Genomic DNA, 72,089 nt, shown 5'->3' with positions numbered 1-72,089 from the left:
CATTTCACTGATCAGTTTTCAGTCATGATGACTCCCGTTATTCATATTAGAGGCTACTTTAATCCTCTTTCACATCAAGTTCTTAATTCTTAATATTCCCAAACAGGTGAGCATTCTTTTTCTCAGTTTGCGACTGAGAGCAGTTTATGTTAAATTCCTTTATAAGAAAGCAGTGCTTGATTGGGAAGGAGGTGCAGTTGTACTGAAAGGGTCATGGGCTGAGGAGACTTAGAGACCAAGGTGTGAAAGTGGGGAAAGTGCATTCTAGCCGTGATGGGAGAAAAAAAAAAAAGGTGCGAAATATATCTTCTGTTTCTCTCCAGCTTATATTCTAAAGCAAGCAATACAAGATCTGACCAGGAAGAAATGCTCAGGGAACAATTTTTCTCTCTCTTGTTTCTCCTGTATGAGTGAGAATTTCAGTCTTAAGAAGAATGTGACAAATAGATCATTTAAGAAAAGATTAACTAGAAAAGATTGGTAATCTACCAGAACATTTTTGCAGAGAGACCCTGTTCTTTATACTCTCTGTAGGAGTATATCTACACAATTTCTTCCAAATTCCCATTCACTTCACTGGAATCTTTAGTGCATATGATATACATCTATTTATTTATTTTTATCAATGCCTGAGCTGTATTTATACACAACACCTTCAAATGAAAAAGATTCATGCTGTAATCTTATGCTTCTTTTTTTACGATGTGTCTGACACTTACATAATGATGCTAGCTTTTTCCCCTGTCTAGCTTAAATGCCCCCAAAGTTATCAGGTTTCTAACACATCGTTAGTGGGTCCATTTCCTGCAAATTTTTATTCTGTAGTTTAGCTTGCTATTATTTTTAGTCTTGTTTTTTTCTTCGTATGTTACTTTGTGATTGGGGTTTTTTTTCCCAAGAACTGAAGATGACTACATGTTAAAAATTAAAGTGCTTTGCTAGCATTTTCTCTTGTTGTATTTCCCATTGATTTGAGACATTCTTCCTTCCTGAACAATAGTGAGTATAATTTAGCTACACAACTACAGATATATATTAACCTATTCTGAACAACACCACAACAAAGAGGACCATGTTCTCTTTGGGAATTAACAGCTGCAGGCAATAACTCTATTTCATAAAATCATATGTGCTAGTGCAACAACCAGTTATTAGTTTTGCAAATTTCAGAAAGTACCAGTCTACTCCTTTGCAAATCTTTGGTTTTCTAGTGATAGGGTACAAAGATCTCGTTAGATAAATGTTTGTGCCAACCGATAACTCTTTGAAGTAGATTTCTGGCCTGAAACACTGTGCTGAGAAATTTGCTAAAAAATTATACTCTTTTTTAAAGGACATTGTTCACTTAAAATCCAACAATAAAGAAAAAAGCCTTAAGTACTTAGAGATACCATCTCTCTCCTCAGTCTTCTTTTGATGTTTCACCAGTTGTATTTCTTTACCAGGTTCCCTCCTTATGTTTTTTTCTATCATCTGCCCTTTGCCTTGGATGTTTCTCAAAAGCATGTTCATGTTGGAAAGCCATCAGTTACTTATTTTCCTATATCATCATTCTCAGTTTCTTGGTGGTTATAGTTAATATGGTTGCCAGATACCCAGTTCTGTGCCACAGTTATACTGCTTGTTCTAGAGGGTCCTGAGGAATATAAATATCAAATGCATTGTAAACTGTGTAGAGATGACTACTCACTCTGCCTAGAAAAAAATGTTAAGTTCTATTTACATATAAGGTGACAACTGCCAAGACTATTCTTGACCTCATCAGCACTCAAAACTTTTGTGAGCTTTAACATGTGTCCAACAGTAAAGATTTAGCTGCATCTGCCACTGAGTGTTACTTTTTGTATAGGAGCAAAAGTTGTGTAGAAAGCATATTAGTCACGGCCAGCACAGTGGCCAGCATACCAAGAACACACAGAGGTCATCTGGAGAATTGACTAGGACTGCAAGTCCAGGACACTGAAAAGTAGCCTAGATCTTTAATAAATACAAATTGTCAAAGCATCCAGGTTTATATTATGTTTGAATGATGGTTTCATCATGGAACAGAGCCCTCAGTGCCATCTTGGGGCATTGCCGGTTTGAAATGAGGAACATCGTTTCTAAATCATTGAATGTTCATTTTCTCAAATTCTGATCCATGCTGACTCTTCTTAGTTTATGAGATCACAACCCAGAGTGACCTGGCTGCAGGCCAGGGAGCAGAATAGAGTTCCAGGTCTTTCTGACTGCAAATTGAATTACTCCTCTTGACATTAAAGTCAAACCAAAGTGTCATCAGGACAGCACTGCCAAAGGAGTCTTAGTACTATGTGTTGACATATGCCTGAAATCTGCATTTCAAAAATTAATTATTTTTGCTCTTGCTATGCAAATACAGTACATTAATGTGAACAAACAGTTATGAATGCATGCAGTATCAGAAGCATCTTGGGATTAGGGACTTCTGAATTCCAACTCTTTTACTGACTTTTATCTTCTTGAAAGTGTGTCCTTGACAATTTTTAGGGTCCTTTTGAGACCTCTGAATACTAATTACAGGCTACCCAGACATTTATGTGCACACAGGCTATCCATCCCCTTGGATTTCACACTGATCTGTCTTTTAATATTCACTAGCCAATGTCCAACTGCAACTTATATAGAAATCGCCTACCTTTCTGCCTATAGACAATATTTAATTATTTACTGCTGTCATGGTTTCAGATGGGACAGAGTTGACTTTCTTACTAGCAGCTGGTATAGTGCTATATTTTGGAACTGGGGTGAGAATGATGTTGACAGCACACTGGTGATTTTGGTTTTTGCTAAGCTGTCAAGGCCTTTTCTACTTCTTACACTGCCCTGCCGGAGAGCAGCCTGGGAGTGCACGAAAAGTTGGGAAGTGACACAGCCAGGACAACTGACCCCAACTGATCAAAGGAGTATTACATGACCATATGACTGTATGACCTCATACTCAATATATAAATCTGGGGGAAGAAGAAGAAAGAAGCGGGGGACGTTCTGAATTACGGTGTTTTGTCTTCTCAAGTAACCATTGTATGAGGTGAAGCCCTGTTTTCCTGGAGGTGACTGAACACCTGCCAGCTGATGGGAAGTAGTGAATGAATTCCGTGTTTTGCTTCATTTGCGTGCACAGCTTTTGCTTTACTTATTTAACTGTCTTCATCTCAATGCATGAGGTTGGTGGGTTTTTTTCCCCTTCCCCCTCCTTTTCACCCTCTTCTCCCTACCCTTCTGGGGAGGGAGGGGGAGAACTGAGAGAGCAGCTACATGGTTCTAGCTGCTGGCTGGGGTTAAACCACAACAACTACTTAGTATCGTTCCTTAGTTCTCCATCTGTACTAAGAAATCCACTTCTTTTTGATTGATAATATCGGATCTTTCTTCTGAAGATATAAGGTACTAAACTAATTTAAAATGAAGCAATTTAACCAAGTCTATGCCACCTTGGAAGACAGACCTCCAAATCTGGTGTGACATTTACATGGTTGCCTAGCAAATAACATACCATGTGAGTTTCTGGAGGGCATGTTGTTAGTGATTCTGAAACATATACTTGCAGCCTGAGGATAAAGAAGCCAGTCAAACATGATCCCAAGAGTAACCAGAGAGCTACCTGCAACAGACAGTATAAATGTACTTTTCTAATCAGCCAGCTGCGCTTCATCTCAGTGCCGGTCACTGTAGAACATCAAGACTGCAGGAACAAAACATACAATATGTGAGAGACAAATAGCCTGAAAATCTAAAAGAACTGTCTCTGTGCAGTTAGTTATTTTCTCTTGCAGAATGTTCAAAGTTTGTTTTTAATTTTGAATGTAAGAAATATACATGGGGGTTTTGTCATACTTTTAGGTCCTTCTATAATTGTAAAAAATGGCTGTAATATTATGGTAAGATTGCGTCAGAAGCTACTGCTCTAGCACAGAGAATAATGTTTCTCAAATGCAGTGCTAACAGAAAGAATAAATACTTCATTCAAGTATTATTTTGCTAGCATTCAAGTAATGTTTTCCATTATCACATGCCTTGGTTTTATTAGGTTATAGCCTGAAACAGGATTTTGGTCTTCAGGGCTTTACATAAATCCTAGATATAATCTTTAGCAGATACTGACTCCACCCAATTTTAGCTTCAGGCTGTCAATATATTTGTCATTCTAGGGTATATGCCTTTCTGTAACAGTTTCTTTTACCATTAAAGGCAGTAGATTTAGGCTTAATTCCATCTAGCCTTCTAGGAAACAAGAATTTGCCAATGTTCACTCCCTGGGTGAAAGTTTTCCTGATAGTGATTATTTTTGCCCTTCAGGAAACTATCGCTGTCTCTATCTGTGCCCTCTTTACTTCATGGCATCATACAGAAAATTCTCTTTCTAAAAAATAATGAGAAAAACAGAAATGGTACAAAAAGATACTGGCTCAAGAAGTAAGCTGGACATGAACAAGTAACAATACTTCAGTAAGGCAAAAACTGGAACTGCACAACTGTCTTGCAATTCTGGCACATCTGGTGGGCTCCCTCTAGGCTGCTGACAACAGTACCTGGCTACTGAAACTTACTCAACACAAGGGTCTAAGTTGTGCCAAATTTTCTTAGCAAACAGTAAGGTATCTGCATCTGTGCTATCCATCGCTCACAGACACAAAAGCAGGTGGGCCCAGGACCTTCTGCCTCCTTCCACAGTGCCAGCAACCCTTAGGTCAGCAGCCACCTGGAGCAAGAAGAAAGACAGCTGGGCAGTATAAAACCAAAGCTGTAGATTTAGGTGTTGGTGACAATGGCTCGTCGTTGCTGTCTCTGTAGGACTCCAGTCCTTCAGATCTGTTTACTGAATGAGCCACCTCTTGAGGGCTAGAAGTATGCCTGAAAATGTCTGATAACCACTAGGCTGAGTAATAAGAATAGGGCAAAAAGTCAAAGAAATAGTACACCGAGGGCTAATCGTGCTAGCTGTGCCAATGAAAGAGTCACCCCAAGTGAAAGCACAGCAAAAAAACCAACTCCAAACCCACTTTATTTTGCATGTTCAAGTCTACATTGCCTGTACTAATACAGCTGTTCTGTGGATAAAATCATATTTGTCAGCTTTCTTTTGTACATTGATGGTATTACAGGATTGAATGATGCCTGTGAGGATTTAGCAGCTTCATTTGGCATCACTCAAGCAGTTAACAAAACATTGTAGAATTAAGTGAAACAAATCCTTATATTCGTTCCTCTGTGAGGAAAGTCTAGTTTTCAGAATTCAGGCATGACATAACTGAGATTCATACAGTGACACAAATAGTGAAATAAATTTGGCTTAAAAACTTACGAGGAGTTTTAAAAAAAGATAAGCATTAGCATTTTTATATGGCCACAAGAAATGAAGGAGATAATTAAGTTAAAGAGAGTAAATTAAACTACAGTGGTTTCTATTATGTTTGTTTTTATGTGGTATATGCTAGGAACTATAGATTTAATTGCACAAATCAGTCTTTCACTAATGAATTCCCTACTCTTGTCCTCCAGCTATATAAGGCAAGCTTTAATATTTTTAGTATTTCATGTTTTTCTTTGAAAATATATTTTCATTTGATTTTTTTTTCAGATGAAGCTTGATTTTTTTTACAAGTCTGCATATACAAATCAGCAGAAGAGAGACTCATAACAGAATAAAGAGTTGAGGATGATCATTGAAACCTTGAAAGCAAAGGGTTTGTAATTATGTGCAGTTTTCAGAGTTCAGGCCCATAGGCTGCAGAACCTAAAATAAAATAATCTCTATTTAGTGACTTTCCAAAAGAATATAAGGTCATTACTTGTCCATGGAAAGAAGCCTAAGAAGTTGGAAATCAAGTTAGACACTAGCTGCTCTGGAAAAAAAAACTGCGACAAACTGAAAGGAAAGAGAGAGGAAAAGAAGAAAATACAAATAAGACTGTAGCTCTGGGGTCTGTCTGACACAGGATGCAAGAGAATAATAGAAGCCGAAAAGCAGACTGTGTGGGAGATATGTGTGCTTTATTGTGACCCCAAAGGTCAGCTAAGTCTGTGTTTCATGTGAAGATTGCGCCTATAATGAGAAATCTTTTTATCAAATTGTAAGCAGGAAAGCCACAGCAGAGTGAGGAGATGGTAACATATGGACAAGGGTCTTCACCTATTTAGTACTTCTGGTAGTCCTCTTAACCCTTCTGGGGAGTTCAGCAGCTTTGAGCTTGATTTGTAACATGCAAAAGACACTTTTAAGCAGTTCTGGTGGACTTTTCAGCTTGTGTTCTGCCCTACAGCACAAGGTTCTGAAGCCCATTCTACTTGGACAAGCTGAAATAATTTCTTTTGATGTGTTTTGAACAGTTCTTCAGGTTTTTCATTTCAAAGTGTAAAAAGCACCCCCAAAAATGATAAAAAAAACAGTGAGTCAATTAAGCAAAACCTTCTATCCATTTCAAAAGATCTCTCTCCATTTCTCAGTTGAAACAGAAACCATTATTTGCACTGCTCTATCTTTAGTGATGTGTGTCACTTCAATCTCAAAGTAACCTTAGTTAGAAAGAAAATAGTGACTGACAACCAAGCCTTTAATTAAATGGGTTGATTCTATTGTACAAAATGGTATCTCCAAACTCATCTACTTTACAAAACTTTTCCAATTTGAGCTTCCTTCCAGGATCTGTGAATGAAGAACTAATTTCTGTTTCAAAGAACCAATTATTCCCTTTGGTGCGGAAGCATGCTAAAAGGCAGATAGCTATTTTCTCTTAAATTCAAGCTGTATGTCTAGCCAGCGGCATCTTTATTGATAGCAAAACTGCAACAAGACAAAATACATCTTCTGATTCTATTCTGGACCTCATGCAATTTCAGTTCAACTTCCAGTGCAGTTAGGCTAATGAAAAATCAAGTATCAAGTTGGAAATAAATGTCTGATCTTATTTAATTCTGTGCCCATTGTAACTTCTGCCATGCGCCGGGATAGTTAATAGATGTATGGAAAGAACACTAGTCCTCCCAAGGAAAGACATGCTTAGAGGAGTTTCACAGGGGAACAAAATCTTAAAAATATTGTTTTGCCATTAGGCAGAACAATTTGTCTGTATTTACAGAGGCAATAGTGTATTTAACCCCCAGACTCCGTTTGTGTCTCTGAAGACAAAACATCTCCCACCATAAAAGGCACAACTAGCTTGTCTTCCCTTCTACCAGTGAAGTTCTGTGAGCTCCTCTATGAGCAACACTCATCTCATGCTTGACCATCTCATGGAAATGCTTCAGACTGAGAAGCACAAAATGTAAGGTCAAATAAATGGAGAGTAGTAGCAAAATGGGCACTCGTCTTCAGGAAGTAACAAAGGAAAGGCCTACATTGAACTACCAGATCACAGAATGCACATGAGGATTTGCTGTGCAGTGGAAATGACAAACGCAACTGAAGAGGGAATGTTTTTATTATAGGTAGGGGAGCAGAGAGAAGCATGGTAAGACCTGGTCTAGAATCTAAAAATTCTAGTTGCTTTTATTTAATTGGGATATAAATCTCAACAGGAATGAGTTCAGAGAAAGGCTACAACTATGAACACAGTAACTGAGTTCCTATCTCATGGGATGAGACCAAAATAATTTGACTTTATTTTACAAGGCAGAAAAATTCAAAGAAGGGTTTTGAGAATCACCAGAAAGGAGAAGACATAGTTAAACTGAAGGGCAACGCTGCACAAAGAGCAATGAGCCCATAAACTGTCTCTGAACTCAGACTGGAAATAGGTACGTGTCCTGTCATCAGAGGGTAAAGAACCTTTTACTTTCTCTATGCTAATAGTGAATAAACTCATTTTAGAATGAGTCAGAGTTCTTTTATAAAAACAATTACATAATGTGATTGTCTGCAGTGGAAAAGGAGATAGGAAGTTATAAAACAGGAGCTTCTGTTTAGTCTTAAATTCCTTTACTGCTTAATGACTTCTCTATGCTATTTGTTCTCCAAAGTTAATGAAAGCATCTCAACTTCTAGGCTGTCCCATTGAGCTATAGGAGATGTAGAAGACTATGTACATTTCCCTGCCTTGGTCCTTTTATCTGTTCTTCAGCAGTGGACCCTAACTTTACACGGTCATATCAAGTCTGACTCCAGTTTCAAGAGCAGGTTAATTTTTATGAAGGGAAAGGGCAGATGTTCACTAAGAGGCATCTCTTTCCTGCATGAATGCAGGCTAGAAAAGCCTTAGAGTTGTCTGTTCATATGTGCGGCCGGTTGCATATAAGGAAACCCTCTCTGCTCCCTTGGGGGATGAACACCACCATGTCCTTCTCTGGAAACAAATACACTGCTTGTTTGAAACAAATCCACATTAGAAAAGGAAGCCCTAAGACACCCATGACCTTCTAAACCAGGAGGAGTTTTCTTTGTAATCGTTCAGTTCTAGGCATTTAGATTTGTTAAATGTGGTGCCAAGGCAAAAATAAATAAAATTTTAAAAAAAGACATAATAAGTAGTGTGAAAACCAGGTGGAGTGAGCTAGAAAAAAAAGTCATATAAGTGCACATAATCACTGCTCCTTCTTCCTATGTGTCAGTCTCTGAGAATTGTCTATCTCCACCTCTCATTGCACACAGTATTTGAGCTGTCACTGTACCAAATAGATATTCTCAGGAAGGCGTCAAAGCACAGCATTGCAAAAACTATTTTGAAGCCAAGAAGAAGGAACAATTTCTATAGATGTAGAATAAGAAATTACTCCTCAGTCAATTCACACACAGCCTAGTTTATGAAACAGTGCATAGCAAAAGGCACGTGTTGTTACAGGTAAAGTAATTCCTATTCTCTACCACAACTTTCCTTGGTTATTACTTGAAATAAATATGTATCCGTGTGGTTGTATACAGGCACACACATAAAATAAACATTATATCTTAGAACAGAGGTCATCTGCTGACTTGAATAAACTATCACCTGAGCCACATGGGCAAAATTGGTTACATTCCATAGAAAATACTATGAACAAATGAAGAATACGTGTATACAACCCCCACATTTTCCCATCAGGAAGAAAAATATCACATTGATGACAAAGCTCTGTGACTGTATAATATATACAAAAGCATATTAAAAGTCTTGTTCTGGCTGGTTCACCATGTGAAGCTTTGCTAGAAGATATTTGCCCAGGTAGAAGAGAAAGATCTAGCTCATAGTGTAGGATATGACTGCCTTCTCCCTCTCCCAGACAGAAAGATCAAAACCTCTTCATTTCCAAGAAATGAGGTTCAACACAAACTGCCTGCTGTCTTTGTGCATGGATTTCTCTGCTTCGCTCACTACCCAGAAAGTGGCAGGACTGAACATCTGAAAGAAAGGGATTTTTCAAGTTGTACGGGAGAGCTTGTTGCTTTTACTCCCAGCAGTCTTTAATGTCACGCATCTCCAGCTTGACTGGTCAGGATTATTTTATGTCCCAGTAGTTTCCAGGAAATACCAGGTCTGCCCTTACTACAGCTTCCTTTTGCATTGACAAACTCCTCACAGGATGTAACCTGAGTTCTGTGTAGTAAGAAGTAAAGTAAACTACATCTGGACCAAAGCAGTAGGCGTGCTGTCAGTTTATTTAAAACTAACCTTTTAGCCCTTGGCAGGAGTTTGTCAGGCTCTGAGGACTTATCTCAGTAGACATCTATAAAGGAAAAGGGAAAGCAATTTAGAAATAAGTCAGCGTCATGATGCTGGCCAGGTCCTGAAGACACAACTGCATTTGGAATAGTGTGCCCTGAATTAACAAACTAACTGGCAGTTGGGCTATTCAAAGAGATTAACAGCTGTTATATGGGTTGTGTGCCTCATTCGGTGCATATGTGTACTGAGTGGCTGCGGTAGTGACACAGGAGAATAAATAAAGTCTCTGGGCCTGTGGAGAAAAACATCCTCCATTGTTTTTTAAGGGAAGCTGAAAAACATGTAACATTTTGATCACTTAATTTAAACCCAGTTCAAAAGAATTGAAATGTCCATCCTTTAAAGTGGTCTTTAGTATGATAAATATGACAACACGGCAATAAAACAGGAAATTGTGACTTTGTTGTTCTGCTGTTTTATAGTTTGGCAGAGAAAGTGCTGATGAGCACATGAATGCATAAACGAGCCTGAAGAATCTTGGCAGAGTCTCCGTTAATAAGGCTTTATTGAAATACAAATATGTCACAAAAGTAAAAAGCCAGCTAAAATATCTCACAGCTAAATCAGGTTGACTAAGACAAAGCCATCCCACTGCATGTTACCAACACTGCGGACTCACATAGCTAAAGAATTGGAGTTTCAGTTTGCTTGCACAGATTAGTTAGCTGCTTTCTGCTCTTAGTGGGGGTCTGTCAGCCATACAATCAAAATTAATTGAACTCCAAGGGTTCCTAAAGATGGCTTCTTTGGTTTTCTTCTTTTCCAACACAAATTTACTCTTTCAACAGAAGTAAGGCAGATGCGGGAAGGGGCACAGGTGGTGGTTAGCAAATGTTTTTTATTCAAGATTTTATTTTCTAAAAAGCAGGTTTCTATATTTTCCTCAATTTCTGTTCTTTGAATATGAGATGCCTACATCTGGTTTTGCTGTCCTAAAGTTTGAAACAAAAAAACCCCACCAATTATTTTGTAGAGTTTTCATTTCCTGTAATTGGCACTTAAGCATTCGGTTTCCTCTGAAAAATACTTTACTCTCATGAGGCTGAAATTATTCTCTTTTCTTGGAAATACAGACAGAATAAAAAATAAAGGTTTGTTAAGGAACGCATTGTCTTTCTTCTTTTGCCCAGTTTGAAACTGTGGATCAGAAATACTGTAAATTGTATTTTCACTTTGAAAATTTTTTAAACATTCCTAAATGTAAAAATATATGCACAGATCTGCAGTCCTCAAGAGAAATACGATTACTGTAAATTCCACAATCTGTTCACAATTTTTTTCACAAATCTAATCCAAATAGCCAGCCTTAACATTTTTGTCATTTCCATTATATATGGAATAAACTTCTGCAATTTCCATGTTTTATTAAGGAGAATCCCTTGCTATAGCATTTATTTATTTATTTATTTATTTGATTTGTTGTTATTTTGTTTCAGTAGAATGAGAAACCACTAGCGCAAAGGACTGAAATAATTACCTTTAATAGAGCTTCCTTGTGTGGGAAACAGTTCCTTGCAAGAGACAGTGGCTATTGTGTGTCGAGGCATAACTGGAATTTAGACAGCATAAAGTGAATTTCTGTTTGATGCTGAGGGTTTTCTGAACATCACATGGGACAGTGCGCAAATCAAACTACAAGGACAGTCTGAGTGGAATAACACAGCTATGGGAAGCTTCATCGGGGCTGATATTGTCCCTGGGAACTAGGAAACAGTGTGCTTCGCTCTGCGGATCTGTCCATATGACAAAGTATCTGTGGCTCATTGTGGCTCAGCCCAGGAGCTTGTGACCTTCCCTTTTCCTGACAATGCGTTTGCTTGCGCTTTTTTTTATCACAATATCTGGGTAATTCCTCTTCTCTGGGTAATTCCTCATCTCTGTAGTTTTGCAGTGTGCCTGCTGGAACCCCTGTGAGATAACGTAGTCTTCTACTGAAAAAAAAACCAACAACTTGGGATTTCCTTTTGTTAAGGGAAACGACCTTCCTGGGAACTGGCCTGGGATGCATTACAGGGCAGCTTGCCTTCCATTCATGGCCTAAAAAGTAGACCATTGCAAAAGATTTTGAAGATGGAAATTGTCGCAGATAGCCATCATGCATAGATTTATGGACCCCATATGACATGCAATTAAATATATTTATGACAGTATGAAAGAGTTGTAGCTGGAGGAGCTTTTCTCATGGCAATGAAAATGTAGCAGGAAGCCTGTGGCTCATCCAAGGAGCTTAGGGACATGTAGAGAGTTGGAGTATGGTGCCACAAGAGCAACTCCAGCAAATATTCATAGTGTTAGAGACAAGATCTTTCTCGCTCCCTCTAATGCTATTTTCTGCATTAAGACTGTGCAGCACATCACCCTGGCTGACTTCAGGATTTGGCAATGCCTGCAGAGGTTGTTATCATGTAGTTTATTTTATGTCTGATGCATCTGATGTTTTTGTGGGTATGGCATTGTTAAAGATAAGAGTTGTTAAACAAGAAAACGACTTAACTGGACAATTATATTGTTGCAGATTGGTCTTGTTAGCTCAGTGAACGTTTATAATATGGCCCATTTCTTGTGACAGTGAAAAATTAGCTTAATTCATACCAAATAGTGGTCCATTCTTATGTTATGGTAATGCTGAAATATTTTTAGTTTTAGAAACAGACAAGAAAGGGTTGATCCTGTGGAGTTTCTCTCAGGCAATTTGTTCCACTTTTCTATTGCACCATAGTATTTGAAATTCTTAAGAATTTAGAGAATATCTTGATTTTACTCCTTGTATGTGTGTGTGTGTAGGCATATTTACTGACTCCAGGAAACTTCTGGCTGATGTTGAAGAGCCTCATTTCTTCTACTAAGAAAAGAAGCATGGTCACAAAATTGCTCCAGAAACATACTAATGGTTTAAGTAACTATATTTATTTTAGTAATAACCCAGCAATGTATGTGAATGTTCCTAACCTGTTTCACTGTAAAAATAGCCAACTATAAGCATCTTCATTTCCCAAGTGATCCTGTCACTACATTCCAAATCACATGAGGTTTTTCTTCTCTTGGGAAAACTCTGTAGAGTTTCACCATGGCCTTAGAAAAGTCCTTAGTTGGTTTTAGAACTTGCTTCTCTCTAACTGTACTGTTAGTGTACAACTTTGATGTTACATACACACTCTAACTTTCTAAGTCTAATAATTAGGCTTCAGAGTTCCTCAAAAAAAACCCAAACCAAACCAAAACAAAACCTCCCAGGTAGTTATACCCTTTTTAAAGAATCTAAATAATGTATACCTTGGTTGACTTTAGTATTTTAAGCAAATGAATTCCACATGATAATATAGCAAAGGCCAGATTGAAAACCAATCAAAGTCAGTTGGCATCTATATCTTTGCCTCTGGAGCAAAGCCAGACTGTTTAGACATGTAAGGGTTTTCTGACTTAAGTGGTTGGAAGTAGCTTTTAAACTTCAATAAAATTTCATAAGCTTAGAAAGGGGTATAAATAATTTAGGTGGAAATGTACTTTCATAACTGAGCTTCAGTCTATGTATTTCAGTGTTCTTTACATTGTTTCTTTCAAAATGAAAGTTAGTTTGAAAACAAAGGGCAACTGTCTTAGTAATGAAAATGTTGAATACATGCTTTCAGAGTATGTCAGGTCTTCTTGCACAGTGGAAAATGCCTCTAACAGTGAAGTAAAAGTTTAAATCCTGCCAAGAACATGAAAATTTGCCTCCAAAGTTATTAATTTTTTGCTCCTATCTGTCTGTAGAGGGTCTCATCTGCTTGGTCTTCCCGGTTGGGTGGCCTGTAGCAGACCCTCACTGTAACATTTCCTGTCCCTGCCCTCCCTTTAATTCTGACCCATAAGGTATCAATCGGCTCCTCATCCATCTGCAGGCAGAGCCCCATGCGCTCCTGCTAGTCATTGACAAAGAGGGTGACACCCATTCCTCCTCTCCCCTGCCTGTCCTTCCTGAAGAGCCTGTACCCTTCCATTCCAACACTCCAGTCATAGGAGCCACCCCACCACATCACACGCACATATCTCAAACTCCTCCTGATAATTCCCCAATTGAAAAGCCTTATCTCTACCTGAATGCATGTTTTAGGACTGTCAAGCGCAAGTCTTCATAATGCCTTTCAGAGAGTTCAGTACTGTGTTCTGCCTGGAGAAGAGAAAGCTCCAGGGAGAGCTGTAGCAGCCTTCCAGTACCTAAAGGGGGCCTACAGGAGAAGTGGGGAGGAACTCTTTATCAGTGAATGTAGTGAAAGGACAAGGGGTAATGGTTTTAAATTGAAAGAGGGGAGATTTAGATTAGATAGGAGAAAGAAACTCTTCACTGTGAGGGTGGTGAGATACTGGAACTGCTTCCCCCGGGAAGTTCTGGATGCCCCATCCCTGGAAGTGTTCAAGGCCAGGCTGGATGTGGCCTTGAGCAACCTGCTCTAGTGGGAGGTGTCCCTGCCCATGGCAGGAGGTTGGAACTAGATGATATCTACAGTTCCTTCCAACTCTAACTATTCTATGATTCTAGGATTCTATGAAATTACCACTATTAGAGGATTTAGTGTGAGTGTTTACACACAATACAAGAATTAAACAGAGAAGGGATGATCCTTGAAGTGTTGATCTTCTGCAATGCAAACTAGGAATCAAAAATTGCTTTTCAGTGGTGTTGCAGATAATGTGCAGTACTGTGGTGTACTACTAAAAGAATACCATAGAATACTTCTATGCAAGTAGAGAAACCTGATACTCCAGGATCTATTCCCTGACAGGCAAATTTGAGGCAGTGCCCTCTGGAATTGATGCTATGCTTAGTTAATTAACTAAACTTGTCTTACTATCCTTGCTGTAACTATCCTGTTATAAATCCTATCACAGTGCACCTGCTGGGTTGCAGATCTGGTGAACCGGTCTTAGAAGGGCAATCGAGCAATTTGTATTGCTTTGGTGATTGTGGACTCTTGTGCAGCTGTACTAATTTATGCCATTGTCCTTGGAGAAAAGCGGAATAAGGAGAAACAGAAAAGGTTTTGTTCCTTTTTCCTTTGGGCTTTCAGAAGCCTAATGCACACCATGTGCAAGAATTATTTTATGGTGACAAAGACATAGGAGGGAACTATCTCGCAGGGACTCTGAATAGTTAGGGGACATTACAACACAGTGAATATGTTAATGACGTGTTAAGTATTCAGACACAATTTATTTACATTTTATTCTTTCAGCTGTTAGAGGAGCTGTTTCTAGGGAAGAGTGTTACATGGAGCAATTAAAGTTTCCTTAAATTAGGATGTGTTTTAAAAGGCTGATCAGGAAAGTAATTTTTAATGCAAGTTTTTGCCTATGTATGCATGGATTTAACAGGCTCAAAAGCTGAATTTAGGCTTTGTTCTTACATAGATCTGAAGTCATCAGAAAGCAAATAGGATGTTTCTGTTCCTGCAGAAAGGAAAAATAGTAATATATTCATGAGTTGTGTCCAGCTCTGGTCACTTCAGCTCAGGAAACAAGTGGAATAGTTTCAGAAAGGAGCAACCAAATATTCAAGGCAGGAAAAAAATTCACATCCCAACACTTAAAGTACTTAGATAATTTTGATAATACAGTGAATAAAATGGGACAATAGAAAAAGATATGAATGCTCTGAACAGGTTCCATATGAATCATGACACGGGTTGGATTCCTTTGTGGATAACATAAACAATTATACTAGTATTTATAGCAGTTAATTTTTAAAGGGATGAAATCAGTTATATTTTTGGGAATAAATTAGCCTATATCTGAAAAGAGTTAAGGACAAACCTACCTTGGGAACGTAATCATCTATCAGGTCCAGCCACAAACATAAGTATTTCCAAAATGGGGCAAAAGAAATTTTGCTGATTATATTTGTAAGATATTCTTTTTAACAGATCGACCATAGATCAATGCAGAGTTGCTGATTTAGGTACTTAATGGTTTCCATTATCACTGAGTGCACTGAAATTCTTAATATTTATCCATATGAGAGACAAGGAACTACTCCATTGTACAAATAGGAAACTAAAGTTTTGAATAAATATTTCAGTGACTTGTCCAAGGTCATGTAAGGTCTCTGGCAGACTGGAGACTGAATGTCAAACTCTTTTAGCTCATCATCTTTTTTTTTTTAATCCAGTGGACTACCTGAAATGGGTATGAGAGAGGTTATTAAAAGCATCCAGGTTTCACTTCAGAGATTCAGAGGAGGTCACAATACTCCAAAACAGACCTTGTCCTGGACCTTTATGAATCTCTAGAAAGCTTTCTTCAACCTTCTCTGAGGAAACATCAAGACTCCACAGGAAGCACATAAGCTCAGGCGGTGGATACACCTCACATAGCTCCCTGCAGAATGTCAAAGTCTAATACTTTTCTTTCTCTTTATAATTATTTTAGAGTTGTAGAGTGTCATGTTTTCAGTAACTACTGGGAAAATAAGATGAAAGTAAGCTTTGGACAAACAATATTTTGTAAGCTTTGTGTTGGTCTTCAAAAATGTATCTCTTTGGAATAGGAGTTCAAGAATTTTGTTTTTCAGTTAATTGAATTCAATATATTATTTTCAAAAGTTCTGTGTTCTGAAATATTTCAGAGTTTTGTCTATAGATTCTAAATGTGTGTGCAGTGTGAAAAAGTGTTGCAACCACATGGATATAAAATAATGTTTATGGAAGATGAAACTAAAGTAGAGGTAAGAAAACTGAACAGGAAAAAACCCCAAAAACCTAAGAACAGGGAAGGCAAATGCAACTACATTACAGGTATAGTTCAGGGGTATGTCATGTAATCCTCATTGGCGTGTACACCTTGTCTCTGTTGTGGGTCCACATTGGGATGATTTTACTATCTTTGCATACTTAGCTTTTATTTAAGAGAAAAAAAATAGGACATGCCAGCAGAGCAGGAGTTTTGATGCACACTATTAGGTGCTCTCCAATTTAAGGCAATGTATTACACACCACAGGGATGCAAAGGATAAGACCCATTCATGTTACAGAGTGAATTTAACTGTAGTGTGTGTTCTACAAATCTCATGTGCTGTTATTCACTAGAGCAGTTGCGTACCTGATGATTCTGGATGAAGTCTTATGACATTAGTAGAAGACAGCAAAATGGAATAAAGTACTTAATCACAAGCAATGAACATGCAGTTAAATCCCACTAAAGGTAAAAGGAATTATATGAATAAGTGTTTTCTATTTCAGAGAGCAATTTAAGTGCATGTTTGTGTAGCTCTTAGAATAGTTTCAGTAGGCAACTGCTTTCTTTATAAATACAAGGCACACGGTCTTTCTGTATTAGAGCAATCTGCTTTGTTTTATTTAATTTAGCTGCAGACTTGAGATCCTGTCACATTGTCAATAAAACCTCCAAGCAAATTTTAAGAGTCCCTGTATGATAAGTAGTTTGAATAGAACAAAGAATGGACAGAAAGGAATTTTAGAATTAAATATTTGAAGTAGAGAACAAATGGTCCAAAGTTTGTCTCTGTTACAAGTCAGAGCCAAATGTTTTTGTTCTTTAACACCCCTCTTTTCTTTAATTTTCACAGCTAGAGGTGGAGAAGCACAAAGACTGTGAAGAAATATGACTGAGAAAATATTTTAATGTATTGAAAAAAACCAAGCCTGCCCCAGTTCCATAATTGCTGCAGTGTAAATTTAATAGATCAGGTAGTATTTGTTTTTTTATTGAGTGATGGCTAAGTACCAGGCTTTTCAAGACTGTTCTGTTCTCTGCATTATTGCCAAATATCTCCAAAAGGCTTTTGTAATCAGAAACAGTAGGAGATTTCTATCTTTTTCTTTTAACTCTGTTTTCTGTAAAATCCATGTCAATAGCTGCTCATGAAAAAAGAGGTTTTACAGCCTCTGAGAATGCCAGGCATAGTAAAGATGTCGTCCAAATTACTTTGTGTAGTAGTGTTTATATTATCTTTTAAAAGGCATGAAAAATGATAATGGTATAAGCCTCATTTCTAATTTTGTTTCCTTAAGCATGTTCTCTTATCTTGTGCATAGTCCTGATAGGAATTTTGAGGACTGGTAATGAGTTATCTTGAGCTCAGTTAGAGATGAACACCACAGTTGTTGCTTGTCTGGGAACAGACCTGTGGCATAACTCTGCCCTCTGCTTTTCACATTCATTAGAAAAGGTTTCGAAGCAGACACGAGGAATAAGGAATTTGTATGTCAGAGACATTACATCCAAGAAAATATCCTTCAGATCCATTTCAGAAGCAGCCTAGATTTTCAGTGCTTCTGATAGTGGAGTTCTTGCAGCTTTATTGGTTCAATTGCAACACTGAAAAAATAGGATATTTGGAATTTTGTTCTTATTTAAGAAAAAAGAATGTAAGAAGATGAAGAAATTAAAAAAAGTCTTTTCTTGTTTTGGCAGGAGAGCATGTAAATCCCTTGTACTATATGTTCTGCCAGTAGTGCTTCTGAGTGAGTCTCTCTTTTAACAGTTCTTCGCCATTAGGCCTTTTAGTTCTTGAACAGATCAATATATTCCTGATTAGAAATGGATGAAAGGGGAGTATATCAGCCTTTAAATTCATGCCTGCAAAAGCGAGAACACTTTCTTACCACACGCATACTAGGCCAAAAGTTAATTGTCTTATCTTCATTTCAGTACATCCAGGTTGCACCAGGAAAGGTGGTTTTTACCTGTCATCCCTCCTTCCTAATTGTGCCTTTCATTTGTATTGCATTGGAATCCAAGTAAAAATCTTCTCATTATGAAAGGAACAGGGTGCTTAGAACTTCATAGACTAGAAGAAACCTTATTAAGGCTTTGGGGAGAGGACTTACTCCCCTATTTCCCTGCAGCACCTCTCTTTCATAACCTGAATTGCACCATTGAAAATCTGTCCAAAGCCCTGAAAGAAGAGAGAAAATAGCACTATGACTTTTCTATTTTTCAGAATGTGGTTTTCAAGACAACTTTTAGTACTTAGATAAGTGTTACTTTCTGTTCTTTTTAACCATTGTGGCATCTAGCAGTGTTAAGACATGTAGAATTTCATGTGGAGAAAGTCTTGAGCTTCTACACAACTTGTTAGTATTTGTCAGCAATGTTTTTCTCCACTTTTACACTATTTTTTTTTCTCAAGCTGCATTTCCTTAGCATCTCCCACTCTTATCTCACAAGAATACATACTTATACCACATGGGGACCCAAAATGTATCTAGCAATTTTGAAAATATCTGTACAACATACTACAAACAATATGACAAAGAAAACAATATTGAGTAGGTCTTTTCTTCTTCATTTAGATGCAGAAAACAATGTAGCATGAGGTAATGCAGATTCTAAGGCTCACTGCACATTTGAACTAATTTACGTATGTTCCTTATAGCCTTGTTTCTTAAAGATGTGAAATGTCTATTTCTTAAGTTTCTGTTTGTCTGTCCTCACCCTCCTGAGAACAACATTGCTGAATAATTTCTACCAGATCTTACTGAAACATGTTCAGTTTTGACAAGCTTGATGAAATTGTTGACCAAAGAGAATGAAGGAACCATCTTGTGTCCTCAGTGAAGGACATGCAGAAATGCCAGCATATGCTTTGCTGGACCTTAGTGAGTCGACATTGGAAAGTACCACCATTATACAGATTCACGGAACACTGGGCTTCAGGATCAAAGCCTAGTTTGCTTTCTGAGAAACACCCTGGATGAAAAACAGAAAAGAAAAGCCAAATTGTACAAAGAGGCTGTAGAGTTGGGACAAAGCATTTTCAACAATCACTTTTCAGAAGTCTAGAAGGGGCTTGTTTAATCAGGTTACACCTTTTACTTGATGTAACTGCTGTTAAAAGGCTTCTTTAAAAGCATGCAGGCACTGAAAAATGCAATTTTACAACTGAAAGAAACATTTCTTTTAAAAATCAGAATATAAGAGCATGTCTTTTATTGGTGCTGCCAATCACATAAAGAAAAAAAATAATTTCTTTTGTGCCATATCTAAATACATTAAAGGAATAAGTTTTAAAATGCTTGGCTCATTTTTCACTCTACCCAGGAGATGAAATTTAAGAAGCTAATAGTTTGGAAAATATCACTTGGAGAACATATGACTTTAATCAGTTCTGGTCTTGGCTTGTGCTTAGGGAATTTTAACTGAAGAGCTTGCCTGCATTCCTCTGGCAGACTTTATGTTCATTTCTGGTTTTCCCTCATCAATAACATGCTTTTGACTTGTACTTTAGACCTTGGTTTTCTGTTCTAGTGTACAATTAAACTTTATATTTACTTGTCATTGTTATTCCTCTTCATGATTCACATTCACAAAAACTGTATCTTCTGGAAAATTTAAAAAAACACTTTTGCTTCTCTAATTGTGCTCTGTGCACTATGTGTGAGTATGTGTTGTTACATAAAATGGTAGTCCCAACACTTTGAGTTGAAAGGCAACTCAGTTACAGATGAAAGCTATGCTATCCTATGTTACATGCAAGGCAAATGCCTTTAGACTCAGCAGTCCAATGCTGGAAAGCCAGAGGTCACATCAGAGTTGGTAGGAGTCTACAGAAGACTTTTTTCTTTTTAGAGCCGTAAAAGAGTTACGTTGTTCTACTAAGGTACTTAGGACTGTACGGGAACTCTTATGTAAGTAAAACTAATCTGCCATCACAGATACTGAACAAACTAATGACTTGCATAACCTTACAGAGGACAGTATTATAAATAATTAAGGGCTTACTTTGGGTTTCTTTAAGACTCCAGTTCTGGGGACTGGAAAGCTGTTCTACATCCTAAATGTTCAAAGCTCTAAGAATTAGAAACCTCATTATTTCCATAGAATGCACTTATAAGCATTTTATATCTCTTTCAAATATGCAAATATTTTCCTTTCTTTTACATAGCTTTTCTGTCTTGTTAGTATTTTGCCTAGATGGATTTTTATAGAGCAATCCTGGCCAACCTTCTCCTTTCTTTGATAGACTAAATATGACTAGCTCTTTTAGCATCCTTACATCAGGCTGTTTTTTCAGACCTCATTCCCTTAGGTACCTTTTTTATGCATACTAATACTTTTCTGTACCTCAAGATTAACTTGGTCTGTTTCTCTCTCTCTTTTGATTATTTTTAAAAATATATATATATTGATTGCAATTTCACATCATATTTGGGTTGAATGTATTATGTTTTCTGAAAATAAATTGCATTATATACACTTGGAAAGTCTCTGCCTTTCTCATGACTACTACACTGGCTCAACTAGTACTTTAGCCTTAATGTCAAGCTAGCCTTGCATTGCTTTATTAGAAAATTTCATCACAACTTTGCAAAAACACTAAACAAAATATGAAACAAATCTTTAATAGTAGCCTATATGATATTTCCCCTTCAGTTTCAGTACAGTTACGTGTTATAGTCCTTTCCTTTAACACTTTCTTGTCTGCTTTTTAATTCATCACTTAACCTACATCTTCTTCAGTTGGACCAATTTTTCACAAATTTTCATCAGATCAAATATACTGAAAGCCCAGAGAGGGAGGAATTGCTACATATCTGTTGTCTATAGAGCTTATTAAAATATCAAGTCAGGTAAGTTGATTTCTCTCTGGTAAACTATGTTACATTTTACTCCCATTTCCCCTTTACATCTGAGTTCAAATTGTTTCCTTCAAAATCTATTCCAAAAATTTGCATACTTTAGACATCAGATTACCAGGTGTGATTATTCCTCAATAACTTTTATGCTTTTTTTCTTGCTATAAATACTTTGCCCTTTTATATTCACTAATCTTGGACTAGACAGAGTTAGTCAGAATTTTTGTTACTAGACTTAAGATTTGCTTTGCTGTCTCTTTCAGGTTTCTGTCAAATTCTTTCAGTTTTTCTTTCCTTTCTAGCATGGTCATTTCAACACATCTGTTCTCATTATGCATCTTGCCTTTCTATCTTCAGAGCATTCATAATGAAAACTGAGAGTATTGATTTTATTTTGGAGACTTACTTAGTTGACCCCTGCTGGTTCTTTGCTTAGGAGTCACACTTTTTGTTGTCTATTTTTGTTTCTTTAATCATTGTACATTTAACTGTTTATTTTATTTCTTTGTAAGGTCTCAGCTCTCAGCTTGACTGCTGGCAATTCTTGCTTTAGTCCTACATTTCTTGATAGCTGAGATATAGCTTGCTAATTGGTGCTTTTCCTGTTCATAAACCTGAAGCTTATCCCTGATATTTTTATTGGAGTAATTAGGCTGAGTGTCCTTTCCTCCTCCTTTTGACCTACAGATGTCCTTACATGACACACAGATTCTTGATAGTCTTAAGTCTATAATTCATGGAGATTTCAGGTTTACATCATTCAAATCTCTGCACTTTTTGGCACAGAGCAATGCATCAAATAATTTTTTTAGTTTATAAAATTTTACCCTCTCAGAATGCCAAACACAGCACTTTTTATCTTCCCTTTTTTAACTAAACATAGTCAAGTCATCATGATTCTATCAAAACTTAAAATGTGTGATGTCATTTTAGGAGTCTCCTCAGCATTTATTAATTTAAAAGAAAATAATCTCTCATTTATTTAGTGAGAATTTAGGGAAAAATTGTCAGTTTTTTGTTTCAGATGATGGCTGATGTTACATAAAATTCCAAGAAGCAGGCTGCATGTTGTTCAAACATCAACCTAATCTGAAGCAGGAGAGCAATAGCAGGGCATACTGCAGCATTCCTGCTTTCAACACAATCAGCAACACACTAATATGGTTCTCCAGTTTCATTACTATTATTCTTCTGTATGAAAGATAGAGGAAGATAATCAATGACAGCAAGCAAATGTCTAATACATATTCATTCAAACTCCTTTCCAGAAGATATACAAAATGGATTTACGGGTGTTAGGGAACAAAGAACGTAGCTTCATCCTCATTAACAACCATCTCTTCTACTATTTAATCTGCAAAATGTGCAGCAATAACAATTTTTTATATTTCCTTATACATAGTTACCTACTCTCCACTTGTAAAAATTCTTTCTTTTGCTTTCTTCATAATTTTATTCATAGTCCTGTTTTCAAGAAAAATGATATGTCCTCTTCTATCTTTGTCCACTTCTTCAGACGCCTTGCAATGAAAAGATTTTTAATATAATTGCTTCCTTGCTAATTAACAGTCAACACCTATTGAAGTCAGCTTGTTTGGCAAACCTTCAGTTCTTTCATATTACAACAGCACCAATTGCTTCCCTGTTCTGTTTTGTTTGTTTCAAATCCAGCTAAAAAGTTAGTTATACTTTCCTAGCTGGCAATCTTTCAGAATAATAGTAATGCTCAGAAATTGATTGAATAGCTCTGTCATTCCAGAGAGTAAATTAAATCAGAAATGCACCTTTCTAGCTGTTGCTTCTTTAATTTCCTTAATCTTCAACCAGTGCACAGGAAACAGTTCCCAGTCCAATTATCTTGCACACTGAGACCTTTAAAAAAATGCACGAGGAGCTCAAAGGGCCCTCCCAGGGACACACAATGTGTGTCACTGCAGAGCAGCTCAAGCCAAAACTAACATCCCTGCAAGAAGCTTAATGCAGGAAGAAACAAATAGAATTAAAGTGAAAACCTAGCATCCTGTTTTCAGTGTTTTGATTAAGGTATTAACAAGTTGCCCAAAACTGCTTCATGAAACTCAATTATATGAATTTAGAAGAATAGGAAATATTATATAAACACCATGATATTAATTACAGGGCAATAGTATAACAATTATTTAATTATTGTCAACTGCTAATCAGTAGTTCATAGTTTAGCACTAATCCTGCTTTGCCATGTTCTGAGTGCTGACCACCTGCCTAGGTACAACATGTACGGATAGATCCTCCCTACGGGAGGAGAAGTACAGGTGACAGACACATCTCTGGATGCCCAGACTGCTCTTCTTCATAACACCACAGGAGTCCACAGAGTGTCCCAGTGGGGCTAACTGCTTTCATTACCACAGTGTTGTATATACATACCTAGCCTCAAAAGTTAGCAAGCAGGTTGCACATTAGACTCCTGACAGCTTTTATAAGGAAGAATCAAACAGAGCAATTCTGGTTTGTATGTCTCAGGAGATGTCTTCCTATATTTAGCCAAAGTGCTTTTCTCAGCCATGTCAATGGGACATAAAAGGAAGAGTCTAAGAACCCCGTGTGGCATGTCTTTAACATTGGTATCTCCATAGCACCGCTCTACATCTTCCTTCATTTTTAAAATATGCTATTGGAATAAGTGCACAGTATCACATACTGGTTTAATTTTTGGTTTAAAGGATGAATATACATCTATCAGCTTATATCAAAGGCCTTTTCTGTCTAAAGAACACTATTCTTCTATTCTGATGTCTATTGACTTCTCTTTTTACCTGTTTGAAGTCTGTGAGTCTCTCTGAATCTGTTAAGGTTATAACTTCTGGAGTGTCTCTTTTTCCTTTTCTTTTTCCTGAACTTCATATATGGATCTCATTGTCTTCTGATCTGAGAGACTCCAGTCCCATTCTAGCTGGTAAATCACAGTAGAAGATTTATTTCTGTCATCATCCAAAGAAAGTTCAGTAGCCTTTCCCCCACAGCTTTTCTTTTGAATCAGATGAACTTTGTGATATAAAAGATATATTGTATTTATAGCATTTTATTTCATGCCTCTAGCTTATTTCAAATGCAGGTTTGCTTTTTTATTATTTTTTTACTCTTTCTCAGATGAGAAAATACTTTAAGTGGATGTGTTTACAGTACTTCACAATACTGAGGTCAAAAGACCAGCAAGTGTGCTCTGCCTTAGGACAGGAAAAGGGGGAAAAAAAAAATAAAAATATTTGGAGCAATATTGAATGTTTCAGTTTGTCATGTATGATTTCATGTATTGCCAGAAACTAGTAAATACACCGATGTAGTGAAGTTAAGAAAACAGAATCCAGACAACCCCCAGACACCCAAGCAGTAAACAAAGAGAGTCCCATAGCGTCCCAGGGGACTTAAATTTCATCCATAATGAAGAATGGTCAGCTTTTCAGCAGTTTCAGTAAAATGGCCTAGGTGGGGACTGGGGGGAAAATGCAATTTTTCTAGAACCAATCTACAAGTTAGTCCTTCAGACTGCCACACTTGGGTAAAATGGTAACTCTTGCTGTAGCACAACATGTCTTCGTTTTATGTGTTTGCCTTCTGACAGTTTAACTGTCTTCATGTATTCAACATTAATTAATACAGAAAAGACAGATGTAATTTGACTTACAATTCAACAGAAGAGTTGGGCTACTGGAGTTTTTTTCCCCAGAAAATCTGAGAAAATATAAAAATAGAACTATATTAATTCCAGAAATGTTACACAAAAATAATAATTAAAAAAAAAGGTATTCAAGATGGTTTCTGTACTATTAAGTGTAGTATTTTCCTTATAAAAGTGTGAGGGAGTCAGCTTGTAGCTGTGAAAAGGTTAGTTGGACTTTTTAGAAAAAACTTTTTTTGGTAAATTAGTAAACCATACTAAAATATTCTGAAATCTGCTGCAAGATTGTAAGCTAAGACTTCCTGAATTTTAGGTCCCATACAACCACCTGAAATTTTGTTCCTTGAGTGAAAAATATAATTTTTATTTGCGAGCAAGTATCCACAGACAAAAATTTTACTGCCATGTTTCTTGTCTTTTAGATAAGGGATTTTCAAAGAAAGCTCAGAAAAGGGCGTTAGAGTCATTCAGAGAAAAAAAATGCAGGAACTGTTGTTATTCTGTTCCTGCTCAGTGACAATTTTTGCTATTAACACACACTTCAAGCTGCATGTGCTCTGAAGGGAAAGGCTGAATTTTAACCAGTTCAGACGAAATAGTAAAGAGTAAGAAGACTCCAAGATGTCTTCCTGGGATTAATTTTCCCCTTCGTGTATGAAAAAAGGTTTAAAGACAATATGATAGCAAAAAGCTCCAAAATTATAAGCGTCTTCCCAATGTACCCACAAATTATTTCCTATTTGTCTTTTAATTTCTTTCTCTCTTAAGTAAGAGTTAGGTAGCTGCATAGCAAACTCCGTTTCTTAAGCCTGGCATTCAGCAGCGTGCTCTGCCACAAGCAAGGCCATGCAGCGACATTTTTGACATTTTCGACATTTTCTAAGGGAAAAAAGAAAGGATAAGAATTATAGTGGGCAGGGGATATTTTTCTTTTTGCAGTCAAGAACTATACAGTAAAAACACGTTTTTCAATTATTTTGAGAGCAAGGAACATTTAGGAATATCCACTGATGCTGATTTGTGTATCAGCTCCCAGTGGCCTTAGTTCAAATTGTACATGTCGATCAGTGACAGCACATCTTTTAGAATTGCCTTTTAGAATTAAGGGGAAACAAATTATAAGGAGGTAAAATGTTTCAGCTCATGTACAGCCTTTCTTACTACTTCAGAAAGTTCAAACAATTGTGGCAATGTTAGAAACCCAATCTCATTACAGTGAAATTCCTCACAGTTTAGGAAATTTCACGTTTCTCTTGTCTAAAACTTGACATTTCATTAAATGAAGATAAACTACACACACATTAGCAGCTTGTATGTGTAGTACTTTGCCAGCCTGTTTCAATTAAAATAATGATTAGACACAAGACATTTCAGAGAGGTTTTGTTCAATAAACTGTGATTCCCAGATTACAGCTGAAAATACGACACTCAGCGTATTTTTACAAAAAAATAAATGATCATCTGCATGCATGAAAAATAATAATAACTTAGGAAAGGAGAGATATAGTCCACTTTAATGAATGTGATTTCTAAATTTATTATGCAGCATTTCATCCTGTGTTTTTGGCCATTTTCTTCAGCAATGTGGAACAAGGAGGTGCTTTCACTTGAATATGCTTCCTATTCGTCCTATGACATAGCCACATACTGGAAGGTGCAAAGTTTTGTAGTTTAAAATAATTTATAATTGCACTTTTCTGCACTTTTAATTTCTGTATTTCAAGGGCCAATTAAGAGAAAAGAAATAATTCTTAATTTGGAAAATTATTTGCTAATTTTTAATGTTGAAAATTGCTAGTTTAGAAAATATATTTGTGTGTAAGTATTCATATATTAATTCCTTCATATATATACACAGACTGTAATGTATATTTTGAGAGAGAGCAAGTACGTGCGCATCTATGAGTGACAGCGTGTCCTTACGTACAAGGACTTTCTAAATTTTTGTTTGTCTTTTGAAACATCAACAAAAGATTTTTAATGCTTCTCTTTGCTAAGTTCACACAACAGGAATGAAATTCACATTTTGGGTTTAAATCTAAAAAATTAAATGGAAATCAAACGCATTGTGAACTACGCCTTTACAACCTGTGTTTTATGTTGCATTATAAGCTCTCGGGCTTAGTTCGATTCTACTTGCATAATGAAACTCTGATATTCCTTTCCGCAAATAGGGTGTTTTCTCTACTTGGAAAGGTTTAAGATTGTGGTGTCTCTCTTGATTAGAAGTTAATGTCTTGTTTGTGAAATGCGTCCTTGAACACTGAATTTCTTTGCTCTGTAACTTTTATATTTAAATCCAGACTTCTTCAGGAGCACTGCAGTTTCAGTTGTACTCAGTACACACCTAACCAAGGCTGCAGATAATATTGGTTAGTTTTCCAGTTCATCAGCCAGATCAGAACACTGAGGAGGAAAATAGCATCTTCAGTAAACCATTTTTTCACTCCCTTATTTTGATGATGAAACTTTTCAAACATGCTTAAAAAGCAGTAGAAGCCAAGGGCTAAATAGTCAAGCACTGCCAATAATAGAGCTATATCATGTTCCTATATCAAGTGGCTCAAGAATGAGGTGACCATGATTATGGCAGCTGACTTTCCTTCTTCACCTAACATCCAGGCTACATGGTGTCCCACACTACCATCCATCTGCCTGAAGCAGGTGATTGCAGCTATTTGGCAACCTTTTGAAAGAGTTTGAAAGGAGAAAGGTAAGGAGAAAAACACTTAAGAGGGGAATATACAACCTCAGCCTTCATTATGATTGCTGAGAGCAGGGAGCCAAGAGTTATATAGAGCAAAAGACATCATACTCTATGGGTGAGAGTGTACTCAAAATCCACAACTACTCAATTTAAAGTAAAAACCAGTGTATACACAACTAAAACAATAGTTTTGGCAAATTTATTTACATACATAAAACCAACATATTATTACATAATTGTATAGTGTATATAGAATACGTATTATATAATATAATGATGTATTATTTTCTAATAATGACATATTTTTATAACATAATGTATAGCATATTGTTGTATAATATAATTACTTATTATTATACCTGAATGAAGAAAAAACAAAGCAAATATAGTCCTTTTTCGTATGTTTGGATTGCCCTGAAAGCAGCTGGAGAGGAGTTCAGCTGTTAGAAATCCCTTCAGACAAAGGAGTGTGGAAGAGGTAACGGTGCTGAATCATTTCTGTTTCTGGTTTCTAGAAGTTTTGTCCGAGTCAATCTCCACACTTAGACATGTTATTTTAATCCTAAAATGTGTTAGAGAAGTATCATTTCTGTCAGCTTTCCTTAGTCTTCAGAATGAAGATTTCCCTTTTGTGAGTCATCAGGTCTTGCAAAAATCCTAATAATTAGGGAATAAAAATCTCTCTTCCCAAGAGCCTGTGGCAAAAGCAAGTCAGTGAACTTCCATCTAAGGACTCTGAGGAGTAAAGGTATCCTCCAAACCTCCCTCGTTATTTTCACCTCCTGTCATCTGATGCTGCCTCCTTGCTAATCTCTCATTCATCCCTGGGAATGCAGAGAATGCATTGTACAAAACATGTTTTAAACACAGCAGATCAGGGTTTGAAACATGTTTTGTTTGTGCTATTTGCATACGATACACTTAAAGTACAGCTTTCAAAAATAAGAAAAAAGCTTTCTCAGTGTCATGAACTTTGTGAATGCTGGTTCTCTTACCAATGTTACTTGACCCTAACAATTTTCTTCAAACTCACAGCAGCTTGTACTGCTTACAGCTAATTTCCTACATGTGAAATCCCAACGAGTTCAGCAAGACTTTATAGATTACATGGGTCATAGCTGAAAGTCAGTGTGAAGCTAAGTCTTTCCCCTGCAGGTAGTTAATCAAAGGAGACCACTTGAGGACCTTCAAGGGAAGCAGGTCATGGTTTCTTTCTATTCTTGCCTCTCAGGAGAGCAAGTCCTGAAGTGAGGGGCTTCGCACTGGAGTGGTGTGCAGGTTGTGGGCCCCATTGACTATCAGTCCTCCTCACATCAGTACCAGCTTCTCCACTTTCTCTCTGTAACCTGCAGCTCCCTGGCAGTCCCTGCTGTCTTCAGCAGAATGACCCTGCCAGCACGTAGTATGTTTTTCTGGAGATGCATAGAAACGTAGGAGCCAAGTTAATTCTGTTTCAAAAGATAATTGAGAGGGCAGAGAGGAGAAGAGAGCTCTTTACATACCACAGAAAGTATTTGCTGCTCACTTTATCGGGTTTCTATTTCCCTGCTTACAAGAAGTGGAAATGAGATAAATTAAGACAGCTCATAAACTTCTTCTGGCCTGAAGTCAACAGGGAAAGGATTGGCCTTTAAATGCCTGGTTTAAACTTCAGTGATTTTTTTTTGATTTTTTTTTGTTTTTTTCAGGTGAATGTAATCTGGTTTTAACATGCCCTTCCTCATTACACTGCCAGATGGTGCTTAGGCGTAGCAGATGAAGTCAGATTACCCATGTCACCCTTCCGTTTTAGCCTGGCATGAATATATTGAACACCAGTTCTTGATAACATTCAGCTGCTGGATTAAAGATGCCTTTGACATTTATTTTCTCTCAGAGGCCTGAAGAGCCAACATAATCATGCCAGACAAAAACTGACAGTTATTCACCATATCATCAGCTGAGCTATTTTGTGCCTTGACTCCTTCTGACCTCATGAGGTAAGTGAAGGTGGTATTTGTATTATGTGAAGTAAAACTTCTAGGGAACACCTTGAACACTCCTGGAACAGCACAATTTAGTACATCGCTGTTGTTATCAGCCCACTCCATAACTGCTTTGAAGATCAATGCTCCTGAGCTACCTGGGAGGTATAAAACCAAGTTTATATGGAGCTAGTCTGCAGCTAACCACAAGCAAGAAATAGTGTCTTTAGGAGTAGGTCAATTTTTTTATAGGGTATAGAGGATTAAACACAGTTAGAATCCCAAAGGAATGCAAGGTTCTATAAAATACCAGGTTCTTATAGGGTCTCATACACTGCCATCTGCAGTAAAATAAAAGACATAATCAACTTGCATCACTTTTTTTTTTTTTTTAACAGAAAAGGAAGGACCAATTTTCAATCTCTTCTTGGGGCATTGAAGGCCATGTTGCCCTGATATTGCCACACTTTTCTGTCTGCATTGGCAAACTGTGCATCCCAGTAAGGTTGTTTTTATAGAGCCAAAGAGTGCTGAGGCCTTAGTGGCTTTACTTTCAGAGGGGTATAGTTGAGAGTCTCTCTGGTGTCCTCCCATAGACTGAAACTATATTACCAGTGGGACCACATTAGATACACCTTCAGGAAACAATTTCTGGTTTAGTTTCATCCCAAAGGAGCCCCAGCAGCGGGCTCTGACACCCCTGCCCACTCAGAATCAACCTGCAGTAGATGGGGACGATGGGCTCTGACACCCCTGCCCACTCAGAACCAACCTGCAGTAGATGGGGACGATGGGCTCTGACACCCCTGCCCACTCAGAACCAACCTGCAGTAGATGGGGCCGATGCACTTTAAAAGTCCTCTCCTGATCCAAAAAAGAAAACGCATATGCCAGCACTGGGAAGGATCACAGCAGAGTCACCTTTTGGTCTTGCACATGTTTGGTTATGCAGGGTTGGCAGTGGTGCTGGTCACTCCTCACTCCACCCAGGGGGCATAAGCAAACACCCACCTCAATGTTCCTGCGGTCAGGGCAGGTGAGGTGAGCTCTCCTGTTGCAGGCAGGGTGGTGTCTTCTGCAGTCTGCCCACCCCAAGGGACACAACTGATCTCTCGCCTGCTTGCTTTGGAAGCATCCCAAGGCACTTAGAAATGAAAGGCTGTAAGTCACTGATGTTTTTGTCCAGCCGAGGTGATGAGTATACTCTGCCCAAATAATTTTGCCCTGGAGTTGTAACTGGAGGACAGCGTTCTTGCTGCTTTATCTTTGTTTGCAGTACAACACTGCAGTGAAATGTAAACACTTGCTGCATTTTTTTGTACAAAATGCAAATCAAATGTTACCAATACTGCTTTCAAAAGTAGAAAGTACTTTGGGGGCTTTCAGGGGAAATGCAGTTGGGCCAAGCTATGAAGCCTCAGTTGAGCAACGCATGACTTGAATGATGAATCAGATCTCTTGCTATTTTTATGTTTTCTGTGGAGACTATTTTTGCTACACATATGTTCCATGCCATGCTGTTGCATTCCAAAATAATTATTTAGTAGAAAGTTAAAAATATACCTGCAGAGTATAATGATTTAAGTGGGGTTAAATGCTGTAAATCTTCCTACAGAAGCTTCTGGGGAAACCAAAAAATTACCTTTGAGACCCTACTTCCCCCCAGATTGCAAACCTGTCCTAGACCTAGTGCTAAAAGCTGCTTCCACTCCCCATCTCCGGATTTATCTGAAGCCAAGGAGCAAAAAAAGCAAATGTTTTCTCTCAAAACATATGCTAATGCAAGATTACTCAGGATATTAGGTGTGAAATGTGTTCACCTGATTCGTGTTAATATCTTCAACTGTTCTGTTTGTCCTTGTATGACCATGGGCTTGGGAGAAGCGGGACTGTATGTATGTAGTTTCTGTTTCTTGCAAGAACCCCTAAGGAAACCAGTTTTTGTTACTGGCCGCGTGGTGCTGAACGGGAGGGGTCTGTGGGGCACACGCCTGGAGTCGGGGGTCGTCCTGGGGGCAAGCCAAGGAAAACTACTTTACCCACCGACCATCAGGTAGGAGTCACGGAAGATTCCAGAAGGTGAGGAGGGCATGCGCCAAAGAAGACACGCCTATTCCTGGATATCATTAGCATAGGCCAACCTTTGTATGAATATGTATTAGCAGAAGAGATATAAACCCAAAACGGGACTTGCACGTGTGTGCCTTGGTTGAGCGGAGGAGTCTTCCGGTGCCCCCAGCGCTGTTTGCTTGTCTTTTCTCGTTTAATAAACTGTAAACTTTAATTGGAATCCTGTTTGAGGCTAAATCATTTATCACATTAGGTGATCTTGGCAGAGGGTCTTTATATATCTTTATATATTTTTTTGACAAAGCATTGTGCGGCTGAGAAAAGCTTGAGGAAAATTGGCATGTGGCCCTGAAAGAAGTCTGAAGGGGGGGCTTTTGGGTCACAACATTGACTAAGAGACAGAGCCGGGAGAAACACTTAAAATCTCACAAGATGCTTAATTTGAAGGGTCCATTCTACTGCCAATATAATGGCAAACTATAACCTTAGCTAATATTATCTATCTGTCAGAATTACAAAATTCCTCTAAATAGTCAAAGTCATAGTTTTTTTTTTAATCTAGGAGTGATACTTTTCTTATTATACATTGTACTGCTTCCTACTATGGATAACTAATCATTTTATTGAAAGGCTTTCTGTGGGAAAAGAACAAGTATCTTTCCAATTCTCATTCCCAGATTTTTGCAGGTAAACATGTAAGCGATACCATTTGATATAAACTCCTTATGACTTTAAGACTAATTTCTTATTTTGATTAAAGTGAAGCTGTCTTATTGTTTCCATTTGAATTTTAATCTGACATCATTTAAACAAATGTTTAAGGTACCACACTAAAGATTTTAACACAAAATGTACCTGCATGTATATCTGCATGTAGACTGGAAATCAAGTTATGTAATTTGTAATCTATTAGGCAATTCAATGTTATCAATAGGCGCATGTGTATACACATATATAGCAGTAACTACTGAAAAATAAGATCTTTTTTGCTATATTATCAGCATAATTTTATGGAAAATAACTTAGACTTACGCTGGAGGAATATTTAGTTGTTACCTTCCTTTATGGTTAATAACATTATAACATGAAGGGGAATCTAAGATGTCTTTCAAAATAATGTTATAGCAATAACACTAGATGACAATGCTGGTTGTATTAGCAATAAATCCATATGAAAACACTGGTTACAAGTTTTTACTGCTCTGTTACAGATACTATACCCAAGCTCTTCTCCAACAATCCCTGATAGGCCAACAAATTATACAACTACTTTATCACATAAATTCTTCTTCTCTGCTCATCTGCACAATACTTTATAATATATTGTGCTTGCCAGTCCTGCGTTAAGTAATGTGTTTACAGGTTTCCCACACAGTGCTCACATTTTCATCATCCTATTTCTCATGTCCCCTTGTAGTATGCAAAGAATGCCTTGTTTTGTTAAGCAGGTACTTTTCAGTGTACTTGGTGCTCTCTATATATGTTAAGCAGTACCACAAAGCCTTAGTCACTACTCCTTTGGTTTTACAATTCCTGCAGGAATCAGTTTGACGGTCTCAGGGTCTTCTCCCTACCTTAAGATCAACTCTGACATATTATTTAAAAATAAAAAGTTCAGCTGTGCCAGGATAAGGTTATTAAAGGGATTATTCAACCTGGACCTTCAGGTGTATCCTAGCCCCCTGTATAGTGCCCAGCTGTAACCTGCTACTGTGAGGTAATTGGAAGATAATTAGGACAGGTTTTATATAAGCTCATGCAATTTCCCAATGCACTTCGTTAAGTTTATCATTGAAAAGTGATAACAAAATGCATGAATAAAGACAGTTGTGTTTGTCAGGTGCTTATTAACCACAACAGTGCAACAAATCTTGCACATTTTTTCTAACTGCAGAAAAATTGATCAACTGTGGCATGCGTTTTCAAATAAGAAAGTGACTTCTTTAAAATGTTTCCCTTGAGCTAGCAATCTTTTTCCTTGTGTCCAGCCTCAGCAACCTGGCTTTCATTAATGAGCTGATCATGTAAAGAAATGAGTCTTCTAGGTAACAGCGGGGTGACTTTACGTGGTGATGCATCAACAGAGCTGCATAATATCAAGCAGATGTTTATTTTAATCCTTTTTTTTTCTGACTAGGCTCACATGGTGGCATCAGTTCCTCCTCTCTCCAGAGGAACTACTTTTATACCCCATACAGTAAGACTAGCACTGGAGGTACAACTGTCTGTGACTGCTTCTTTTATGTGTTCCTGAAAAAACATTCTGAGACATTATGCCTGGATTTTTTTCTCTATATGAGCTAAAGCTGGGTGACCCTGAAATAGTGTTTTTAAATGCTGCAGAAATGTCCACCAGTGTAAAAAACATCAACTGCTACTCATGAATAGGAGGAAATTATCTATATCATTACTTTTACTTCCAAAGATAAGACTGAATGCCAATGGTTCTCAGCCTAAAAGAATCAGATGCACTTAAAGTTGACCTTGTGAATACGTTTATCAGTAATTCACCTATATCAGTTCGTCAGTATTTTACCTACATGTTGTAGATGGATATTGTTGTTGGCTAGAACTGACATAACCTAAGTAAGCTGAACGAATATTGCTGCATACATGAAGAACTAGCAACTATGACTTTGTGTGAATTTGCAGTGCTCATGGGTCTTTTTCCAATCCAGAAGAGCAGGCTGTTTGCTTTAATCTTTGCCCTTTGAAATAGCCAGAAAATTTTGATATTGGAGCTGCAGGAGGGCCGATGAGCTATTAATGAATGTCTCTGGGTGAGATGTATGACTGCTGTTTGGTATGGAGCATACCATGGGTGTGAGGGAGTGTGTTTCACCCTTTTTTCTAGCTAGGTTTGGCTGTTTACCATATTGCTTTCTCTTTATTTTTCTGTCTGGTATTTAAAGCCAAGGATAGTCCTGTGGGTAATGAGGAGGAAGAAGCTATCAGTTGGATAGTTGTCTGGCCTGTTCAAAGGTGGGCATCAATACTAATGACTCTTTTTAGGAACACTAAAATGCTTTATTTCAGCCTTTTGTAAAAACGCTTTTTACCATTGGTTTTGAATAGCATATTCCATTTACCTTTTAACAGTTAACTTCAAAAGATTATACAACTCAAAAAAAAATTATTTTCCTTAGTTTCTAAGATAGATAATTGAACTATTTTGATGAGTGTATATTTTTCAAAGATTGTAGACATTCTTCTTAATTTGAAAAAAAAATGTTGAAAAAATGTGTTATGGCTGGCCTTGAATTATCTTTTTAAACTATTTAAGTGGTGGTTTCATTTCCCTATTTGTTTATTTTTTAAAAATTCAAGTTGAATGACTGATTTTTAGTATATATGACTTCAATCTGTGGCTAACCACTTGACCTTCTAAGTGGGAATTACAAATCAATTATTCTTTTTAAAAAAATAATTATTGTCTGTATTTACACTACAGCTTTATATGGATGTTAGAGTCAGAATCACTGAATCTCTCTTTTCTGATGTGCCAACCTGGGTGAGAATAAGAGTGCAGCAGTTTGCCAGATGCATTTTCATCTCAGCCATTCATGCATAGTTTAGAATCCATCATAAAGCTATGCTCATTTAAATTCCTTACAATGCAAAAAATGTACTTCCTCCTCTATCAGAGTTATGAAGAGGTGTAATCTATAAATCAGCTTTGGTTTTTTTTTTTTATATTTGAGGATTTTCTGGTCTCTTCCTCTGAGGATTAAAAATAATGTCTCAAGTAAGGCTATTAAGTATCATCTATCTATCTGAGAGATCTGTAGGTGCAAGAAAAATGGTGGTTAGACTTGATCAAGGAAAGAACTGTAGAAAGAAGAAACTCAGATTCTCTATTAGTTCTGCTCTGCTGGAAGTTAGGCATGGCTGTAGTTTTCATTTAAACTGAAACACACTGCATTTCACTATATGAATCATAACAACTAGTATATTTTTTATGATGAATTAGGAAGGAGAGAAGAGCATGACATTGTGCTTTCACAACTTGTAAATTGTTTCTCTCCCTTTTTTGAGTGGCTTAAAGTAGAAGATTTGAAGCAAGGCTTCTCTAGGTTAGCAGGGATTTGTTGGCAAGGCAGACCTAATAATAAAATTAAAGTTGGCAAAACTAGCATTTCCATTTGTTAAGAAGTAATTGATGTGAACACTAGTAGTACCTAAGCAAACACTTTCTAAACTTTACTAGGGATGAATAGGAAATGATAAATGCAGTGGAAGATAACAATATAGAAAGACAAATTAGGATTTATTTTTTCTCAATAAAGTCTTAGTGGTCTATTAGAATTATTAAATATTTATCTCCACTCTTTTTTGTATACCTAAGAATAAAAGACAACAATAGGACTTCTATCTTCTACTGCACAATCTTTGGAAGCAAGGATAATGCTAAGAACAAGATTGGGTTCAAAATCTATGTAAACTGACAGCTCTATGCAGAGTCACAGCTGTCTCAGAAATGCAAGTAGTTTTTTAAAATCGTTTTTATTTAACATACTAAAGGCAGACACAGTGCATTAAGCAAGTAGCATACATAGTGAATTATTATTTTACAAACTTCTGCTTTGTTAAGGTGCATGTACAATCATTATTAAGTCTCCATATTAAAATGAATCACAGCATTGCTAACTATCATCAGTGCTATCAAGCATTGTGTCCGTGTACCAACTATCATTATGAACTCAATATTCACTCCCTTCCTGATACCTAAAATAGCTGACAGTTTCTGATATTGTAGTCTCTTCATATACAACATTCCCAGTACTGTCCTAATTGTTTTTTAGCCATATCAACATAAAAGGTATGATTTTATTATGAGTTCACTGTGCAGATTTTGAGAGTAATGGAGAATGAGCTGAAAAGCGAGCCTCTGGGTGCAAAGTGAGGCTTAGTGGTCTGTTTGGTACAAGAATTTGGACAAGCTGTCAGAGCCAGAGTACTCCTGAGTTATTGGTACTAACTGATCCTGGCTGGTGTTTCTTCCTTAGAATGGTAAAGTGCAAGTTCAGCAGGAGTTGGTGAGAGTAAAAGACATTATGATGATCTCCATTATCCGTTCAACTAACAGGCAGTGGGGATCACAGCTTTCTTCCAAGAACAGCACAGACTGCATTGCAGCTGCACTCTGATGCCTGCAGTGACCATCCAAAGGTCAGGATGCTGCAGAGGCTGTGGCAGTTTGACCTTTGGTCTTACCTGGCAAGCCTGTTTCTACACAAGGCACCATGCAGAGCAGGCTGTGGCTCTGAGACCTGCAACACCTCCCTGGGCTTCAGTTGTGTGGGCATCCCCAGAATGTGGGAGGAGGAGAGAAGCTGGCATGGGGACATCTGGATGTAGGGACCAGATACGTCCTAGACATAAGGCTGTGGGACGCCTTCCATTTTTATGTTAGCTTTCAGCAGCTCCAAACCTGTGCTGGCCCACAAGTAAGCAGAGTGAGGACAGAGGGTGCTTTGGGCAAGTGCATGATACTTTTCCTTTCTTGGAAAGCACTAGATCACCAAGCAGCTTCCAAGCGACATGCAAGTAGTGAGTTGCCAACCAGCTGGGAACCATGCTGCAGAAAAGGAAACTTTACAAGGAAGTGTACTTTTTTGCTTTGTATTAATTGAAAAATTGGGGGCTAATTTGATTTCAAAGTAACTGTCTCCTTAACAAATGAAATTTGGATTTCCCTTTAGCAGGGAGATAAAAAAAGAATTTACCTATTTAATACGTACACCTCAGCCTAATGCTAGGTGTAATCCCCTTGGCTTCTATCAGAAACAATAATCAGCAAGATCGGGCTTTGGGTGGAAAAGAAGTACAGGTACAAGTACAGGTACAGGTACAAGTACAGTACAGGTACAAAAGAAGTACTATGCCTTCTTCATGGAAGGCATAGTAAGAAGAGCTTAAGTAGCCATGTAGCATATGGAACTGTCTTTTTCTTTCTGTCTGTCTTTTTCTTTCTTTCTTTCTTTCACAGATGTAGAACAGAGTATGGAAAGCAAATAAATAATTATATTGCATTGCTTCTGTGAACTTCTCTCTTTTAGTGTGTCTGTTGGCTGAATTGATTAAACCACAAGCTTAATATCATCTAGATTAGAATCAGAAGTAGGTATGATGCCTCTTAAAGTTAACAAAAAGTTTCATTTCCGTTCTTGTTATACGATTCACAATCAGCGGTAGTTATCTACTAACACATACTTTGCCCGGACATATGTCAGCTTGTGTGTTTTTAATTATGTTTATTTTGCTGTGATTATTTTTGGAATAGATTACATTGCAAACTTATTACATTGACTAATAACTTGTATGATTAAATTCATTTAATACTGCTCCAATGTTGCTTTGCTGATCTTTCTTAATAACAGAGGAAATTGATTATAATAAAGAATTTTAATGTTTATGTCAGTCCCTGATGATCACTGATGTATTCAAACTGTTGATAGGCCAGCTTGGAGTTTGATGGTTAAGATGTAGATGGAGAAGGTGTTTCCAGTCCAGACTCATCAGAACTATATAAAATTGCTGAGAACACATTTTCTTAAGTTGACTAATATTATCCAACTTGTTTTGCTAGTGGGACCTGTAGACCTATCTGCCTTAATCCACCTGTTACCTCTTGCAATCTCTTGGGGAAAGAGACTGTGTTTTTGTTCCATGACTGTACAATGGTTTAGTGCAATGAGGTCTTGATCTATGAAAAAGTCTGCTATGTGTTTCCTGACACAGATGAATAAAAATACTGCTAGCACCTGCTCATCGCTGAATACAGAGAGGGCTCCAAATGTGCTATGCACATGGTACCTGCTATGCACGCCACTCATTCTGCACAAATCCTTAAGTTTCCCTCTTCTCCTTACGCAGAGGAGCAGCAATTGGCAGAGGCACAGTTCCTCAGCCTATCAATCGTGTGTGAGAGACAGATTGTGTGAGAGAACAACCATGAGAAACACTTTGTTCTGTAAGCAGTTACTCTAGGAATACCTGGTAAATCCTTTCTCTTCCTCCTGCCACTGTACAATCTGCCTTTTCTCCCCTGTTTCTGAGAAGCACAGTTTCCAGTCTCACCTTCAGTCTTGCACTTGTGCTTAGCCTTCAGTGTCCTTCTGCTGAGATGGATAGAGCATGCAAACAAGCCATTTACACTTGCAGACAGTCCCAGAAGCAGTGCTACCTGTGAGTCACATTTATGAGTTTGTCAGAATCTCACTGTCAGAGAAATCCTTTTCTCAGCTTGGCCTCCATTTTATATGAATTTAAATGAAGGCAGAGAAGTTGATAGAATGCTAACTCTTCTGTTATACTGTGCTGTAGGAATATCATGCAACGCAAAGCAATAGTCAGATTTTCCTTTATTAGATATGACTGACCAGACCCATTAATACTTAATGGGAACCAGAGTGTTGGATAGTCTTATCCGGGATGTGCAATGGTTCTCCAGAGCATTATAAATTGTTTTAAATCCTGGATTCTTCCAAGTTCAGCAGTCCTTCTGCAGGACAGCATAATGATTGAAATCGACGGAGGCACTCAACCTAATGGCTTCCTAATCAAATTGGAAAATACTATTTTCAAGGATGGAAGATCATCTCTGAAACATGCTTCCTTCCCTTTGGACTATCACTGTCAAAAATAGTTGGCCTTCTGGTTACTCAGAAAATTTCATTTCTTCTCCAAAACTTTTTCAATGGCAATGTAAGTGGTGAATTGTTTGGAGTGAAAATCTCATAATTAGAGTACTAGGAAGATTTAATATCGTGTATAAATTTGTATGTATAAGTGTGCATGCATTCATATATATGTGTGCACACGTGTATTTCATCCTCTGCTCAGTAGTTTTTATAAAAACTTATACCTTGATTTTACGTCTTGGTAGCATTTAGTTAGATGTATATTTACCTCACTTTGAATTAAGAAAAATAAATCTCTTCTGGCTAAACTGTACTTCTGAAACTGAGATTATATTGCTACCCAAAAAATGTTATTTTTCCTAGAAGAAAAACAGAAATGTTTATTAAAATGTGAAGTCAGTTAATAAAAGACAAAAAAAACATTACATTTGCTTTCCTATTTTGACTGCTTTCTCAAGCCAGTGAGTCTGTTCTTACTTAACATTGCACTAATGTCCTTCAGCTAGTTCCATCATAGTCACTAGTTATTTTCTTGACTGTGCTGTGCTTCAGTCTCTCTCCTGTGCTTTGGGACCAATGGAATTGTCACAGGACTGGTGGACAAGAGATATAGCATTGCTGGCATGGTAGTCTTGACAGCCTTCCTAAACCTGTTGCTTTATGACAGGAAAATAAAAGCAAAGTGATGGTATCCAGCCACTGCAGTTGGCACAGATGAGCAGTTAGATATGATACATCCCTGTGCCCGTGACTCACTGGTGGTGACTGATGAAGAACTAAATAGGTTAACTACTCTAAAGTCTGAGGTAGCAGAACCTTGTAGACTGTGGGACCCAGGAGATACCCCCTTCCTTGGCCAGAGCTGTGGGATGTTGCTCTTTTCATCCCAGATCCCAGAACCAACCACTCCTGAACCTGATCCTCACCCTCAGGGAAGGGAAAACCACTTTTCTAGCTCTTTGCTTTCCTACTTGCCTGTTACTCTGATCTGAATTTTGCTAGTTGGTCGCACACATGCATGTACTGTGGGTTGCTGCAACAGCTGGCCCTGGTCTGTGCCCCCACCCCAAGCATGGTCTACCTGAGGAGAAGGCACTGCTGTTCATGTGCCACCACTAGCCTGACCCACTTCAAGGTCCCTGGCAATCTGCACCTCCACCAGCTCTGAATGGGGGACACGCTCACCCAACACTGAGTTAGAAGTAGGATTTAATAAGAAAACACAACAGACTGTAGCCATCAAGTATAGTGCCTTGAAAAAGGAACTGGTCAGGGCTGCTTGGTTATATGTGACTGGACCATTTTATTCTCTCTCCTCTTCTTTCTCCTATGCTTGTTTCTTCCTGATCTGCCTTCACTTCCCTAAACATCCAATAGGCATCATATGATCCTAAACATCTCGTCTGCTCCACACTAAAATTTTCATTCCCCTGCATGCCATCATTGATCCTGTATCCCCTTAAAAGGAACCTCCTTTGTCAGGGAGAGAGTTTCTTTGAGAATTTTGTTTCAGGGACAGTGGCCTAATCATTCCTTGCTGTGTGAAAACTTACTGTTTTCTGGTCTTCATGGGTTTGATTGCTTAGATTCCTCCACCTGTCAATGACACCCATGCTGGTTAGCAATTTCATTAGCCTTTAATAAGATAAACCAACAGACTTAGCCTCCAATCACAGAGGATTTTCTCTATCTATGGCTATTCCCCGGAATAACTTATTCAAGAAGCTAGAAAAACAATGGAATTGAAAGAAAAGGCCCCAGGTGAGGCACAAGGTCTAGACACACTTAAATAAAGAAATGGGAAAATGAATTTGTGCATAAAGGAACATAAGGAGATGGAGGAGTAGAATCATAGAATGGTTAGAGTTGGAAGGGACCTTAAATATCATCAAGTTCCAACCCCCCTATTCCAAAGAAAATATTTTTGCTTTAAGGAATTAGACATGTACTTTGGGACGGGCTGTGGTTTGTTCTTATACAACGCTGTGATGAGCAAGTGAAAACTCATTTTCAGACACCCTCAAAAGGCTTGGTATAGCTTTTTCCTCATCCTTGACATTGAATCAAGGAAGCACATGGTTTTACTGACCTCAAAAAAAAGGGCAAACTTCATTGCTGAACAAAAATTGCACTTGTGAGAGGTTGGTGAACTGCCAAAAGACTACAGTCCCAAATACTGATCTTAAAAGAGGAGGAATCTGCACTTCAGAAGGGTGGGAGGGCACCCGGTTGATACCTGGGAAGAAAAGAATGTAGGTTCCCAAACCATAACTCTTTGCAAGATGTTCTATATTCAGCATTATTTATACTACCATTTTCAAATACGATTTTGTGTAGGATGAAGAGGAAAGTTAGATGTGAAACTAGGAAGACAATGGTTAGGCAAAAAGGCTGTGCATATGCAATAGTCTGGGAAGTATACATGTTTTCTTTGCTGTCTGGTTTCTAACAGATCGGTGGTTTGCTCTTGGCTTTTATTTTTTTACTGCATTGTAAATCTGCTAAACTCCTATGTGTTGCAAAAGTTTAAGCACCTATGAATTTGCCCAATTTGGAATGGAATTTGCAATTCATGGCAGGGTGGGGGAGGGGGAAGTTGCATATATAAAAGGCAGACTTTTATTTATGGAGACCCATAATAATACACTGTAGGCTACTGAAGTATGTAGGATGAACAGCCATAATAATAATGACATCATAAATTTCTAAATTGCTGTAAGGGAGTAAGGCTTGGGGAGGTTGGTAGCAAAGGTACAAGCATTTTCCTGTAATTGCCCTATAGTCATGTTAGTCAGACTCTTTTATTCTTTTTTTTTTCTTTTTTTTTTCTTGTCCTCAGTGAATAATCCCAGTTTATGCAGGCTGGCTATTATTGTAGGTTACATTCCTGTTGCTTGTACGACAAATTTGAAAAATGCTGTTTGTGTGTTTGTGTGTACATGCATATACATATATGCATTCTTTCATCTGCAATTATCTGGAAAAGCCTAAAATGCCTTTTTTGTTTTAAGAAATTTGAACAGAAGGCTTGAAATGTGTGCAGCTTCTACTGTCACTACAAAGACTTCCCTGATGCTGTGAATCAAACAAATTCAATCAAGAAAATGCTGGATTTCTTCAAGTACCTTGTGAATAAAAATTAAAGGCAATAAATAGCTCAACAGTTTGTAAGCCTCTCAGTCATGCATCTACCCTCCCCATACACCTTATGGCTCCCTCATTTCTCCATTGTTTGCTTCTCTTTCCCTAGACTTTCTTTTGTCTCTTCTGTGTACAGTCAGCATTATTCTCTCTTCCAGTCTGCGCTCTGTGCCAGCTCTGTCTTCCCAGAAGGAGCTCTCTCAGAGATCTCCTGCCTGTTCTGCTCATGATGGTGTTTGTTGAGGTGGATGGAGATGTGGGTGAGCTGATAGTTCTACATCTGGAAAATATATGCAAGGCCACGATCAGTCCACACATCCCCCTCCACGAGTCAGCACCAGAAACGGCTGTATGAATCACATATTACTTAGTAGTCTCTTAAGCATTAAAGAAGCCTCAATCTCCTACCAGTTTCCAGGGAACAGTACTGAAGAGCATTTCACTGTACCCTGAAGGGTCAAGTAAGAAACAGTTTGTAAAATTATATAGCACACCAGGCCCTTAAGCTCTGTGCAGCTGACCTATATGTTCGCATACTGGTATTCAGTTTATCCTTGTCAATTGCCTGGTGCTAAGACTAATTTCCCAGTTCACCATTTCTTCAAATTTGCTAACTTTTTTATGCTAAATATTTTAAATGTCCAGAGTTTAGCGCAATGCAGGCTTTTTTCTTTCCATATTTAGTGTATTTTCTGAGATGTCCAAACCTGATAGGGAGTTTAAATGCAAGAAAAGTCCAGTAAAAACTGCTGAAAATAATTTCTACAGGCACATATAACTCAGGGGGGTTCTGCCTGCTATAATATCCTTTTTCAATCAAAACCACAGCTCTTCTATATGTGGTTAACCACCATGTAGTGTGGATAACCTTGACAGAATATTGCGACATTAAGGCAAGTCCTAAAGAGTTTGCATTCCTAAATTATTCAGAGACAGTAAAAATGTACAGTGAGATATTTTGTGCTTTAATAAAAAGTCCCCCAATGCTATTCCTTTCTTTCAGTGGATGCGTTTTCTGCTGCTGCCATTTCTAGTGTCTCAAAACTGTGTTCTCAGGTGATTCTCTAGTCTATACAGAGCAAAGGCTTAGTCTCATTGCCCGTCACTGCACATACAACTCTATAGTCTCCTAATGGCTCTTTGGAGGTCATATTTGGCAGATGTTCCTGGAGTATCACTTCACCTTGGGAAGCTCACAGGTGCCTCCTAGGGAGCCAGGATAGTGTGACCACAAGCACAGCTTGTGTCTTGGAGCACTGGGTGCTGGGGTGCACAGCCAGCATGGGTGCACCTCCTCCAACCCCTGGGCTCTGCTTCCAGGTATCCCTGCCAGCCTGTGGGGCTAGCCTAGACCATTGCCACCTCCAACACTTCTTGACTGTAGCATATCTTACGTGCTTTTTTAAAGTGTCCACAGCCGTGGCCCCACAGCTGTGGCAGGAGCCAGACAAAGAGACTCCTGGCTCAATACTAGTGACTGTACAGTCAAGCTGTGGGTCTATCAATCAGCTTGGCACTGGCAATGTTGAGTGATCTCACTGCAGGATGAACAACTGTACTAGTAATGGCATAATACATTTCTAAATTGCTATTAGGGAGCAAGGCTTGGGGAGGCTGTTAACAAATGTGTTCTTGAGCAGCGCTCCTGTTCTCACTTTTAGCTTTCCATCTCTTTGCTGCTGTGGCTGATCCATGCCTACCCACACAGTGAGATCTGTGCAGACAGACTAGTGGTCCATTTCATACAGCATTGGTCCTGCTGACATGAGGAGGTCATGGAGTGCAACCAAGCATCAGTGTTAGACAAAGCTCCAACAGTGCTACCTGGGCTAATGTAAAACCATAGAAGAGATGTTAGGAAACAGAACAGAGGTCTAGAAATCATTTTCAAAAGTGTCTGAAAAGTATCTGTGACATAGTGATTGCTGTGACAAATCAGTGTGGTATGTTGCTGTCTTCATGAGAAGTAGCATATGACCCACAAAAGAGATAAATTTTTAGCATACTAAATGTTTAGAGGCTTATAACAAACTATGGTAAAGCAATGAGAAATGTGAATATCCCTGTACCTACCTTGAAGACAGTTTCATTAGCAAGGAGAAGGCCAGATGAAGTAAGGTGAAAAAAAAAATCATGTTAATGGAATGGCAAATTGTTTTAAAGCACATAATGAATTTGTATAGCAATACACAGGATAAAATGTCCCTTTGCCATACATAAATATCCAAAGATCTTAGTGAAATCTGCCATTTATAGTCTCCATTATTCTACTTCTCAGTTGTGCATAGGCACAGGTAATATCTAGTTAACTGAACTGCAACTTGTGAAAATTTGGTTTATCTCATTGGCATCTGAAATGCTGCAGCATATGCTATTATTATCCCTGATACCATAGGCCCTGATCCCAGCCCTGTATAACACCGAGAAATAGAGGAGATAGCTGAAGTTCCTAAAAGCTTATGCTCTAAGGATCACAAGAACTGTAATATGCATGCAGGGTGTTACTGTGAAACTGCCAGTGTGGATTCTATATTTTTAAATTGAGATGTGAAGAAGGAAACAACAGTGATTTAGCTGGGGAAAAAAAAAAAAAAAAAAAAAAAAAAGAAAGAAAGAAACAAGGAATGAAAGAGAGGAGATACAGGAGAAAAGAATATGAAGAGATTGATGGAGAAAATGTTTTAGGGCTGACACAAGAAAACAGAAGGAATGGCTGGAGCTAGCAGCTAAGTAGAAAGACAAACAGCATTCAGATTAAATACTACAGAAAACAGCCTTGTATCATCATCAGTGTTGAAGGTCAAAGCTTCAAATGTTTTTGCAGCTGTTCTTGCCAATATAAGTCTCTGGCTGCCTCTATTCAAAATAAATCCCAGATACTATTTAAGTGATAGTTGGCATATACATTTCAAAATTTGAGGAATGCTAAACTTTCTTCGGACCTCATCTGCTGGAGTGATTTATCACAGAAGAGAGCTTTCAGTGACTCACCTGGTGGGAATATAATCTTATTTTTCTGTAGTAGTAATGGCAGAATGATTAAATAACAACTAGTTAAAGTAATGCTTATGTTTCCTTATTTAATTTCCCATGTGTATTTTTATTTATTATTTCTATTATATTGTAGTGCTCTCCAAACAGCTAAAATACTTATAAAACTTCCAAAGATTCATTTTTCAAAGGGACTAGGCAGTAACGAGCCTCTGTCCAATGAGCCTTCGGCTGAGGGTCTGAAAGACATAAGGCAGCAAATTTTTCTAGTGAAGTAAATCTAATTTAGCAAAAGTCTACACTGCAGTCACTTCTCTCAGTGCCTGCACTAGATGTTTTGAAGCAAGATGCATAAATGAGTTGTCATCTCCACAATATGTGTAGGACAGAGAGTCAGTACAGACTGAGAGAGTCAAACCAAATGGCTAGAGAACCCCTCGGCTGACAGGCAGGAAGAAGCACTGATTGTGGCTTGACATTCAGACAATGTGCTTTCGCCAGCTTCACAGTCTGCAGTAATTCAGTGTCAAGCCTTGAAATGGAAATGGTACATTGGAGTCATTGCACAGTACCATTGGTTCATTGTGTGATGATCCTGTGGCCCACTGATGGTCTCCATGACCTTCCTTTCCTCTGCCCTACCTACAGAAAAGCTCATAAATGGAAAAGAAAGAGTATCATTTGCTTTGTATTTTTCTTCTTCATACAGAGTATGAAGGAGCAATTCAGGACTGTCTCTTTCTTTCCTGTTTGACTCTATGGAAAACCTCCATGAGACGTCCGTGTTTTCAGCCCTTTCCCCACAGCCTTGACTGAGAAAGCCAAGCCACAAACAAAGCATTACTCTGCCAGCACTTTCAGCATCTTCCTTTAGTTCTTAGATGTCATCAGCAAATCTCATCTGGGAGGCCGACTGCCAGATGGCAGCAGGCAGGTCCTGTAGGGCCACCAGGATTATCAAAACTGCAGCAGGAGCGCCCAAGATTTAGAGATGCAACTTGAGGAAACCTGCAGGCATACGTACTGCATGCAGCTGAGAGCATCTCTTGAGTCTCCTGAATTCACAGAGGGAAACTATCTCATGTAGAGACTATTTCAACAAAGCCATTTTTATCATGTCGTCATATTTGTTGTCTCACTGGAAATACAAAATTGCTGCAGTACGAGAAACCTGGGAGCCCTACTGATGGGTTTTTCTTTGCTGACTGATACATAGGAAAAACTTCTTTACTCTGCTTTACTCTGTTGTTCTCACTTGTTTCCAAACAACTGTGAAAAGTTCACAGTTTCCAACTTTTCAGAGTGATCTTTTGTGTGTAACTTTTGCGTGTAACTTTTGCTTCATTGATGGGCAGAGGTAAGTAGGAAAGAGAAAAGTCTTTCTAACAATCAGAAATAACTTTTCTAACAAAGCCATTCTCACAAGCCTGTGAGTTGGCAAGGTCTTATTTTTCTTACCTTGAGACAGGAGATGCTGTTCAATTTAAAACAAGAGAAAAGTAATCAGCCACTCCTATAAATTCCTGTAAATAAATAAACAGCTTCACAGATTTAATCTCAAAAAGCCAAATTCTTATAGCTTCATCCTCCCTCAGTTTTGCTCCATTACTAACCTTTACAGAGCAAAGCAAACAATTGGACTCCACGGACCATAGCTCATTAGTTTCAAGCAAGATCTAGTATGGCTGTGATTTATGTTCTGGACCTAGAGGTCAGTGTGCTTTGTGTTCACCCTCCCATGGATTTATTCTTGGCTGCTGAGGCCATGTCCTAACGACCCCTGTTTTAGAGACACTTTCTCAGCTATCTGTTGGTTCGTTTTCTTTTGAATTGATGGTAGCTTCACGTGGTCTGAAGATGAAGAAATTCAGTTTATCACCTCCAATGCCATACACTGTTTTTTAACATATAAGAATAAATTAGAAATAGCTGTCCTAACAGAAAAGTAATATCAAGTATCTTAATTACAGTGCAAATTGCTAGAACACACAGAAAGTTTTTTCATTTTTTGTTTGCTAGCAGATGCAGAACTTGCAAAACCATTCCGTTCCAGCAGAGTGAGGGACACCCCCCAGTTTTTTTAAAATTTGACTGATTGATAGATAAATTATTCTGGATCTTGCCTATAAACCATTGAGTTTGACTATGATTGTCCCTTAAGTGCACTTTTCCTGACTTAGGAAAGCCCAGAAACTCCTGCAACCTTTTAAAGAGACATTGAGTATGTCTGACTACAAATACTACTCTTTTGCTTTATTGTTCTTTGCTAAAGTGTGTGTATTCATATTCAACTTACTTACAATAGTCACTCTGATATCATAATGGCAGATATGCTAGCTGTTTAAGTATAAGGATTTGTAAAGTATAAATTAGAATCAGGCACATAACTTTTTGCCTACGTGTTGTATGAAATCTCTGACCATGACATTTAGGAAAAGCAGAGAAAATTAGTTTCTTAAAATCCTGAAAAAAAAAAAAAAAGCAAACCAAAGCAAACAACTAGAAAACCTGAGGATCCTCTCAGAAGACTTCTCTAGAAAATGAGCTATCAATTTGCTTGCGGGTGATCCTGACAGCAAATCTGACAATAAGTTTGTTTGGCTGCTGTGACTTATATTAATCTTCACTGCATCCCCCTAAAGGTTTAGAACATGGATGACTTCTAAATAAGGGAGGTACATTATGCTTTAACTACTTACCTGTGCAGACTGCAGCCTGCATAGGCAAAGATGCAAAAGAAAGGCAGAGCTTCAAGAAAGAGCTATCTGGTGAAAAGAGAGGCTTTAATCTGGAGTGGTTATTATTCAACTGTGGTAACTATGGCATTTTTCCTGCACATAATTATGTGATTAGGTTACTGTCATTTAAAAGAGATAAAATCCTCTGTATGTAAAAATTAGATATACATCTAATTATCTTAAATACTTCTTACACATGTACAGAATACTCTTACATGATATATTTCATAAAGGGTTGTAAAAATATTTTTCCAGCTCTTTCTCTGAAGTGGAGACCCTTGAAACTGAATCAGATTATTTTCTCACCCTATACTGAGGAAAGTAAAACAGTTTTCTGTCTCACTGTATGAATATAATTCAGGTATCTTGCTATTGTTTCTGCCTATTGCTAGTACTAACTAGCACTTACATAGTGCTCAAAACAAAGAGGGACAAATAAATTATTTTGCCAAAGCTACTGAGCAAGATCAGGAGGAGAATTTAGGTTTCCTGACTCATAGTGTCATGTCTGCATTGAATCCCACTGCTTCTCGATTTTTGTTGTAGAAAAAGTTGAGAGCTGATAAAATAGCTACCATATCATATTACATTTTGAGAAAACTCATAAACCTTTTCTCTATTTTTTGACACAGAAGCTGTGAAAAGAAACACGGATGTTAATCTCACTAACCCAGGCCTGATTATGCCTATGGCAAGGAAGTTTTTTTTATCTGTCTGTTTTTTGCAATGTATCTCAATTGGGCTCAAAACATCTCTTAACATACCCATGGAGACTCCTCGCTCAGGTGCCTTGTAAGTTTCCAAAGTTTGTAAGCCATTCCAAAACAGGCCTCATATGTTGCACTTTGTTTTCTGTACAACAGCAAGTGAAAAAATATTTATTTCTGTAATTTCTGGCTTTGGTCCTTAGGATATTTTTTTTTTTCTTAAGAGAAACAAGTCCTCTACAAAGCATAGTGGGAAGCTGGCCAAAAATAACTATTAATGCTTTCTCAGCAGTGTGAAACTTCTGAAATGAAGGACAGATGTGGTACAGTGCCCGGGAAAGGAAAGGAGTCTTCATGTGATGGCTCTTGCAGAACAGCAGACTGATATAAATCAATGGAGTAATGCAATGCATAGCTATAAAGTTTACAGGAAGGCAGATTAAGCCACAGAGATATAGGGCTAGCTTAGAAATTTTGATAAAGATGGTTGCCAGAAGCTAAGGTGGATGCGTCTAAGGTGGAAAGCACTAGGAAGTAATATCTGCATCGATACAACTCAAGCTGCAGAAGTATTTGTGGTGTTACACTGCTGGCTTCAAGATCTGGAAAAGATCTTTTGAATGCAAAATGTTGGCGGAGAGTAGAGGCTAATAAAGGAAAAATACAAGATACATTTATGTGATCAAGATTTAGAGAACAGTTTAATTGAACATTTGAAGCATCACAGCTGAATCACTGGTTTCAATGTGATGGCAAAACTTCTATTTGTTAAAGATTGAAAAATTGTCAAGTCCTGCTTTTGGTTACTAGCATACTCATCAGCTAACCAGGGGTGTCATGCTAGATTACAGCCTGTATAACTTATTTGTGAAAAGAAGCAAGTAATATGTTCTTACACCTGAGCTAGTCACTATTACCATCTGTGAAATTTAGTTCCCCAGTTCATGTCATCTCACCAAGTCAGACATGAAGCAAAATTAGAAATAAAAAGACAGGCTTTTATCATTCAGGCATTTGCCTTTTGAAAATATACACAATAATACTGTTAATGGGGATTGCAGTGCTTTAATGTTTAAAAGCTTCATGTACTGACACTGGAAATGTTCTGTACATAAAAGGAACACCCAGAAAAATCTAATTTACTGCCTCAAGAAATCTCCATCTTTCTCTTATTTTTTATTAGCAATTGGTTTATACAGAAAAGGTTCTTGGTTCACTGTTGCATTGATCAGTTTTTGTGTTTGGTTTTGTCAATCTCATTAAAGCTTGCAATATGGGAACAATACAAAAATTCATATTAATACTTTCCTAAAACTACCCACACTCCACCCGCACCCTCTTTCTTTTGGTAATAAAGTATTTCATTGAATGTAAATTTCTGGGTCTGGATAACCTGTGCTTTCTCATCTCAGTAGTTCATTTTGTCAATGGAAAGGAAAAACACCGTATTTTTTGAAGTTGACACTGCATAAAAGACAAGAAATGAGTTAAAGAATAGATGAAAACTAATCAGGCTTATGCCTCAGAATAATCCTGGCTGGGAAAAGACTTCTTCATTAATTATACCTGGTCTTGCTTCCGTGAAGTTTTAATGAAAAGAAAAAGGTAGGTAAAATTATGAAGGCTTTTGTTTAATTCTGAATCTGTTATTTTCATTTGATTTATGTTTCTGACCTTAATAGGGAAGCCACTGATGATCTGAAAGCAAATATACAGCTATGCCTACATTAGCAAGCAGGTTAGCTTGGTAGAAGCATAGCATTAGATCAAAGCAATTGATGCTGGAGCCCCAATACTGTATGCAATTCGCACATTTTACTTTGGGCTACGTTTATCCTGGCCTACAGAACTGAATGGCCTCACCACGCATGTGGCTTGAAACTGTCCTTAGCCCATATAACTGGTTAAAGACCATTAGGGTTTGTAGTGCATTAGATCTGCACCCGACTCAGGTATTCCTGTTCAATGTCATCTGAAAGAAATCCAGTTCTGATGTGCCAAAATTGCTATGCAAAATGGCCCAAAATGCTGATGCCGACACAGTCAGTGCCAGCCAATAGTATGTATACTTTATTCCTATCTTTCTGCAAGTATCATGTTAACTGGAAAACTTCACAAGCTTCGAGTTTAAATTTACAAAACCAAAGATATTTCAAATTATGTTCTTTTCTGAATACATCTTGAACTAGCAGTATTATGCATAGATATTCTATGCATAAATCATAGACTAAAATCATATTGCCTCAATATCATAACTGAAGGGTGGATTCATTTAGTACATAACACATAGTCAGGGGTTTGGTATTAACAATCAGTGCAATAGAGCTCCAGAAATTCACTTTAAATTCACCTAGAGCGAGTTATTTATGAAGTGGCTGAGTGAATTTTGAATGCATTGTGAGATTGCATATTGTCATTTTCCACAGAAGTTATTTGGTTCTTGAAATTATAGCAATCTAAATATTTTTATTATTGTACTCACTTTTTTTTTTGTTGTTCAAATAGTGGATTTTCTCTAACATCTCTAAAAAGATTTAGCAGACTATGTTAAGTGGTGACCTCTTACACTTACATGCCTACATCTATTAATATATTCCTAAATTCTCCACGTCTGGGATCATCAGTATCAACCTTTCAAACTTATATAATGTATGTTTGTGCCTTTAAACATGTCTTCCTTCTTTAAAAGCTGAGATATGTGTTTTTACAAAAACAGCACAGATACATGCTATGTAACTGCAGATCCCTTTCCTATTTTATATGAAAAAAGCTTAGATACACTGCAAGGTCTTGTGTTGCATCACTTCTCATTCAAATAAAGAGGAGTTACAGGCATTCAGCATGTCACAGAATCAAAGCAACCCGTTCAGAAAGTGTTTCCCTTAATGGTTTATGTAGTTCCTAATTTCACGCTACAGAGTATATTCTTTGGCCATATTTAAGTCATGTAAGAATCTGCAGGTATTACCCTATCCCTTATTTTGTAAGTCAAGCTCTTTCTGTACATCCTGAAAGGATATCATGAAGCCTGCTGTTTCATATTAATTTTGCATTTCCATTTTAAGTGCTTATTTAAAACAAACTACAAACAAAAAACACAAACCTTAATCTAAAGACCAGATAAATGCCTCCAGTGATAAGAATTTTGTACCAAATCAAAATATAGTTCACTTCAGTCAGGATGTGCTGTATATTCCAGAAAATTAGTGTTCATTTATGAAATACCAGCACAGTGTATGGTATAGGAGACATCCTTGTTCCCTATAAGATGTAGCCATTAAACTGAGACACAAAATGCATGTGCACAGCAAGTGTTTTTTTTAATAGCTAGAGCCTGTCTTTTCAAATCAATAGATACTTTTGCAGGCTTTCATTCTAGACTATAGCTTTTTCTATATGCTGGCAACTTTACCAATAAATCTAAACATATGTTTACTCTACATGCTCTACCACAGTGTTTTTGGAGAACACAGGAGTTCTAACAGCTGTATGAATAGGCAATAAACCAGAACCATTTTGGAAACAAATCATTTTTCCTTTTCTTGCAAAATACTACAAGCTGCCAAGACAGATGAAGAAATAGGGGATCAATATAAGATATTAATCTCTTCAGAATTACAATTATACTCAGTCCTTTAAGCACATGTCTAGAGCTAGTGAATTATTGTATTTGAAGTCAAACTGCAGATTAAACTTGGAGAATGCAGAGGGAGGCAGCCAGAGCGGGAGAGAAATGAATCTGTATAAGGGGGAGGGGAGTGACATTTTGATTTGACACATTAGCATCTTTATATTACTTTTCTGCCAGTAAAGAGCCTCTCTGGAGGTGTATGAAAGATTTTACACTTAAAACTAAACTGGCAAAATAATCTTCTTTGCTGTGTAGATTAATGTTAGAAAATTTTCGTTTGCTTGTCTAGGGCAGTTCTGGTTTTCTCTGCATACATTTAAAACACCTTTTTATTTTTCCCATCTTCCGCCGGTTTGGGTTCTTAAAATGTGCTAGTCGCTATGGGAAGGAGAAAAACAGTCACAGCTTTGTACCTCATTTTTTATCTAATTGAAGTACCTTCCACACTTGTCACAATCTCAGAACAGAAGGCGCAGGGAAGTATAGGAGCCTTCAGGTGGCAAGCAGGCACATGAAAATAAAATAAATCAAGGTTCCAAAGACACAAGTGAGAATGAACTAATATTTAAAAGACTTATTTTCTCATGGCTCTGTTTCTATCCAGTCTTAGACTCATCTTCTCCCAATCTATACATCTACTTATCACTATCTTGGCAATGTTTTCATTATATATTAGAACTTGTCTTGGGTCCTTCCCTGTCATAATTTGCCCTTTCATTGCCCTTCAAATCCTGTGTCTCAACATTCCCGCTTTCACTCGGCACTAGTTCCTGCCCTAGAGTATTTTATGTTTATCCTTTGAACTCTAGACCTGGATCCCCTTAGTGATATTCCTATTTCTTCAGAGATCAAATTTAAAATTAATCTTCCTTCCACTCCCTACTTACTCAGTTTCCCAGTTGTTGTTGCAATTGTGATCGCAATGGTTGATAGCTCTTCAGTCAGCCAGTGAAAAAGGCAAAAAAATGAAGGTCTATCTTAACTCTCTGAACTCTCTTGAGTTTGCCACTCCTTCTTCTACGATTTGAACATATGAATTTGAGAATCCAGAAGAGAAGCTGAAAAAACCCACAAAGATTACAGCAATTATTTTCTGGATCAAGAAACACCAGTCTGTTTGCACAAATAGTTACTGCTGTGAACAATATAAAACCCAACTACAGGCAGATTTATTACTTTAAAGTCAAGAGCAAGCCAACACAAGGTTAAATCCCTTTAATCTCTTTGCTTCCCTTTTCTTAGAATTAGCCACAATTATTCTGTACAAGGGCTATTTTCTTAATTTGCTTTTGTAAAATGCAATTCTGAATGTCTTTAATCTTGATAAATTCTCAACCTTGATGACTTGTAGCAATGAGTTCCATAGTCTATTGAAAATACTCTAAGCAGATATTTCTACTTATCAATTTATAATCTGCCATCTCTCGTTTTCCTTGCATTTGCATCCTTCCTCCCAAAAGCAGGAGGAAAGTTAATCTGAAATTGTTTGAAGTACATGAGGAATCTAATTATTTTCCCCTACTGTTTATTTCCTGTGCTCCAGCATTATTGAACCTAAATTGACCTCTTTGACCTCAGCATCTGGTCTCCCTGAAGTTCCTCACAGTCTTCTCTGCTCTTCTGTAACCTACATAACTTCTGCAACTTGCTTACTTTTCTGGTCCCCCTATTCCTGACCATGACTATGCCAGAAAACATTAATCTTTGGATTTTGAGGAATTCTGTGTTTTCCCACAGCAAAACCCAGCAGTTTAATTCTAGACTTTCTCTTCTGTCTCTTAGAAAATTTTGATCCACGTTAATGCTTTAGTTCACAAATATTTACTATCCTTACTAATTTCCTGTGCAGGACCTTGTAAAATTACTGAATAAACTGTCTGCTATCTATTACTTTGGTGACACTCATTGAATTTTAGCACATCAGTGAGACTCTTCAGAAAACTCTGCAGACTAGACTTTATCACCTCCTGGTCTTTCAGGTGTTTACTGTTTTCTTTCCTGATACAGATGCAATGTTTATTCATCTGTAACTTCTCGGATCACTTCTGAAGCCTTTTTAATTAGAGACATAAAAATTGTTACCCTCTAAGTTACTGATACAGTAAGCATTTTTAATTAAAGCCTGTGCACTTTGTTAGCTGCTCTGTCCCCTCAAAGTTAAGCTTCTTCTGAATTCTATGGTGTCTATCACTTAGTGCCGCTGACTTGAAACTTTTCAATTACCAGTTTCTTTCAGCATCTTATGATAGCTCAATCTTTAAGAGCTCCTCATCATTACTGACAGGCAAAACAAGCCCCACACAGAAAATGCTACTCTTCAGCAGAAACTGATGCAAAGAAACAACTGTTTTAAAACTATCTGCATCTTCTTTAATTGTTCTTTTTATTTCCAAGGACCTATTTCTAACTGAACCAGCAATTGTGAATTTGCAGTTTCACACATCTATATACTGTAATCAGGCCAATAACATCCATTCACCTCGAGTCTTTTCTCTAGTGATGCCCACACAACATATGTATTGGTTAAGATAGTCCCCTCTTAACCTCTTGAGTTGGTAAGTTTTTCACCTCAGTGCAAGGACCTCTCCAATAGTTTTCCTCGTTTCTCCCAGCTAAACTACAAAATTAGCAGTGATGCATGAATTGCCATAGTCTTCGATACATTCTTTGAGAAAAACTATACATATTTAACTAGACTGTGGTTGTTCTCAGATGTTATGTTATGTTATAGACATAATAGAAAAATATGGCATGAATAAAAATTTGTTTTAAACGTATTTCAGGGAAAGAGAAAAAATAGTGGTAATACTATGCATGACAAAAAATGTTAATCTTTCTTGAATTAACATCCTGCCAGCCATAAATAAATAATTTTTTTTCGCAAGAGAAAGACAGAATTTTCTAGTCTCATTAATGTAACTTAACAGCTGTCCAAAGGGGAACTGAGCTCTCAAAAAAAAAAAAAAAAAAATCCCACCCGATAGAGTGGATACGGTGATTAAAAGTCCCCCAAAATGAATAGATCAAGAGAAATCTGCCATACCCCTGCAGCAAGGGTGAAGTGCTTTTTAATTAAGGACAAAGAGATGCAAATGTCCTGAATCATCACAAGCAAATAGCAAAATAGCACCTGTCAGAATATTAAAAAACAAGCACTCAGCGTTCCCCGTGTGATCAGCTCGAAGGAGGCCTTGAGTTACAAAAAAAAAAAAAAAAAAAAATCCCACTGACAGAGTTTGAAATTCCAGACCCTAAATACAGAGTCTGATTTCTAATTTTAAGACCAATAGCTCCCACAAAACTCTTCCCAGAAGACAAGCAGGATTGGCCTACTGTTAATATTTACAGGAATGGAAAAGACCTATCTGTATATTGTCTAGTAATGTGCAGTGGAAACTCTTGATGGAATATCACCATCTGTGTCTGTACCTAAAATGAAGCTTACTTTTGAAGATATGATTTAAATTATTCCTTTACCGATTAATGTACCAGAGTGCCAAAGCAATGACAAGCTTTTCCCTGTCATCTTCTTAAAATTATGACAGTCTTTTTCATTTTTTCCCCATCCTCTCTCTAGAAGTTCATAAGATGTAAATTTTCGAAGTAGTGACATTAATGGGACTCATTCAGTTAAATCCCTGTGCACCACTGAAAATTTACTTGCTAGTGTACTAATGAAAATTTAGGTCCTTGAATATTTATGATCCTCTATGCGATATCATAAATGTAGTTCTTATTTGAATAAATAGGTGGGAAATCTGCCATCTGTATTGTCCAATAATATCAGAATAATTTCCACCCTTCCATTCATTTGCTGCTTGACATTCACACACTCCCCTCCCCAACCCCCACCCCTCCCCAGTCCCTTGATAATTGCAGATTTTCAGCTGGATTTCAGTTCTAGGGTTCAATCTCCTTAGAAGGACTGTGAGATAAAGGCCAAGAGCATGGGGATGGTAAGCATTTTAATTGGAAAAACATATCTGAAATGATGAAAGCTGGTCATTTTCCTGGAAGCTGCATAGCTACTATCCTCTTTGGTTGGCTTTGAAAATTTCCATCAACTGCTGCTGGCAGGGGACCTCTGGAATGGGTGCTGAGAGTGGGAGGGGAGGGACAGGGACAGGTGGTATGAGACTCCGTGGTTGAAGATTTTTTTTAACTTTATGGCAGACAGCTACAAAGCTGTGATTACTTCTGGACCTACTTAGCATTCATAGCTCTAGATAGGCCCTAATATATACTCAGACTCTCCAGCAGAACCACTACTGTATCTTCTTGCTGCTGAGCATTAATCAAACTGAAAATTCAGATTCACTCTGAAATGAATTATCCACACTGTCCCCTGCTGCCCCTTATATATGCTACGTCTTTGCAAACAGGCTCAGGCTCTTGCCCTGTGGTATCTGTCTGCTGGGACAGTGACCCTACTGCAGCCATACACGAGAGGAAGATGCTCAAAGTACTGGTTTCTGAACTTATGTCCCCAACGCTTCTGGACAGGAGATTGTTAGTCTGTGTCTCAGGTACCTGCTCTTTCTTCTGTGCACTTCTCAAAGCACAGTGAGAAATCTGTCTCTTTTGCTAAACCAACTTCTGCTGCCCTAGAAATTGCAAGTCAGGATATTTCTACATCAATGTCATGCAGACAGTTAAAAATTTCTGTGTCTTCTTGTTGACCTAATTAGATATTTATTGCTTTTGTGTCTGAAAGACTTTTAGAGCAATCTGGTCCTTGCAGAATGAAATGTTTTTCTAAAATGATACCAGCTGAATAGTGGCACCAAAATAAAGTAATGACAGAGCATTTGTTCGTCTATGCATTCAGTGGAGGAGGGACCATGAGCTTAGAGAGCTATGACAGCTTGAATTGTTCCAGTAGCAGAGTTTAAGTCTTCGTTGCCTTTATCCTTTGAGAACATAATTAGATCAACCTATTAAAATGATATCTAATAAAATCAAGGTTTTCATACTAATTATATAAAAGAATGAAGAAATAGCATGTGACTAAGCAACATTGATTTCTGTCTTGTTACTGAATGACTTATCTCCCTGGAAAATTGTAGTTTTAACAATGCTTAAATTCATTACTACTGATATAGAAAGGACAGGAGTAAGTTTAAAAAAGGGGCAGGGAAGGAGAGGGAAACAGAATCTTGGGAGCACCATTGGTGATTTTTCACTTAAAAAAATAAGTTGAGCTGCTTATTTTAAAAATTATCAGAGCACTATTTCTTTTCTAAAAGGAAAGCTAAATCAAGACCACAGCCCTCGACCCATTCCATTGATGTTTGCCCAATTTATGCAACTCTAGTGCAGAATAGTTCTTGTTCTTTTAAAGACTCGATATCTCTTTCCCAAGATATGCATGCATGTATGTGTATTTGATTTTATCCAAAGTTTCTTTTCTTCTCATTTTTGTTAAAAAGTGGCATAAATCAGGTAGCTTTTACTGCTTCAAGATTGTTGAAGAAGTTTGTATTTCAAAAGTATAACAGTTCTTGTAACCATTTCCTGTTATTCCTTTAGGGACCTGAAAACAGAGTTATGTAGTTTCATGCTTTGCTGTAAAGATCCAATATATATTTATTATCTGTCAGCTAAAAGGGAGCAAATGTTTTGTGCATCTGTGCATGTGAGGAAAAGGTAAACAGAAAGAAAAAACTCTAGTATGCATTGCAGTTCCTTGTCACAAAAGCAAAAATGGCATAAAATAGGAGCATTGTTGCTATGCATCTCATGGTCCTTGCTCATGTCCCCATGGTAACTAGCAGAAGTCATTCGCATTCTGCAGGAGCATTGGGGAGATGCTTGCGTGCAGCAGTTCAGAGAGCCAGGTGGTCCAAAGAAGACAGTAAATATGGCCAGTTTTGAAAGGATTTTCAAAGGTCACCCTCAGGAAGTTAATAGAAGTCCTATTAATATGTAAACCACGCTAAACCAACATTTTTATTTTAAGGATAGTTTGAACCTGCAGTAAGGGGCAAAGCCCTGAAAGTTTGTGGTGGTGTAACACACAGCTCGTCACACAGGTCCTAAAATGCTATTAGAAAATAAAACTCCTCTGAAAGCGGAGATGCTGATTTTTTTCACTTTCAGTTAGTTCTCATTTTCATTGCATAAAAACCCCATCAAAAAGTTTAATGTTTTAGTTCACTATTGTGTGCGTGTTCTCATCCTCCCCAAAATCTCCTTCTCTCTGTCTTAAAGGTTTACAGGTTTTATAAATGCATTTACTTATAAAAAGCCTGCTTTCATAAGAAATGTCACTGGTCACTTTTATCTGTATGAGCAATGATATCACTTAACATTTCTTACCTTGGAAAAAATCTGGATGAAATGCAAGGAAAATGAAACAAAGTAAACAACAAAAAAGTGCTAGGATGAAAATAACAACCCTGCATGTTGAGTAATTCCAGTGTGCATTCCACATGCTTTATATGCAGCAGTATAGATGAGTCCTGAGAAAAGACAGAATGATTTATATATCTTTTTTTTTATTATTATTCTACGTTCTCTTCTCTTGATTACTCTCAGTGTTGAAACTCCAGTTTCTTTTCTCTTCAAAGTCTTCAGCTCCAAATTCCTATTAGCCTTTAATGATGTTTCTCTAAGAAAATCCTACAGGAGTCTCTATGTCTACAAGTTTTAAAAGGGTGAATTTTTGACTCTAACATGCTCCAGAGTACTTCAGTCAATATTCACTGTGGAGTATCTGTTGGATTATTGGTTTTTAAGAGTGTATGTGTGTGTAGATAAGTATATAAATATGTGTGTGTGTGTATATATATCTCACATACTTGTATGTACAGCCTCACACATGGGTGTACCCCCAAGGCTGGGCATACTCTATTTCTGCCAGTGGTGTGAGACTGTGAGGGTACAAGGTGTTGTGGGTGTTCCCCTAGGGTGGGAAAGTGTTCCTTTGTCAGCCTCCACCTCCCACCAGAGCCTGAGGATTATGAAGGGGGAAATGACCATCCAATTCCACACCTGGCCTGGGACTCTGCAGCCCTTTCCAGAGCTGCCAGGTACTGCAGGAGGCTGGAGTGTACTTTGGCCATGCTTAATTCACGCTTGTGTATCATACCAGTATCCACATAAAGTAAGTCTGCAGATGTGTTTCTAGCTCAAGACAAGTGCTAGGCACATCGTGCAGTACCCATCCACCACTGTCAGGAGCTGTGCTCATGCACTCATCTGCCTTAACCCTGGCAGTTGCAAGATACTTGAGGGAAGCAAGGTGTGGTTTTACCAATGCATCGGTTCAGACCTTGCTCCATCTTCAGCAAGTGGCAACAAAAATGCTGACTACTACTGTTGATTATCATCATAGAGAACCGTGTCCATAAAAGTAACTCTGATGAGAAAGGCACAAAGCTGACACTACGATGCTTTCATATGAGGAATTAACCTATACTCTCATAGCTTAGAAATACCTATACATTTGCCTAATAAAGCCTGAGGCCACATGCACGTAACACAAGATATGACTATGTGACAAATATAGCAAACACAGCGGTTCTTTCCAATATATTAATATTTGATCATCTGAAATATTCATATAATAGGGATTAAGAAAGAGAGAAATAATTTTTTGTAGTCTTTCTCAGGATTAGCCAGGCCTTCGCATACTGAGCTACCTAAATTCTGCAAAGCAAACTTATTATTCAGGCCCACTTCTCTGGTTTTAAGTTTGCTACAAAAACCAAGTTCACTGAACTTTATGTAGAAAACTTTGCAGAACTGGGCTGTATCCTGAGCAGCTTTCTTGTAGAGTTTGGAACTTTGATTTTAAGTATATGTCCAACTGGTTTCACACATGAATTCACTCTCTATGAGATCAACTCAGCTTAGGCAAAATTTAGTGCCTTATCTGCCTGTAGTTGCTTTGTCTATGAACTATCAAATGAAACACATTGCTCTGTATTTCATGTGGAATATTTGCACAACAATAACATTATAAAAACAATGTCTTTGATTTATGACCCTACAATTCTGATTTTGCATGTACTGGAGTGAAGAAAGAAAAAAGTGCATTTTTAATGAATCAAAACCTCCTAAATTATCACAACTACATTTCTACATTTTATGTAATACTTTCAATAAAACATTTATTTATGCTACCTGTAATTTATTGACAGTTAAGACATTCTTAATATGTACTTGAAGTAGACTAAAAAACACTGTAAGGTAAAGAAAATAATCATGGACTAGAAAATAAGAGTTCCAGTGCTGTACATATTTTGGAGTGTGTCCTTGGACAAGAAAACACATCTCCTTTTTCCTATCTGCCATGTAAGAGAAATAGAGCTTGCCTTGCAGAGATACTATGAGATTTCATTAGCTAATGTTTACACAGCGCTTTGAACTAATGAAGCATTACAGTGCAAAGCCTTACTTTCAGCCATGGTACTTCAAGGATGTAGAAAGGATCAAATATCTTTTTCACTTACACACACTGAAGAGGAGGCCTGATTTTGTTTTGAAGTTCTAACATCCTTTTGGCTTTTTATTTCACTTCAAGGTTGCTTCTTACCTTTTATTGACTACTTACTTTAAATTCCTTTTTCTGGCCTCTTCTTTGTCATAAAAATTGATTTGAGGTCTGCGTGCAGCTGCTTAACTGCGTGCTTGGAGGAGAAAGTAATGCATCCCAAAAAAAGAAGGTTCCTTATTTCAAGAATATTTCATACTGTAAAAATATCAATGCCCACCATTCAGTTTCTATTACTAGAGTGGCATACCCTTGGTCAGCATTATTTTGCCTCTAATATGGCATAGTACAGTAAAACTGAAAGGATTTATATATTAGGTAACGTACAGTGATAAGTAGGTAACTTTATATCGTTTACTGCTTGTAATGAGTAAATCAATGTTTGCTATAAAAAGAAGCCTGCAAATATGACTTGTATGGCATTTGTTTTCAAAGTCTATCTTTTAATTTGATTTTTTTTTCTTTTTGAAAGCAAATACCATAATATGTGAGAAGTAGAGGGTTTTTTATTTCCCAAATGATCCTTCACTCTCATCAAGGAGTGCGTTCTAGCAGCAGTAATTTCTGCAAGATGAAAGGATAAAGTTTGACCACATTGTGCAGTACTGGAATAGTGAATTTTTCTTGCTGCAAGTATAAGATTTGGTTTTTCGGTTTTTAATTATTTCTATTTACTCAAAGGTTGCTATTGAACTGTTAAAAAAATTGAAACCTTGTGGCACAACTTTGTTTGCTGATGGTCCAATGATATTTTGTGCAGATATTTTCAGAAGTTTGAATCATGCCTAAAACAAGTTTCACATGCAACATAAAGTCTGCGGGATCATGAGCTTTTTTCCTAATCACTCATGAATAATTTGCTACAGCTATGAACAGTTTAAGATGATTTCCAGACATTAATTAGTCATTCTCTTTCAGTTCTAAAACTGAATTTTCAATAATGATTTGTCCATTTTCTGTCTTACTGCACTTCTCCCAATTTCTCATCTTCCCATGAAGACAAATTACTTGATGCTACTACTGCTACTATAGTATTTATGTCTTGATACTACTTCAAGAAATGCTGAGGACAAATGACACATGCTGCATTTCAAACCAGCACATACACCCACTAAAAGGCAAGAGATTCAAATTCCCATGGCTGAAGAGGCAAGGAAATCGTGGGATCTTTGGAAGTAATTACAATGCTCTTCAAGTAAACACAGGGCCAGAAAATGCAAGGATAACTCTTATGGATGCACAGGATGCTGGAGGGTTGAAATGAAACAACAAAAATCAGACCATCAAGTTACAAAAACCCAGCAAAAGTACAGGTTTTCTTTTTAGCTCTAAGTAAGGAGCTGTGAGTGCAAGGAACATCAGCAGCCATGCCACTGAATACTTCTTGGGCAGAGGCAGAGTTGGTCAGAGCAAGAAGAGCAACACAGCTGATGTATGCTCCAGTGACCGTGTTTTTCCTGGAGTGCTGGCAGCAGCCACATTTTTAACCACACCAATTCAGTTATACAGAACTTCCTTTAGGGGAAACGGCTGGCGTAAGAAGTCCAGTATGGGATTAAAAAAGTTTCTCCTGTAACAAGAAGGAAAACCCATGTATATTACTTCAGAGAAAGTTTGAACTATTATGTAGAACCAACTGTACTTGTATTTCTCCTACCCCAGTGATATATTTTATAACAGTGTTTAAGAGTGAAATATCTGTCACTTCTTGCACAATACACACTTTCAACTTCTAGGAAACATTTATTACCTTTGCTGTGGCACATTAATTATTTAAGTAGAAAGCGGTGCCATGACTTTGAGAGTTCTTCAGTAGAACAACAATGCCTACCGAGGAGAGGAATAAATGTTAAAGACACATTCTTAAAGTATCCTCTAAGATTAGAGTTGGGCATTAATAGACGGATTTCCTCTATTGCCTGCATTGTTTTCATAGTTCCAAAAACAACAGCTGGTTCTACATGCTTATGTGTTATTTTTATGTTGATAAGCTTATTCTGCTAGAGTACTTCTTACTGCAGAACCTGGAGTTCACACTTGCTTCTTCTGCTATGAGTAACAGAGCCATTTTGGCAGTGAAATAACTAAAGAACCATACTCATTCTCATTTCATATGAGGTGTAACTCTGAAAAGCCATCCAATTCAATATTCACAATAAACTCATGGAAGATTTGCTTTGGAAACATAAAAGGCAGTAGGAGAAAGAAAAAGGAACTTTCTCATATGTCTCACCATGCTTATGTGTAGTATGCTGGGAAATATCACTGAGCTTAACAACTGTTTCAAATATTTTACTGTATTCAGGTGTCTAATTCTCTTGAAAATCTATTTCAGAAAATAAAAATGTGAGACAGGGAAGTCTTGGACTTCTTGAAAAGATGGTAAATGTGAGCTTTGGAAATTTTTTTTTGTCATGTTTGACTGGGTCTTTGGCTTGCCTGGATGTGAAGACAAGGAAGTCCTTTCCCAAAGATAACAGCAGGAAGTAATCCTCAGTCTACCCAGAGAAGTAAGTCTTCACAAACAAAAGGTAAGTTTTGTAACTTAATAGATCTGAAGGTTGAAGAAAAGGACAAAAAATCCTGTTTGTACCATCGGAAGTTTCTTGGCTTTTAAAGCCATGTACAGGAGATGAAGCCATGTACAAGAGTACAGGAGATTTCCCATTCATAATCATTGTCTTCTAGTCTCAGCTGCAGAATAGCTTTATCAGCACTGTATATTCAACAATTTCTTTCAATATCTAAAATTGCAAATATTATTCCTGTGCAGTTTGATTATCAAGGCCAGTAATAGATTTCTTAAAGGCTCTATTAAATTGAATTCTGCCTTTAAGTGATGTCTCAGAAAGACAGGACGTATGCCTACAATGTCACATACTTTCTGTTCACCCTTTTTCCTTTCCTGTTTGGCAAGGGCACTACTTTGTGAATTTTGGGACAGGAAACTATGCTGACCAGTGGTTTACATCTATACAGCTGCCTGCTTTTATTGGTTATTCAAAGTTATATGACTATGATTCATGGGGTATTTCAAACAGAGTGATATTTTTTCTTTTACAGAACACATTGCTAAATCAACACTTGACTAAGTCAGCTTCACATCAGCCTGTCAATAATACAAACGCATAGGTGTAGAAACTCAGTGACTGATAACATGTAAAATTTTAATCCATTCTTACCAACGTTAAAGTTATTTTCTTTAGGTATATTTGATTAAATTTATTATTGCTGAAACCTTGGAAGGAAGTATGGGGTAACTGTTAACTTACCGCTGTGGAATTCACTCTTCCGCATAATACTTTTCCATTGGTACATTAATTATATTTAGTGCCTTAGTGATCCTTGTATGCTTTTCTTTTGTTCATGCAATACAATAAGCATATTGTTAATGAAAACTTTGCAGAATCCTTAATGGCAGTGACTTACTACAGAACTTTTCATTGCCATTATCTACGTAACAGGCTGCTTTTGTAAAGGAACAAATAAAAGTTACCAACTTGTGCTGAGAAATTACTTTAAGCACCAGGTTCAGGCATAATGCAAAGGGAAAGTCTTCCAAAAGAAGCAATTTTTCATGTCAAGAAATGAGAATCTTTTGAAAATGTATTTTAAGTATATTAGGTATACAAGAAGTAATTTCTTGAAAATATTAAAACACACTCAAACATATTGCAGAAATTAATGAGGCAAAATTCAGCAAGCAAAATGAAAGAAATCTATAACCCTCTATTCAAATATTTCTGTGAATTAAGTAAAGCATTAAGAACTGTTAATTATAGATTAGGTTGCCATATCTTTGACCATAAGTTTTCTGCCCTTAAAAAGTAAAATACAATTTTTGAATCCATAAGAAGTTTCTAAGGGTAAATTTAAAATTAAAAAGAAAAAAAAAATTTGCTTTCCTCCTTAGTTACCTTTCAAAGCCAAATTAGTTCACAGATCCCAAAAGTTCTCTGTCAGCAGTCTGAAAACAAACAGATAATCTTTCTAAATTCAATTTTAGTCTGGTATTTAACCACCAGAGGCTCCTACTGGAAGATCATGACTTGTATGTTTGACAAATATATCATCAACAAAAAAACAAAAATGCTATAGGTGAGCAAGCAAACAATACTAACAGCAAAAAATAACCATACTGAATTTAAAGAACTAATGAATTACTTGTCCTGTGTATTCAGCAAATTCTCATGAATAACAAATATTGATTCATGGGTGATCTGCTAACCAAAAAAAGGGAGATACATAATGCATACTTTTAATAATGAAAAGCTTAGACTCCTAAGTCATAGTACCGCACAGCATTGCTCGCTTTTGGCATCTCTCTTCCAGCAAATTTAATTCTACCTGTTCTGAAACATCTCAGTGCTCCTTCTGCCATGACTTCTCAGATTCAGTTGGCCAATTCTACCTTTTAAATTGACAATAGGAAGGATTTTTATCCAAAGTAAAAAGTGATTTATATATTTCTTATATTTTAAGCAAGTGAAATTTTGAGAGTCTCTTAAAACAAAGTTATTTGATTCTGTAGTTCAATCATTCTATACAGTTATGGAAGATTTAAACAAACCCCAGAGGCAATTTACTTTTGACTTCATATATTTATACTAGGCAATATTAGATCTACTGTTTATCTCTTTTAGGAAAGCAAAGTAATTTAATTAAATCTTTGCCATCTAGCAACTATACACATAGTATATTGATGTGAGGAATGAAAGACAAATCTATTTCACAGAGGAGTAAAATGAGGCTGCAGGCAGTGTTCAACCCTATCTACTTTTCTATGCAACTGGTTGACTTCAATGAAGATGTAACACAGGGAAGAATGATAAAGTCATAGAATCATCTAGGTTGGAAGGGCCCTTTAAGTCATCAAGTCCAACTGTCAACCTAACGCTCCCAAAACCACTGCTAAGCCATGTCCCTAAGCACCACGTCTACCCATCTTTTAAATACCTCTAGGGATGGGAATTCCACCACTTCCCTGGGCAGCCTGTTTCAATGTTTTATAACTGAAGTTTTCTTCTTTTTTTTTTTCTCCAATTACATTTTCAATTCAGTTTTGTATAATACATGGCAAACTTATTATGTAGAGGATACAAGGAAGCATTCTGAGTGACAAAATTTGAGAAACAGTGTGTGTTCTGCCTCCTTTAGCATTCTCAAAGTAGCTAACCAGAAACAGAATAACTACATACAGAAATAGTTAAATAGTACATAGCTACACTATGTGCTGAAGCCTAAAATTAAATTTAATTCTATGTTTCTAAGCACAACAGTTTCCTTATGTCTATTAATGTAGCAGTTCCACTTACAGGGGTTTCTCCAAAGTTTTCATCTTGTTAACAATTCTTATCCAAATTAATCTGCAGATATCCGCCAAAGAAGCAGTGAACAACTAGAAACTCCTGGCTTTAAATCTGCTTTCTGGTTAATGTCTGCACTGTTCCAGGAACTGTCAAACAGGTATATCTGCTTGTTAATGGTCAGTGCAAGAGGCAGGATAATGGAACAGGGGACAGTTTCTGTCACCTGAAGCAAAGAGGAGGCTGCACATATTGCAGCGTTATGGGGGGTGTGGGCTAAACCCCTCCATCAACCCCCCCTCCTCAGGGCAGTCCCAGCTGAGCTACCGGAGCTGGAAGTAGCCTCTCATCTTCCAGTGTACCTTCAACTGCAGCTGGTACTGGAGAATGGTGCCCATACTGAAAAATGCAACTTAAATGGATGTTTAAAGAGAGGGGTCACCTCTAGATACAATACCACCTCCACTTCCAATCCTGTTTTAATTTTTTTCTCCCTACAGTAAGTATATTGCATACTCTGCCCAGGAATCAGGTACTATCCATGACTAAGTAAGAGCTGTGAACACCGAATGATTCCAGACAACAAATTATAGGTTTGGCATCACAGAAAGGAAGATAGAGGACAGCTAGACCTGAAATGTCAGATATCCACACAGATGTACCCACGTTCTCCAGATGTAACTTTGTGTATCCTATGCAGAGTAACTGGTCCACCAGCTCTGCCAGATGGCACAACCTGTATCCAAATGGAGATCTGCTGCTTCAAGTAGGAAAAGGATTGTGATTGAGAAGGAAGAAACCCTTCATAAACACTGAGAAAGATGGTTATAAGTTAATGTATCTACATATTAACATAAAGTAAAGCTGTGGAGTTCTTCAGAACTAATTTGGAGACCGAGAGGAGCCTAGGAATACAAATAAAATTACATAATCAGCTTTATTTTAAAAAGAAAAGATATCTGCACTCTAAGTAGATGGAAAAGCAACTATTCCTTTACTCACTTGTATTTCATATCAATTATACTTGACCTTAATAATAACATATTTATAGTAGTGTTGGACTGTACTCATTTGGTTTCAAATATCTTCTACCAAATTGCCATGATAGATTAGTTTGCCCTTTGAGCTTTTAATTTTAATTTTAATGGTTATGTAACATATCATGAAAAACAAATGGCATTGCAGGTTGCTGGCAAATATTTCCAAAAGAATGTGTCAGCATAATTTCAAATTTGTTATATACGTGATCCCGAGTTCGAAGGAAAACACAGCAGCTGACATTTAGGATTTTGTAATGGGCTTTCGTAGCTTAATTTTATGTATCTTTTGGTTTTGATGTATACAGCAATTTACATTGATTCTAACAAGACCATGGCTACTTGTTGAATTCTGAGGAAATTTTCCAGATGTTTAGAGTTCAAATAACAATGTCTTCACTACAGTAGCCTTCCTTCAATTCTAGGTGTGCATTTTTGTGTTCTTCTTGGGAAGAACCATATTTTACCTTTAGCAATCACTCTCTGAGGAACGTTTTCTTATCTGTATGTTCTGGTCGAAGCTAACTTTAAAACTGCACATGAAATCAGCAATGAAAGAAATGAACAACATAAAAAAATGTCATTTAATGGTATTGTGCAGTTTCTTTATTTCCCAATATGACAGCATTTTAGAAGCACAAGGACTCACAATAGCAGCTTCCTAGACACTTCTGTGGGAGCGTAAGTTTATCTAGCTCACATCTGCTACGTCTCTGGAATTTTTGCCTAAGAGTTAAGAATGGCACAGATTTTTTTATTAGATGAAAGTTGCTGCATAAATAATGCTGCATGACTTGCTTTAAAATAACTGTTTTCATTTATACTGCATTTTATTCACAATTTACTCAATTTATTTTGTCTTTCCAATGGAATAATTTCTCACTAAAAGGAGGGGAAAAAAACTGAAGTGAATTTCATTATTGTACCAAAGAAGCATTTCATGAATATATTCAATCTGTGCTAATGGATTTTAACACATTTTTACTATTCTGCATTGAACTGCTCATAAAGTTTTTAATTACCAAAGCAGTATCCAAAAATATACTGCAGAGAGGTGCAGAGTTGTAACAAAGATTATTCCTATCTGCTTTTAATTTTGGCTCACTAATGTATCTATAGGTATCTGTGTTAAAATAATATAATACCTAATTCTATAAATATAAGTAATTCAGCTAAATTGCTGTTCCTAAAACAAGCTGTCCACATTATTTTTCAGTTAAAAAAATTAGGAAATACTATTGTGTTGATATATCTCTGATCTTCATCACTCAGTGCTGTGAGGTATGGGATATAGTTAGAGATCTGCACAGTGTAACTCCTTGAGATTAAATAATACCTGTAGAATCCAAGGATAAATACCTTCATCCTTCCCTCGGTGGTGTGCTGTTTGCCCCACAGTGGACTGTGTATTGCACTGTATGATAAAGGGCATTGACTGAAATGTATGAATCATGTGACATTTATCGAAAAATATTTTCTCTTTATATCATGTATGCTTCTAGCTATGCCACTTCCAAAGGAAGGAGTAATATTCCTGTCCTCTTTGTCCTGTAATACCTAAGTTAAAATACTCTCCAAACGATGAGAGGAATTGAGGTCTCATTTTCTCTTGGCCATCTAAGAAGAGTTAAAACAACATCCTCTATGATAAACTCACAAACGGGATCCTGCCCTCATCCAAGGAACCCTCCTATATGTCCTGTTGGTACCTTTAAATTATCACACAGGCTCAGCCTCTCATTGGACAGTGCTGGATCAGTTCTGCGGACTTCTTCCCCAGTCCTCAATCAGGAAGGCCCCACATCCCTGTTGCTCCTTGTGTAGGACTGTATTTCTGCAATGGGATTACATTCAGATCATTTCCTGCCTGTGGTCAGTGTGCTTGTTTGGTTGGGGCTGGTCAGGTAAGCTGACAGGCTGCTTTATCCCCGAATAGAGGTTGCTCACAGACTGGTTAAATCACAGAGTGCACATGAGATGATGTGCACTGATTTCCTCTGTATCACAGACTATCACAGTTCATCCACTTTCTTCTCCATTAAAACTAATTACTTATGTTTGATAAAGCACTTCTTACCAAAAAAAAATGCTATTATATATTAATCTAAATATATCAAGAGACCAAGAGACTCTTTTAAGCAAAATCTACACAAGCTTTTAGAAATATAACGCTGGCTGATGGTCTCAGAGATAACCCAGACAGAATCAAGCTAATGTTATTTTAGCTCTTTAGTTAGCTAATGTGTCCTCCACACCTTTAACAATTTGCTCGTTATGTCTGGAATAATATTTACTAATCTGAGAAAGAAAATCAATAATCCAGCTTCTGGGGAAATGTGGATCTCCATTTAATGCTTATAAATGGAATACCATGCATTATTGGACCTACAGCAGACCTCCCCACCTCAGTGCAAAGCAGCAAATCTGGGAAAGGTCTTCCACAGTCGGGAACCGAGCAGATGCTGAAGAAGGAAGGAGATTCCTTGGAAAAAACAACAGCATCTTGAGAGGAAAGACAGATGAGCTTCTTGCTCCCTTAGGGGGAGGACAGAATTGTTTTCTCATTGTATAAGTCTCAGTTTTTAACTGATTCTGCAAAGCAGATGCCTATCTCTGAAGAAACTGAGACACAGCACGAATGTCTTTCATTTCTCCAGCATCTGCAATGAGTCACATGCAGTTTGGCGCTCTCAGCTTGAAGTAGAGACTCAGCAACTTGAAGGTTATCCCAGTATATTCAATATTGCAGTTCTCTATATGTGGGAAAATGCCTTCAGGTTTTTCTGTTTCAACAAAATACAGAATCTGTTTTCTTGATATGATGACAGAACTCAGCAATACCCAAAACCTGAAAATGTACCTAGGTGCACTTTTTGTGTTTGAGATGATAATAGCCTGGAGATGATTTAGGAATGTGCATGTATGCAAATAAAACATCAACAGAAAAATTTTCTTGGGCAGTGTGACTCCTTTTTAATTGCAATTGCTGATCTCACTTCTAGAAGTTCATGGTTACTTGTGCAGGACCAGACTCTGCATCCTCTGATGAAACGGTGCCAGTAACTGTGAGCTGTATTCGATGCCCAGGAAAGGGTAGGGTTTTTCTATGTTCAGCTGATGCACAGTAGCAAAGGGGAGCTTATTCGCTTGCATGTCTGGGACGTTTTTTCTTTATATCTTTAAAATGTAACTGATACTGTGGCAGTGGCAGGCGTGCAGCACATACAGCTCGCTGGCAGGGAGATGCCGTGCGACCGCATGGAGATGGCACATACCCAGCGTGTTGGGGCCGCAGCTGGTGAGGTGCCATGCGTGTATGCCATATCAGATGACAGCTCTACTGAGTCACAGGACACAGGGAGCCCCCGCGTTAGACGCTGAGGAATGAGGAGTGGCCAAAGGCTACCTCTCCCCTCACCAGCTGCACACAGGGACAGAATGCAGCCGCATTGATGTGCTGCAGGGATGTGAAGAACGGATGCAGGTTTTAGGGACCATGAGACAGTGGCCAGGTTGGAAGCGTTAAATTCTTACCTTTTCAGATGAGAATCCCTGAGGAAACTTGGAAACAGGAATTCCAAAAAAGGAAGACTGAAAATAGTGGCCCAACCTTTCCTACTAAAAGATGCACCAATGGTTTTTGTAAGTTTTATGTATGCAGCACCTGACCGGTGACTGGATCAAACCGTAATGGTCCTGCTAGTCTTTAGGAGGTTAAATGAGAAATATGACAGCCAGCTGAAACAGTAAAAGGTCAAAACTGAGCTAACAATAATCATCTAAATGGGAATTTAAATGGAGCTCTGATGTTAATGCTCCTACACTTTTAATAAGCGTCATAGGATTTCTAATTACCACAGTAACCAGGAGCTCCACTTGTTCTTTTACAATGGTAATGGTTACAGTGGAACAGTTCCTGTTAATGCTATGCCAAAGTAGATACCCAAAAGTTAATCACAAGGGTAAAGTGCCTCAAGACCTAAGTCCTCTGTTGCGGTCTACTCTTCAAATATGATAAAGTTCAATTTTTTGAGCTTCTATAATCACAGCTTACAGGTAAAACTCATCTAGTGTGTATTCATTTTGTACTAAAAATATACCAAATTTGTATTGATTTTAACTTTTGTTCAATGACTTTACATTAAGAAATTCATTATTTCCTTTGTTTTGATGTGATTTTGTACTACAGGGTTATCTGAAACATATAAGTGTTTAGGTCATTCTGGCCTAAACAGCAAATTAGAAAGAGGGTACTTCTGCTTAAGATTTTCTTGCTGTCTCTGTTGTTGCTTGGCTTCTTTTAAGTCTGCTATCACTGAGGTCTGACTTAGCAAAGATTTGTGCTGCTCTGGGTTTCAACAGGAGATGGGAAGCTCCACAGAGCAACATTTTGGTACAACAAGAACGATCAAAACTAGTACAATGCAAGTAACAATAATCCATGGTTTTAAAGGTGGCTCGTTCCCAAAAAGGTTTGATTTTGGGGCAACATTACAGTTACAAGAGAGATTGTTTCTGTTGCTAATTACAGAATTGCCTGCAGTCTAACATTTTGCCTGTATGCAACATTGTCTAAATGCAGTTTTTGTTTACCTTTAGTGAATCTTCGTCATGCTAGCTGTTTCCACATATTCTGTAATTTCATGCTGTTAATGTTTTTATGTAAGCTTTGCTATTTTGGGAGTATGAAAGCGGTGCAGTTCCGGCTCTGTAATTAAGGGGCTTCAGTGACCTCTTTTTTCTCAGCTGCTACTCATGAGACTGAGAATG

This window comes from Calidris pugnax, unplaced genomic scaffold (assembly GCF_001431845.1).
Source record: "Calidris pugnax isolate Ruff unplaced genomic scaffold, ASM143184v1 scaffold246, whole genome shotgun sequence".
In the NCBI taxonomy this organism is placed as follows: domain Eukaryota; kingdom Metazoa; phylum Chordata; class Aves; order Charadriiformes; family Scolopacidae; genus Calidris; species Calidris pugnax.
Note: the sequence above shows the minus strand (reverse complement) of the source record.